Source organism: Seriola aureovittata, chromosome 6 (assembly GCF_021018895.1).
Source record: "Seriola aureovittata isolate HTS-2021-v1 ecotype China chromosome 6, ASM2101889v1, whole genome shotgun sequence".
NCBI classification, from domain to species: domain Eukaryota; kingdom Metazoa; phylum Chordata; class Actinopteri; order Carangiformes; family Carangidae; genus Seriola; species Seriola aureovittata.
Window position 1 is genome coordinate 16,150,631 of NC_079369.1, and position 72,089 is coordinate 16,222,719.

The 72,089-nt window shown below is 41.0% G+C and overlaps 1 long non-coding RNA gene across 2 annotated transcripts; it reads right to left on the reverse strand.

The window, feature by feature from the left end:
• Positions 1-472: 472 nt before the first annotated feature.
• Positions 473-29,841, reverse strand: LOC130170368 (uncharacterized). Of its 2 annotated transcripts, none has more exons than XR_008827971.1 (4): positions 29,612-29,841; positions 17,386-17,527; positions 6,624-6,724; positions 473-3,917 (listed from the first exon to the last, which is right to left on the reverse strand). It is a non-coding gene; the product is annotated as an uncharacterized LOC130170368 (long non-coding RNA). The 2 variants fall into 2 exon arrangements; XR_008827972.1 differs by lacking the exon at positions 29,612-29,841 and adding an exon at positions 17,805-18,176.
• Positions 29,842-72,089: the final 42,248 nt, after the last annotated feature.

Genomic DNA, 72,089 nt, shown 5'->3' on the forward strand with positions numbered 1-72,089 from the left:
CACCGCCAGTGTGCGCCTGTGTTTGGTGGGAGGCGAAGGGGTTGGGGTTGGGGGTGGGTGTGTGCTGGCGGAGAAATAAATAATGCCATCATCAGCATATCGTGATGCTATTCCTTGTGACGGTTGGATGAAATCTGGGACACAGTTGCATTCATCGTTCAGTGAGCTCTTCCACACAGTTAAACCCACCGACAGCAATGAATGTTGATTGTGACCTTTGCTGTGGTTTGGAAGCTGGAAGTAGTTTTTTACTTGTTTGTTTTGTGGAGGAGGGACGCAGCGCTCTTCATGTGATTGGTCAAGGAGTCATTTGCCATGCCTGTGTGCAGGTTTCTGCACGTGTCTGACTTCTTTTCTCTTCTTTTCTGAGACGCAGAGTGACAAAGCCTGGCCACAGGGTACAATCAACGGTCGATGGTTTTTTCAATTTAGCTCAAACTCACCGACAGCGTTGAATGTTCACTGGGGCGAGCACAGACCTGATGGTGACCAGAGATGACAGTCTGCTTAAAGATGCAGAGGCAGTGAGTCTTAAGTGTGGGCGGAGAGGCTTCTAACTCTCTCCCTTCATGCTAAATCCCCCTTTTTTCATTCTCTGAGCACGGAGCACACTAAAAGAATCATGAGTGTTTTACCATGCTCTCCATTTTGGCACATCTACATCTATATCTATAGACTTAAAGAAGGGAACAATAATACCATATCTATTTGTACTGGAGGTCTTTCATTCAGCTTTAAACATGAACAAAACCTGCTGCTACATATACATGCATACATCACACTGCTTTTTCCCTACATTCTTTGCACCAAGTGTCGGCCATTTACACACTGTACCTGAGGATAAGAGACAGAAAAGCATTTATATCAAGGAACAAACATGATAAGATATACATCAAATGCAATTAATTATTAAACTGCCGCCTCCTGTGCTCTCCACTACCGCAGCTAAAAAGTAGCAGAGCTGGCTGTGCCCTACTTCTTCTTAAATCCTGGCAAAGGCAACATTTGATTGTCGCCAAATGACACACGGTCATTATGACACTAAAGACATTCTTAATGTATGGGAACAAATTTTATTTCACTATAAGTAACAGTTAGAAGAGGGAAGTCATCTTGAAACTCATGACTCATAGTGGGTTTTAGTAAACACAAGCACCTGGGCGGAGGCTGCAGCCAGTCATCATAGGCTGTATTGAAGCATCGTGGTGCAGCCTCTAGAGAGACACTAGCATGCCTTGAGGGCTTCATGCAAGGTGGAAGCTGAGGAAGACACTGGGTATGAAACCGTCGACTCACCCAGATCAATAGCATCTGTTGTTTTCACTATGATGTGTCACTGTGGCTGAAGACTGGGTGTTTTTCTATGGTTTTCTTCTCGCGCTAATACCAGTAAAGAAACTGTCCAGCAGCTTGCATGAAAGATTTTATTACGCAGTGTTTAATCAGAGCTGCTCATCATGGAAAAAAAAAAAAAAAAGTGCAGAGTTTGTGAGAAGCACAAAAATAAAATGCCACAGAGCTGCTGTAGCATTAGATACGATGTGACAAAGCTGTGGCAGTGAGTCAAGATGTGGTCAGATGATAAATATGGTGTTGGGACACTTTTACTGGACAGGATAAGGACTGACTAAGACGATGTGGTGGATATCTCATCTACCGCCTAATACTTTTTTCACACAGAAAACAGAGTTAAAATAACACTGTGTCCAGTCTTTACTATAAAGGAGCAACACACTAAGTAGTAATAATTGAAGATTTTTTAAAAGTTTTCTACCACAAGCCTGACAGCAGAGAATGTGCCGCCTCTCTTCTCTCCTTTAGATCACAAGAGCTGTTTCTGCTGTCATTTCCTGTGCATCTCAGTTAATGTATTCTTCTGAAAAGCTTGTCTGTTGTGAGCAAAAACTACATCATAACTAAAAATACTTCAACCAAGTAAAAAAAAAGAAAAGAAAAGAAAAACAGTTTGTTTGCTGCTGATACGTCTCGCAAGCTCAGACCAAAAAGCACAGTCCTTGCTGCGAGGGACACCGCTAACTCAGCCTCTCTATACTCTCCCGAACCGTGATTTGAGTGACAGTGTTGGAATTGACAGAAGTGGATGAGAAGGAATGCTGCTTTATAAGGTCTTCTCTGGCCGCAGGACGAGGGTGACAGTAGGAAGAAAGATCCAGGACACGCAACTAGAGAGAGCAGGGCCCTGAGCTGACAATGTGGCCCTAATCTGAATGACAAGGTCTGCACATCAGCCCTCAAACCAGACTGGGGTGGGTGGAGGGGGTGAGAGAGCTTGGGGGGAGAGAGGAGGAAGAAAGGGGAGAGCAAGAGGAATAAGAAGGGAGGAGGGAGAGGGCAGACAAGGGTGTCCTTCCTTCAAACATGCTGGCCTTAATGGCACGGACAGCTCTGACATTTAACCACTGAATCATTTTTAGATAAGTGGATGTGGTGGGGAGAGATGTGACTTGTAAAAATTTCAGGAGGCGTTTTTCAAGCTAAATATAAAAAGCTTTGAAAAAGACAAGAACAAAACCTCAGCCAGGGAATAATGTTGATCACAGAACATGGTTGATCTTCCTAATGAGTGAAACAACTTCAATTCAAGGACAAGAGTAGATTACAGAGAGGAGAAGAAGTTGGTGACTTTAAGAGGCACTGAATTGCTGGATCCATGCAGAAGTGAACTGAAAGCCCTTATTTCATAACTCCTGCAACTCTTAAGCAACAACATAACCCACAGTTGGTTCAGAGAAGCTACTCGGTGGCCAACACTAGGAGACCACAAGTGTAGCGGTCATCTCCCAAATGGGAATTAGTATGAATGTGATACAGGATACCACAGATAAAGGCCACACATGCTGAGCAGCATGTGAATGACAGAAAGCTATAAAATCTAAAAATGTCAAAGCTGCTCTGAGGAGCGCTAACAACAGAAAACTAGCAGAACAAGTTTGCGTAACAGATACTGTCAAAGTTTCACAATTAGTGCTGAGGACCCTGTCATAACACCATCGTAATTCCAGAAAGACATCATACAGGAGGTGATCGAGTTACTCCAAAATAAAAGAACCATCTGCACTTGATATCACAGTAGCGTGTGAAAGTGCTGATCTTTTTTTTTTAATGTCAAATGTCCTTTCATCGCCTGAGGTAAAGGAGGAATGTTGGGCTTAAAAAATGTGGCGTAAGAGCATTTTTTCTCATCTGTGAAACAAGGTTTGTTTCATAAAATAATAACTGAAAAAGAAAAAAGATTAAAAAAAAAAAAAAAAACCTTAAATGTGGTTATAAAACTCACTACATATAATATCCACATCCTCTTTTGTTTTTCAGATTTAAAGTTCTTTAAAAGCAAAAAAGTTTTTAATGCACTTTATATGGGAAAAGCTGGGTAGTCACAATTCAAATTTTAAGTGACACAAATGTCAAACATTTAGTATTTTAATCAATGCCAAAAACATCTGCTTGATGTCAAGAGTTAAAATATTTTGTGACACTGAAGCTATTCAGATCAGAAAAAGAAATTTCAGCAGACAGTTTGTGTTCAGGCTTTAAAATGTGGTTTGCATAAACACACACACGCACACACACACACACCTCACAGTGGAAACCCCAGTTTCTGTCTTTCTCCCACCTTCAGTCACTCGCTCGCTCTGTCTCTCAGGAGGGGGAGGACATTCCTGGCGCGGGTGCTGTGAGTTGTTGCTCTCTGCCTGCAGGTACAGACCAGCCTCCTCTGTCTGCCTGTCTGCAGATATCATACCGCAACGTGATCTGTTTAGCTGCCTGACTTAATGCTCACCTGCTCGCGCGCCTCCGGCTCTGTGTTTCTGTGTGTGTGTGTTTGTGTGAGTGTGTGTGTTGACTTCTTCCGTCTCCTCACAGCTGGAATGGCGTCTCCCACTTTATCAGCTGCCCTGCGATTACAGACACATACACACAGAATGATAGAATTTAGACTTTTACCACAATGGCCAGATATTTACAAATTTAAACACAATCAATCTTCTAGCAAACAATATGCAGTCAACAAGAAAATACACAGACACACACACACATACACGCGCTGACAAGCTGGATTAGAAAAAAATGGGGATGATTACAGTACTTGCCAGAATTTATCAAAACTAGCAATACTTGTTTCACACATTTAATTTCTATATGTTTCAATCTGTACAGGGTCTTTACATCTCAAAAAGTAGAGGAAAGGGTTGAATTCCCTCCCGATGCTGAAACCGGGTTCCCTCCTCCTGTGTTATTTTTCGTTATTTCATCCTTAGGTTGGTTGTCAGAGCACTGACAGATACAGGCTGACGTCTACAACCATGCTCACGCAAACACACACAGACACACTTGAGGAGGGGTCTGAGTCCAGCTGGAGGTGGTCTCCTGCCAAACCTGCAGGCAGGCTGCCTGTATTCATAATCATCACACACACGCTGATTGGAACTGACAGGACACACACACACACACACACACACACACACACACACACACAGCTGAGAGAAAATATCTACTAGTGGGTAAATCAATATTTCAAGGGCAACCTGCTATCCTAAAAATTTTATAACAAGAAACTATTTTGCTGCTGCTGGTGCATTATTCTGTCTTTGACTTCCTTTTCTTTCTGCTAATTCATCTACTATCACACTGTGCATTTAGACAAAAAACAGAACAGAAATAGAGGTGGATGTGTAGGAAAGACAACCACAATTGATGTAGACTAGCAGCAGTGAGTAATGTCATGAGAGAGGAGCAGAGTGGGGAGAAAAAGCGAGAAGTGAATAATAGCCAATAGGCTGGGAGAGCGACAGGAGTGAGAGAGATGGAGGAAGAGTGCCTCTCTCTCACACAAACACACACACACACACACACACACACATATACACAAAGCAGAGAGAGACTCCGCAGGGCGCCAAATAATAACCTTCCTTGTCATTATCATCGCCTAGCCAAACCGCTCTCCACTCCTCCTCCACCTCCTTCCGTCCTCAACACAATCATTGCCCTATCGTTTACAGTGTGCTGCTAAATGGGAACATCAATAGACACATCCATTAGCAGTGCGAGTCCTTTCGTCTCTGATTCTCAAGTGCTTTAATAGCCGGCACACACACAGGCGCTCTCATGCTGCACTTCGGCCGACTGTTAACCAAGCTAGCCCCGCGCAGGCACAGCCAAACTGATGGAGTGTGTCATTACAGCTGGTTAGTAGCACGGTCGCTGTGAGGGTGGCGCCATCACTTAACCTGGAGCTGCAAACCAAGATGATGGGGCTGCTTTCTGATTTAAGTAGCTTTACCTACAAGCAGCAATATCCTCCTTTCATTTATATATTTTACCCATGTCTTTGCTGCTATAAACAACCCTGCTGTCAATTTTTGTGATGTAATCTTTATGCATTACCAATTTATCACAAAATCTGTTTCACTGCAGTCTTTCCTTTGCAGCAATCACTACTCATGATAACTACCAAGTTTCTCTTCTATTTATTGCAAACAAACTGCTGTGTCTTTAGGGAAAAAATATTCTTTGGGAAAGACCTGCCAGACATCGGGCATTCAAATCTCAAATGTGCATAGGATGAAATACTACTGTGTTGTCCATGAGTGATAGTAGTCAAACATTAGCATTTATTTGAAAGGTCACGGGAAATGTTAGACCACATTTAAATGACTCTATCACTGACATCAGACCAAAGTCTTACGTCAAAGAGTAGTACAATTGCATTTTTGCATGCCTCAGTGTGATAAGCTGGTAATATACTGGACAGAGCGATGGATATTAATTATGTCTTTTGTTTATTTATGAGTTGTTGTGTTCAAAACATACCATAGAACACACAAACACAAAGAGTTTATGAATGTAATTTGCAAAGGCCCACAAATAAAAACTAATCAATACAAAAAGGCCAATCTTATTTTTGGACTGCATTAATACCTTGTTAACCTCAATCTGAACTATAGCCACTGTAACTCTAGATGCAAATTAACATGGGCGGCTGTTTGACAGTTTAATGAACATCAAAATAAGCCCAACCCGAACCCATCCAAAAGAGTGGCAGAATGAGAAAAAGATAAGGAGGGACAAGAAGGGCAAATGCAGCACTTCAGAGGGAGGGCTTCCCACAATGCCGCCTCACACACTGTAATTTCAGCACACATGGTTTTTTTTTGGTTTTTTTTTTGGAGGGAGGGAAGGAGGGAGGGAGGGAGGGCGAAGCAGGATGCTGGGAAGCCTGGGAGGGGCACTGGGTGGGTAAGGGGGGGTAGTTTGTCGGGGTTTGTGGGATATGTGGTGCAGCTGTTAAAGTTGACTTGTGGTGATTGGTTTTGACTGATGGAAACAGAAGAAAAAAGGAGCAGGTTTTTCTGTATGCACACACACGGACACATGACAGCATGACAGCAGACACACACAATTACTCCTAATGTAAAATGATGAATGAAAAAAAATATAAAAGCACAAAGAAACTACTTTTCAGAGATTGACTACTATCCAAGTAGTCAATTTGTCTTTAAATTACTCAGAGAGGAAAACAGCAGTGGATAATGAGTTTGTTTTCTCACATTCACACCATTATTATCCTCCTGACTCCGTGCTCAGTGGTCTCTGATTCTTACCGTAACAGGCTTGTGTGTGTGCTTGTGTGTGTTGCAGGCTGGTGGTACACCGCAGACAGACTCGAGGTATCGTTGAATGTGTGTGTGTGCCTCCGTCGTGTCTGGACAAGGGCAGAAAACAGAGGAGAAGAAAGCACAGGATAAATTCAGGTGTTTGGTAAACCATGTTATTAAAATGTCATTCACACACACACTCACACACATACACAAAATGAGCCATCTAAGTGAATGAATCAGAAGGAAGCACACGCACCTACACTCTACAAGACAAACAGACACACACACACACACACACACACACCATTCAACAAATACTTGTAATCAACAGTGTTTTATTACCAAACTTTCACACAAAGCAGTTTATAACTTCCATTTCCAAATAATATATGTGTGTGGAGTTGACATGTGTCTTAAATTATTCACTGAAATTATTCAACAACACTGACTGATATGTCTAACAGTATTAGCTATAATAAGTCTGCACTCCCCCCTCCTGAAGAACTCACATGATTATATATGTCCAACAAGCCCACTCACAACCCAATTCCTATAAACACTCTGGGTGGTCTTGAGAAATGATGACAAGGAGCCGTCGTGTGTGTACATTAACACGCGATTCATCTTAAAATATAATGAAAAAAAAAAGGATGGACGTTAGGTGGTTTAAAGAGAAAACCACTGTGATGCCACAAAAACAAGAGCCCTGCTAACACAAAACCATATGGAAGCAGCCTTTGAAGCCACTTTGCAGTCTGTAAAATCAGATCTTGACAAAACATGCTGGTGACTTTGAGTGGTGATGGCTGTTATGTCTCTTCTAATAAAGCTGAAATGTCACTGATGTGCTTTAATGTGGTGCCCTAAACACAATAAAGAATTTCAGGATAATGACGCCACTGACTGTAATGTATTATATAGAGCTGAGTGTCTGACGTGCCCACAGCAAGATGAGGCTGGGAGTGATGTGCACTGAGACAGAATGAATTATCAAAAAGAATTTCTGAGTATAACATCTTAGATTGACCAGATGGAAAGGGAGAAAAGGCACAACCTGGAGATGGAGCAGGGGGTTACTAACGTTGCTTTTCCTAGCTTTTAACTAACCCTATTCATAATTTACAGTGTTTGATAAAAGACACTGAGTACACAAACATTATTAACAAACATGTATTTAACTTATATTCAATAAGATGATAAAAATATAAAGTCTGTCTTTTCCTTTACTAGTGTTCTCCACACTCACCACAGAGAAAAAGAGACAAGTGAATTAGAGCTTCAACTAATGATTACTTTTTATTGCTGATTAATCTGAATATTAGTTTCTTGGTGACTCAATTAATTGTTTGGTCTATTAAATGTTAAATTGCGAAAACTCATGTTGACATATTCAAATAGCTTTTTTTGCTGCATCAAAAAAGTAAAAACAGTTGAGCCTGTTAATACATTAATATAAAAAACTTCACAAAGACTGTTATTGAACATCTGGTGAATCAAAATGTTTATGATTAAGCCTAATTAATTGACCAAGAATAGCCTTAAAAGAACATCAGAAAAGTGTGAAAATTATGACTATCCCAATTACAATAGGATGAGTGGCCACTGTAAAACATAATGACATTCGAGGTATAAAAAATCCTACATATTATTAATATTTGTAGTGGTAGTAGTAGTGGTGATGGTGGTAGTAGCTGTAGCAGCAGTAGTATTGAATCACATTGCAGGTTTCCGTGAGTCAGTCGTGTTTATTCTCCGCATCCCCTGATGTTTTCTTTGATTTGAGTGCCATCTGGTCTCCCATTGTGACTGATAATGAGTCACTGACAGGGAGACAGACAAACACTGTGCTCTTTTTGTGGTCAATAAGCGCATTAAAGTTCCTGTGGAGGACATATTCTTAAATGTTTTTTTTAAAGCCACTTTAGCTGTGTTAATGATTTGAGCACCTTGCTGTTTGTAGTTTTAAGTCCCTCAAAGTCCTTTTTAACTTATTTCTTCTTTGGTTCAAGAACCTTTTGGTCCTTGGCAGGAACTCTGCCTCGTGTCATGATTAGATGTGGCAAGCACAAGTGCCCCTTACTAAAGATATCTACAAGTCTAAATGTGCTGTGTTTAAGCATACTAAGTACTGTATGTCCTATCCAGTTATATTTTTGGTTTATGTAAACATCAGGAGTGGAGTTTGGGTACTTAAATCTGATCCAGGACCAGGCCCTCTGATCCAAAACTACAAATCTGAGCGCAGAATCTAAGGCCAACGTCAACCATGACATTTTATTATATGTAGCAGTAATCTTTTAGCCAAACATCAATCTTACTTTTTCTTTCATAATGCATGCGCCAAGTGCCATGTATTATTTCAAGCAGTCTAGACACAACTCTAATAAATCCCACGCTAAAAAATAACACCACAGCTGTAATAAATTGACCTGAAAATTCTTAGAAAATCATATGTGTAAACTGAAAACACACACACAAGAAAAAGAAAAAGAAAATCAAAAGGGTTGCTCAAAGGTGACTTGCTAAAATAGACTTGCCAGTGAAATATGGTTCCTCTGAATTCCTCTCAGCCGGATCTACATCCACACAGAAAGAACAATGATTGACCTTGGCCGGATGAAAAATTGCCTCAATTGTTCATACTTCACTTTGATGTTAAATACAGTGAAACAGGGCAGCACAGGAAAGCTGCTCACCACAGCCGAAGGAGAAATTAAACCTTTTATACCGCCTAAGAACTGCCCCCCCCCCCCATTTCTAAAGTTACCCTTTGTTCATTTTACAGCATCTGCCAGAACATACATGCAATTTACTATTTCTGTCTCGCAGAGCTAATGTATCCCTCAGTTACTACTGTTTTCTATGTTATGTTCCTTCCTACATCAACTATGTTTTTTTAACCATCTCCTGCATTGTTTCCCTCCCACCTCTCCATTTCTACCTCATTGTTTTTCCTCTCTCCCACTCCCATCCCTCTCTCTGCTCCAGTAAGCAGACTTGCTGAGACTGGGGAAGGCACCTCCATCATTAAGGTCTCGGCACGGAGTCACCAATTTATTCTCTCATTAACAGATCCATGTGCTGCTCAGTACATGACAAAAAAAAAAAAACCCTGGGACCACCCATGAGTTTAGGCCCCCTCAAAACAAAATGCAACAATAAAGATCTGTGTTCTCTCTGCCAGCTAAATGAGGTGATTCACGCGAAAAAAAAAAAAAAAGTTCCAAATTAATGGACGTTTTGATGGTACACAGAGTGTTTATGTGTTAACGAGAAGATGCTATTAATCAGGATTTACTGCTTGAAAAGCCCTTGTTGTGGGATTGACTGGCCTTGCAGCTTTTATTCTTTTTCCACAAAGTGAAGGAAGCCTCATATAAATTACAGTTTGTTTCCAATTTGTAAAAAAAAAAAAAAAGACAATTAGATGTGTCTAATTTTTATACTGACTCCTGACAAATAAGACAAACTTAGTGAATACTGAATCCTGTACATCTAGTTTTTTTCATCCCAATAGTAGCATTTGTCTTTTAATTTCTTCATTTGTCGGTGGCCATTTAGTTAGAGAGTCAGAGGGCAACAGTCACAAGATGATAAAACCTTATTTCTAGTGACCCAGGGGAGATTTTTCTAGACTCTATAGACTGTTGTAGAGAGGCTGCCGGGTCAAGCAAATAAACCTAGCTAGAAGTTATTAATGAACATGAACATTCTTGCAATTAAAGACAAATTCTGTAATTGTGGTCCTGTGTAGTGCAGATAACGACACAAACACAGCAAAAGTTAAAAGTTCAACTAGAGTAAGAGAATAATCTTTCAATTTATTACAAGAATTGTCTTTGTATTTTCTACTTTGAGCTATATAAGTGCAATAAGAGAAAACCAAAATATATATATATGGTCTTTATGGTAACCTTCTGTACTGTATATAAATGGAAGCCCTTCTGCACTCATCTGGCCTCTATTCAATGCTTAAATAAAGGCTTGGCTGAAACTGTAAGATACTTAGATGGCAGCTAAAGTTTGATTTATGATGAAATACAGAGGTCACTGACTCACAGTTGTTCACTGTAAAGTAAAGCAGTCATTTGTGAGTACACTTCTATGAATGTCAGGTATGTCTGCCAACTGCTTTGATCAATTCTGCCTTTTTTAAAAAAAGTGTATTTATTTATTTTTTATAAATCTACTCCGCCATGTCCTGACAACCACCATGGCCAGGAAACAAGTGACATGGCTGTTTTCACGTCTGTGCTATTTGTGTCTGAATGTATTATATATGCTAATCTTTGTGCTTTGTCAGAATATGTTTGTGTTCTTACCATATTGTGACTGTTTGTAATAAAACCAGTACAGGCATGTAGAGCTAGACCACCCAGAACAGTCACCCATACACCCTCCTTACTTACAAAAAAAAAAGTCACTAGTCTTAATTATATCCATCCTCTGGGCGTGTCTTTCTGTTCAAAACAGACATCTGAGCCACCCCCCCCACCAACAGCCCACAAACCTCACCGAGGCCTTATGGAAAGAACTTTTTGGTGAACACACTGACCTTAGATGGAAATAAACGTAGGCTTTTTAGTACTGTGTGGAGATTTCTTCACTGAGGTTACCACGGTCAATCTGATTTTATACTGTTTATTGTTGGATTATCTCCTCTTGTGCCATTGGACTTGTAAATGATCACAGACTTTAAAAGTTCCTGAAGAGGTTCTTTTGATAACAATCTGTATGTGTAAAAAAAAAAAAAAAAAAAAAAGTGGGTGAATTGTTTACCATATCAAAAGTTGCGCAATGAAATATCAATATGAAAATGTGCACAAAGTAGGCACTTAGATGAAAGGATGGGAAAGACAAGTCAGTGCGTGCGTGTACACACACACACACGCCCGTGTGGTGTAATAGGGAGGCGTCTGCTTCAGGGAGGAGGCTGTTGTGACTGCACTGTTCTTTTTTCCTTTTTCATGATCTATAATTTTCAAGCTGGCAATGTGAGGGGGCAACCTAGTGGTGTGCACAGAGAGAGTGAGTCTACACAGGCAGGATCCCAGCAACTATCTGCCAGACAAATCCTCCTCGGGCTTTGATCCTCTGCCCACTTCTCTCTCTGTGGTTTTTGTTTTCAGGCAAACAACTGTGATGTTTAGCTGAAGTGCAATGAGATTCAAAGCGCCCCCCAAAAAAAGAGCAAAGACTCAAAATCTGCTTCTAATAGCCAAGAAAAAGCCAAAAATAAAAATAAAGTAAAAAATAATTCACCATCACTCTTCTCCCCTCCTTCAATATGTTATCCTCCAAGGATCCAGGGGTTAATCTGCTTCTGTTGTGTATTAGCTGAGATGCTATCGAAGGCCATTTGTTCCCAGCAGCGAGGCTAATGACCCTGAGCCGACGCTTGGCGTTTGGCCGGGAACTCAGAGCAGAGCAAGGGAAGGTAAGTAAACTCATACATTCTCAGGGGCTGGGGGTGGGGGTTGAGCTAATGAGAGGGAATGGGCATACGAGCTACGGTCCATCATCTACTTAGGACCTCGACAGCAGTGCCGTCGTCCTTCCCCTAGTCTACACACTGACACACACACACACACACACACACACACACACACACAGGAAAACACTAAAAGGAAACCCAACCATCTTTCTCTTCTTGCACCTAATTTTACTCCTGTCTTGTTAAGTAAATGTAATGTGTGTAGCATTTTATCATCAATACTACATTAATTCTGAGAGCTTGGTATTATTACTATAAACAAAGAGTTCTATCATCAAGATGGCAGGCAGGCAGCCTGCGCCAGCTTTTAACTGCATTTAACCACACGTGTCTGCTGGTATGTTTTACTGCGCAACATACTTTACAGCGCAAAACATAACAAAGAAAAACAGCACGAAAAAGCAGGTAGCCATACGGGTTTTGTGGCAGAAATACAGTATAACATTAACACAGACATAAAAGCCAATGATTGCACTTATTGCAATTTTATGGAAATAAACCACCATTAATCTAACAAGGATAATAAGACTAAAGATTAAAAATGCAACATGTATGTTTTAACCTTGAAATTCTTCATCATTAATAACCAATAGAATGACAGTATATATAAACAGGGTTATGTGCATTTTCTATTGTTGGCTAAGTTGCAGTCATGTATGGATGAACACACGTGAGTGTGGACGCCCCAGCCATGTGAGGCTGAGCGAATCCTGTTGTGATGGGAAAGCAGCAGGGGGTCCACTCCTCTGCCTTTATTCGATTCAATTCAAGCCAGAATGCTTCTTTCACTTCTCTGGCACGAATAAGAATATTTATGCGTGTGTGTGGAAAAAGTGAATGGGTACAGGAATAAGTACCCTACTGCACTCTGTGTAGGAGAGTGTGTGTGTATAAGTGCGTCTGTGTGTGTTGGTAATACCTCCAATGGCAGACTAATGATAGGTCTTATCGACACCCAGCAGTGAATGCAGGCCTTTGTCTCCTCTCGGGACGCATTATGGAAAGCTTAGGGGGCTGCCTTTGACTCCTTTTCATTCTCGCACCCACTGATAAAACCCAGTACAAAAAAGGCAACTGTTATACAGCTCCTGTAGCGTGGCGAGTTGAGACACAATACACCCCCGGACTCCCATCATCAAAATCAGCAAAAGTTATGCGCACAGCTCATAAACTCAGTATAAGTCACTGACAAAAGATAAAAATTAAGACTGGAATTTACATTTTGGAAAACAAAGTCCCATTGCCTGAAGTCACCATTCAATTTGAATATACAGCATATACAGGGTGACTGGATGGAAAGGGAAAACCACACAATGCGTAGGCTTGGTGGTGCAGAATGATGTTAAAGCAAAGGTTTGAATATTCTTTCAATAAAACTCAATAACACACTATGGATAATGATAGTAGACTGTTATAGAAATATATAATAAATGCACAGAAATTGTACAATAAAATATATTTACATAGCATTATTTGTTAGTATATGCAGTTTTGTTTCAATCTGTTTGAGCATTTTAAAAATTATTTCATCAAAGTGATTTAAAAAAAAAAAGGGCAACATTCCTCTGTTGTCTGTTTGAATTCTACACTTCTGCCCATCAATAGCACATTTCTGGACTTGTGGGTAAATATAAAATATCTGGATTTAGATAAAGGCTTTTATTTTGGCAGGCACATTTTTTTATGTGCTCCAAAGCATTTCATAAGACTGTCACTACAAATATTGATATTAATGGCTCTTCCATTCAAGTACATCTGCAGGTATCTGGGGCATAGTTTAGAACAAATTTGTGCTTTTTCTGCCGTACCAGAATGTAAAAAAAAAACAAAAAAACAAAGCTTTTCTCTTCCTCTGAAGGCTCTGTTCTCTACTGTGCTGATTTGAGTGTTAGAGGTTGTGGCAGGGTCCCTTAGACAAGCAGTTTATGAAATGAAAATGTTTTCTTTTCCAATGATGGCAAGCGTTACTTTTCACGTTTTTAAGAGTTCAGCATACAGCTCCTTGGGGAAGCGTAGCCATTTCTATGGTTGTTTCCTGCTGAGTCTATAAAATACCCCCCCCCCCCCCTTTCACAGCCTTGTTTTCAAGTGCTTATTGTAAGCAATAGTATTTAAGTGCATTATATTCTTACTCGTAGCTCTGTCTTTGGATTCCTCTGTCTCCCCTGTCTGTCTTTCACCTTTATTTTTCTTGCAAGTCAAATATAAGGGGATCATTAAAGTGCAGAACTTTTCCCTCTCTCTTCTTTGTATTTCTCTCTCTCGCTCTCTCTCTCAACTTCAATTTCAAGTGAAAGAACTATTAAGAATATTCAAACGTAGACGTTCCTTGAATTGCTCTCCCTCTGCGTCCATGTTGCTGGCATAGCAATCCCAAAGAAAGCCCTCAAGGCCAAGCAGTGAGGATTTAGGGGCCTCATTTAGTAGGCAGGTAGAGTCGAGTCCCCCCCCATCCTATTCCTCTCAGCAATTAGAAGGAGGCCAGGAAGTGCAGTGTTTTATGGCCTTATAAAGACATTAGAGGCATCGCTTCATTGGCCCTCACCCCCCCACTTCTCTATTTACCAGTTCTACAGTATCTCTCCCCTTTGTGGACCTCTCTCATGGATAATTCTCTCGTGTTCACTTAGAAATCGTCTCCCCAGACATCTTTCTCTTTCATCTGTACTCTCTCTGAAAGCTTGGCTGCTCACCATGTTTCTCTGTTTAATTTTTCTATCTCTACCCCCCCTTATCCATCCATCCATCCATCCATCCATCTATCCATTACCATTTCTGACACTTGTCCATCAGGTTTTTATGCCCTTTCCCCGCCTGAGTATGTTTTCCTCCCCTCACCATTGTAAACCATTGTCCATCATTTGTCTGTTATTTTGCGCGAGCATGAAACTGACAATTACTCGCTCTGTCCCTCCTGTCCTGGAGTGAATCAATATGACTTGACAGAGTGACTCATTTGCCTGTCATTTTCCCATATGCGGTTTGTGAAATATGAAACCGTGAGACACACTGTGGCTTGAGCCTTGCAACCCCGCCTCTGTATACACAAATGGACACCAAAAGAGAACCATGCTGCTTCTTGAATCCTGCAGCTTTTTTTCTAAGCCAGTTTAGACAGACTTGGCTGCTCCTGAAAGACCTTCTTCCACCGGAGCAGAGGACAGACACACTTGAGAGGAAAAAGGGCAGAGAAGAAAGAACAGTGGCATGTCTGGATACTTACTTACAACATCCTCCACATTTTCTGTCGTCCCCAGGGAAGTAATTTCTTCCTCAAATGAGTTCAAAATCACTTCCATTAAAAAAGAACTTTGTCTTATCCAACTGGAGTTATTTGGACAGAGATTTGAAATGTGAAGAAGTCCAGTAATTAAAACTGATTATTGTTGGCATTAGACAATCCCTTCGGGGACAGTTTCCCATTCTTTTAAACCAGTGCTCTACAGCCCCACAGCCCACATACTCTCTTTCATCATCTCCTGTCTTTTAAAATGATGAAATGCCATTATTTTTTGGTGGCTGTGGACAGAAGAAAGATTGGGCCATGCAACAGCAGTGGCCTTACCTGAGAAACCAACATCAAATGGAAGAAAAGAAGACAGTGTTGGAAGGATTTAAATGAAGATGAAACTTATTGCATGTGCAAAAACCTGAGAAAGAGAGGGGGAGGGGTGGGTGGCTTGAGAGAGAAAGAACAAAAAAGAACAAAGAACAAAAAGTTGAAAATGTGAGAACAGAAGACAAGACAGAAGATTGCACAGCTCAGGCAGACTGAAAATAAGTGAGTGAGACTGCAAAACATGAAGAGCTAGAAGAGAGAATTGAGTTCAGCTGGACTGGGTTGATATGAAATGAGTCGAGCTGAACTGAAATGGAGTGCACTGGATCTGTCTCTGAGAGTACGATACGCCGGACTGGTTCGAAACAAAATCTTTGAAGTAAAATCACACCACTGCTATTGTAACCTCTGGGTGGGAGGTTGAGGTGGAAGAGAGTATCATCAGAAAGGAGGATGACAAGAACCCAGAAAAAGAACATTTTCCTTTCCTCTTGCTGCCTTCCCTCTTTAACCATCCCCCTATCTGTGTATGGTGGCAGCCATTGCAAGCTATGACTGCATGGTAGAAAATGATTTACTGCCGCTTTCAGCCTCACACAGAGAGAGCGAGAAGACTAGTCTCTGAGAGACCGCTCACTTTGGGAAACACTGAAACACAGTTAAGACAATAAGGTGGCTCTTCTCCCAGATTCACTCCTGTGTTTTACCTTTTGGCTATGCCATTCTCCAAGATCATGTGGTTTTTTTTTTTCTTCCCTGCATCCATGAAATTTGGGATTTTTTTTTTTTTTATTCTAATGGATGCTGGAGAGAAAAGGTCAAATCCTTACAACATGAAATGGATTCTGTGTATTCTGTCATGAAACAGGAAAGGACAAAACATCTTTGATGACACAGGAAGAGGATATGGGTTCATTAAAGTCAATACTGATAAAGACATTTACTTATTACACCACTTGTTAGCTTACTTTATATACAGATATTCAGTATCCATGTCCAGAGTAGGCTATGAATGGATACATGAAATACAAAATTTTGTATTTTTCTGGCATAAAATTAAAATTGTTTCAGTAGTTCCTCAATGCAAAGTGACACACAATGCCTACTTAATATCAAAGGGAACTCAATAAAATTGCTGATAAAGTCATTATTAAGTTAATAAAATACTTAATTAATCTAAATACTAAAATGTGCAAAGAAATCTAATTTCTTTATTCTGTGGCAGTGATTAATGAGAAAACCCAAATCTTAACAAATTACATCATTGGTCAGTGTATGATATTTAATAAAATGTGTCAAACAAAGGCCATACTCATGATAAACAAAATGTTACCCTGTTAACTAACCCCACTGTGATTTCTGCATTTTAAAATAAAGGTTGCTGTCTCTCTTCAGTACAGAGAAATGAATGTGTGGAAAACAGAGGGAAAAGATGAAGAGATAAAGACAATAGAGAAGTTTGGGATGCAGCAGGTGAGTCAGACAGGATGGTACGTTCTTCACCTGGCAGCTGTGCCTCGACGCCAGGGACACACATAAAAACAAACAGTCACACTCACACACATCACTGACAAAAACCCACACATTCATGCCAACACCAAACTCACTCCAGGTACACATCTGACTCATGCAGCCAGGTGGAAGGGCAACAGAGGACACAGACACACACGCAAAGGCAATGTTTAACCTCGGGCCAAACCAAGCTTTCTTACCTCTCTTTCATCACTCTTGTCTTTTCCTCGTTGCATTCTGCTCTGGGGCTTTTCTGCTTCCCTTCCTTCCGCTCTGCGGTGAAGGCTATGGCTGCTAGCATTCGTTCGGTTTTCTTCTTCTTGTGCTAGCTCCTTTCATGACCTGAAACAGAAGAGGACAGAGATAGGAAACCGACAACTAAGAAACTGTTTGAGTGGAATGCAGACATCTCTACCAGCATCTCACATCAACCAAAATAAATAAATAAACAACACTCCATTCATGGAGTCGGGCCTTGTGGGATTCAAGTTATTGGCTCAAAAATTCAGTTATCTTTCAAAACAATTTCTTACTCATGGTGTAGAAAGAATGTATGAATGAGATATGCGCAGAGATAACAAATTGATTCAGTTCATGACCTAAAACAGCATGTACTTACATGAACGTTTAAAGTCAAGATATATTTTGTTATGTGGCATTCCGTCCCGAGCGTTGAGTAACTATTTTAAAAACATAAAGCTGAAAACCTGAGCGATAGCTGAGTGACGACAGCCAGTGTAATATTTGCAGAGTGGAGCAAGCTTGCTCAATGTAACTAAAGAACAAGGTTCATGAAGGGGTCAGGGAGTAGTGGCTGGCAAACAGTGGCAAGAAGAGCCATAGGATTGTTATTATTATATACCTATATGACTGCGTGATTTCCATTTACAGTTTGCATACCTGTGTTGGCTCTTTGCTGTGTCTATTTCATTGTCCATCTTCTGTTTGCATGGACTAAGTTGACGTGTAATTGTACTGTTCAGAGAATGATTTTATCACGGCTGTAGCGCTTTGTAAATTGACAGAGTTTGTGTGCACTGTATGTGTGTGTAGGGGGGTGTCTTACAGTGCACATATGAAATTGCTAACAGCTGTGACAGGCGCCATCGTACACTTTTCGCCATCTCATTTGTAGCATGCAGCTGCACAGATAAAGCACGAGGGTTAAGCAAATATTGTACAATGGCCAGGAAACAATGAACCATCCCCATCCCTCCCCTATCTCTCACACTCACACTCACTCACACTAACTGCAGCATTGCTAAGAGTCTGCCAACTCTTTGTGTGTGCGTATGTGTGTGTGTCTGGGTGCATGTGAAAAAATGACTGGCACTGCTTGTCCTCTTTATTACTGTGAACAGAACAGACACCCCTGCTCCCCACCCATTCATTTTAATCTCTATTCTTAATCATAAACCTCCTCAGTCACACTCTCTCCCTCTCCGTCTGTACCCCTCCACCCGCACCCCCCTCCGTCCTGGTGTCGACCCTCCCCAAAAAGGCAAGGCAGCAACAGTGCTCCTTTGTTTGCCCTCCTCCCCTCCTCTCTTCTTGCCCCCTCACCCTGCCACGGACGATGCTGGTTGGCGGGGACGGAGGCATGCCTCGACAGGAACGCCGGAGGAGAGGAAGGGAGGGAACGAAGGACGGAGGGAGGGAGGGATAGGAGCAAAAATATGTAGGTGGAGAGAGGGGAGGGTCGCTTCGGGGAAAAAAAAAAAAGGAAAAGAGAGTCAGGGTCTTGCAGTCATTTTTCAGTCATTCTTACCCTGCTCTCTTTCATTTCTGTACTTTTCTGTCCATTCAGCATTACATGAGAGGGGCTTCTCAGAGCGTGTCTGTGGGGAGGAAGGTGGTGGACTTGGAGGGACTACACCCTCACTGAACCCACCGACTCCAGTTGACTGAGACATGTAGAGAGTCGTTTGCAGAGGACTATTTCTGGTTTGGACTATGAAGCTAATTTTAAACACCAAAGTAAAGATGGGGAAAAAAAGAGGGAAAAAAAAAAAACTCTGACTCTGGATTTTTATTTCTGCTCTAAAAGAACAAACGCTTTAAAAAAAAAACTGCTCTATTCCTTGGCTTTTACATTTATATGGCTCAGAAATAATGTACATGATATTCCAACAGGCGATTTGTAAAAATAGCCTTTAAACACACAACTTGTAATTTCTCATTTATGCAAAGAAAATACTGGACCTGCCCATTGAGGTTAGTCAAGACATAATTTTAGCCGTTTCGTTCTGCTACCACTGCTAGCGTGGTGAACCCAGTTCCCTAATAGCATAAATACTGCTCTTGTAATGGTGCCTGGGGCATGTCTCATTTGGAAGTGAGGGAGGCAGCACAGCAGAGCAGTGCCTTTTCCCCTCAGCCAAAAACACACATGTGCACGCGCACAGACGTTGTGGCAGCTCCGAGGCAATCGGATCATTAACCCCAACTAATCTGCAAACATTATGTTTATAGAAAATGCTTTTCCAGCTTAGGCACCCGCACAGCCAAAGCAATGTTAATTCATTTTGAATGTGTGTGTGTGTGTGTGTGTGTGTGTGTGTGATATGATGCATTTGTGAGTTATGACGACACGTGTGTGTCAGCACTGCTGGGTGTGTCATGTCTCTCAGTATGCATGTGTGTACATGTCTGCTGTGACAGACACAGAGAGAACATGACAGAGACAGTGAAAGAGTATGTGCGAATGTGTGTGTGTGTGTGTGTGCGTGAGTGTAAAAATGTGTGAGTGAGTGTGGTGTGACTGCCAGTGATGCAGCTCACAGCCTTGATCTAGACTCCTACCTCTCTCGGATACCCCGCTGCGCCTGCTTCATTAATCAATAGGACAGATAAAGACAGACTCCCGCTGCGCTGTGAGGAAAAACGGTGGTGTGCGTGCAAGAGAGTGTGTGTGCGCGCGTTTCTGCATGTAAGGAGGCTAGAATGACCTGGGGGAGAATGTGGCAGAAATGATGCAAACCTTCAAGGCTTCCTGCACGCACAGAGATCATCTGTGCTGGATTTGCTTTCTTGTACCACCAAAAAAAAAAAAAAAAGTCAGGCTCCATTTGATAGACTGATATATTTGCCAGTGTGTTAACCCTCACCTCCGACAACCTTCCATGTCTACAAAAGATGAAAAAATAAAATCAAACGGGAGAGTTTGAATATTTGTGTTTCAGTCGGTGTGAGCACTATTCAATTACATTCCGTCATTTTCTCACCTTTTAAGGTTGTAGGATCTGGTGCGACTAATTTTGGAAGCGTTTAATATCCGCCAAAAATCACGCTGAGTATGAAACTGCTTTGCTGCCACAACCATTCTCCCTCTACTGCAGTGTAATACTGGGCTAAAACAAAAAGCAGCGAAGAAGACATTTCCGTTGGTCAGATGAGACTTTCACCATGAACCCAGGAAAAGTCAATTACACACACAATTGTAATTACTTTGCTCCCTCACTCCCAAATGATGTGTCTATCTCTATTCCTTAAAACCTCAGCTATAAAAAAACATCTCAAGGGCTTATTTGGAAATCTTTATGAAAATGGCTTTAATGTACCTTCAGGCACAGTCAAATGAAGTGGATACTACTTAGAAGCTTAAAAAAAAAAAAATTGGCAGATCAAGTGCACTTCTGATATTTTCATTGCTTGAAATATTTTCTGTCAATTCAAGAGCCTGTGAGACTGTGAACTGCGGAGTGGGAGAAACACCTAAAACTGCCACTCAAGAGAGGGAAAGAAGAGGGAGGGAGATCGAAAATAGCTTGTTGGGTGTCATCAAAACTCATCTACCTGGCATATTTACTTATCTGCAAATTAGAAGGGGACGTCCTTGGGCAGTGCACATTACAAGCAATTGTATATTGTGACAAGAGAATGTGATATAATTAGTCGTTGCAGTGTACCTTTGTGAGCCAGGATTAGCAACAAGATTGACTTGAGAAAAGCTGAGACTGAAAATGGGAAAAATATGATTCAGAATGCCCAGATTTAAACGTTTCTGCTAATTTGTTAACTTTTTCAGAAATATGCTCGGGCTGGGGAGGTTTTGTCCCTGTACGGAGGTAATGTGAATGTGTGCGACTGTGTTTCTCAAAAATTATTGACAAAATTAAACAAATGCCTTTAAAACCACAGAGAGATATGATTTCAGAGCACCACGTATAAATAGTGCATTTTATGTTCTATTATTAGCTATTACGGAAGTTGTCTGGCATAAAGGAATGAAAGAAAATTAAATTTAAGTTTAATCCAAAGGTCCATTGTGTTTGAAGCCGGATTTTAATAAAAGTCCCCCACGTACAGTGAAATCAAGACTAAAAATCAATTTCACGATTTCTAGCGAAGTAATTAACAATGAAATTTTAGACACAATTATTCAGGAATAGTAGGAAACTAGATTCAGGTTCATTTTGTTACTGCAAAGGAGGAATGTGTGTCATTTCCTGGTTCTCTACATGGCCAAATGACTTGAATGCAAAGCCACAGAAGCCGTTTCTCCCACAGTGCCTAAATCCTGCAGAACTGTTATCAGCCACTGGGAGGTTTTGCATCCACAGTTTACAGCAAGAGCGTTTTGTTTGTTTTCAATGTAACTTGTGATATTTGGCCGGGGCTCAGTGCCCTCTTTGTTAGCCATTGTGTGGAGATGAATGAATCATTCTTCCAAATTTCATAAAGAGATGCACTGTGTGAAACCATAGAAACACCTTTGAGACCATTAAACTGAACTCCAGACTATGTATGTAGACACCAGGGACAAGGGCTCTCAATATAAACTTATATAAAGCAAGTATTTGAAGTAAATTCTAACATACTCTTACACTAATACAAATGATTTTGTTTAATGAATTTTGAGATTTTCTGTCAAGTAATTTCCTATAAAACTGCCTCATCTAGTCCAGCTTCCTTAAGTAATATGGTGCATCTCTCAAAGTGCTCTCGCATGAAGTAGAGCAAAGTAGTGATGGCATTGTGCAGATTTTTTTCAAATTTAATATTGATAGTGGGGCACACAAGAAGCCACAGTACCTCATTGTTCAAATTACAAAAAAAAAAAAAAAAAAAAAAAAATAAAACAGTTAGAAAGAGCTTGATAGAGTTATCGCACTAGCAATCATAGATTAGCAAATATGCAAGCTGTGATTGCAAAGCATTCTGGTTTACTGATGCCTCAATAGAGAAATGAGCATCTCTTCCTCTTTTATGATGCAGTTTTCGTTGAATGACTGTAACTCCAGCAGAGAGATCTTTTTGATTTTCAGTAACTCATAACAAAACCCGATATTACTCATAGATAAAATGGGCTTGAACCTGATAATATTCTGAGAATATTCTCATACTAGGCCACATCTATGTCATGCAAGTCAGACTAATAAAAAAAAGAACATGATGTAACTACAGAATGGAGTGATGTGTGTGATGCAGTAGCTGTTTTTAAATAGTTTTAAATCAGTATTTAAGTGATTTGTAGATTTTTTTTAACCAAAAAATAAGCTAAAATATGCAAAGTTACTACAAATATAAAAACTGTTTTAATTCTCGACCCTAAAATTAAGTTACAGAAAAAATAAAAATCCAGACATGAAATCCTGTGTCAGTTCCTAACCCAAGATGCCCTGATTGCATAGGCACATTGTGTGATTTGACATTGTACCGATGCCTGACGCTCAGACAAAGGAGCCGGTGCAAGCCTCGAGGGGGCAGATGACAAACACTCCTAAACCATGGCCAGACATAATCCCCCCCCACCTCCCGCCAAACCCCACAACAAACGCGCAGCGGAGGGGGACTTATTCAGAGCATATTAGGGAGGTGAAGGAGGCCAGGCACTGAGGGACTCTCCACACTTGGCTGTCCTAATCATCTGAGACAACCCCTCCAGAGGCAGACCCCCCGCCCAATCCCCTTCCCGCCTACAAACCCTACTCCACCCCCTAACGCATGACCCAGACACATCCAGGAGCGTTTACAAGGGCGGACGGCCATGAAGTGGGGAAGCTGACCAAAATGAACAGCCCCCCCGGGAGCGGTAGTTTAATTGTCCATCTTCTTGGTCCAAATTAAACAAGCTCGAGCGCATTCAAGTATCCGCACACACACACACACACACACACACACACACCCACCCTCCCACCAACTTCAACCCTGCTTTTAAACAGACTGGCACGTTCCATAGAGCATGCTATTGATGCAGAATGATGAGCGAGACCCCATTGTCTCGTTATATTGTCTTCAATTAGGCAGGAGATGATAGGAGACAATGACAGGAGCATTTGTAATCATGAGCCTCACAAACTCATGCTGGGAGACAGAACTTCATTATGCCCAATGGCCCCTCATCGACGATAAAACTCAGAATATGTGTGGCTCATCCTTAGGAAGTTTTCAAGCATAAATGGCTCGGAAAGAAGTGAGTCACCAGGAAATACTGTTGGGGGTTCTGAAACTGAAGACAACAACAGACATCGGTGGAGGCAAATCTTTTATCTGCACAGCAAGAGAACAGCAGGTTTCAACCAGAAATTGCACTCAACCTCTTATTACATCTCCTGTTCACTTACCTGAAATCTCTCCATATGCAAGTTTTCTACACTGGTATTTAAAGTTTTATAAGTCAGAATTGGGAGCATTTTAGAGAGTTGAGAGTTGGTGTGACATTAGGGAGAAAAAAAAAAAATCACTGATAAAACTTTAAGAAGAACAAGAAAGTCTGGCATTTCTGAGCTGGTTTTTCAGGGATGAATTTACAGGCGTAAAGTGTACCCATGATGTCTTTTCATCTTCACCACATAAATGTTGTACAAGCTTAGCTCTGAGAACAGAAGCTCTGGCAGCGCTGGTGTCAGCTCTGAGCTGTCTGTGGAAATGAGACTTCTTTAAGAAAGAGAAAGAAAAACTCGAGAGCGCATTATCTGCATTTACCTGGAGAGCGTTCAGCTGAGAAATGACTCTAACCCGACATCTTGCCGGCTTTGTAGCTCGCCCCGTCATTTAATTCACGTTCCACCGTGGCTGTTGGGCTTTGATAGAACCATCCGACTGGACAAATACCGCTTTCATGAAATTGTGCAAATGATTTCTTTCAACTGGGATCGCAACGGTATTGCCCCCCCACCCACCCCACCCCCCTTACGCCCCCCCGTCTTTCCACTCTCCTCATGGCACAAAGAGCTAATCTGAGACGAACACTCGCACCAGCTCTGACACATTGTCAAACCAAAACCAGGGTGATTTTATTATTCTTTAAATCATGTAAGTGAAGCATGAGGTAAAAGCCGTCATCTATGGAGGACAACAGAGGGGTTAGAGAAATAGCTGCGTATTTTCTCCCCGTAAATGCTGCAGGGATTATATATTATGCTCCCTTTTACCCATCTATCCCTTCAGCTGTTCGTTCACATGTACAGTATCAGAGAGGGACCAGATAGATCCTGAAACGTTTTGGTTTTGCCCATTTGCAGATGAAATCAGCCTGCAATGGGTGCCAGTAGGAGGGATATCCGTCAAGTCAAGCTGCCCTGGGGCCAAACAACCTTTCGTGCAAGGCCCTGCTCCCTTATCTGATTCCAGCAGACGTGGCAAGATGATGGCCATGCCAGCCAGAGCCTTTGATTTTTTAAGTATATCCCTCTGCCTTCACACTGCTTTATTGATCGCCGACAGACCTCATTTTGTTCCTCTGCTAAAAAAGCGCTGCGAGAATTCTCTATTTGTAATGTGATCACCCAGATGAGGATGACAGAGAGGTGGACAGACACTAATCCTCTTTTTACCACAGTCTCCAGCATCGTCTATAGTGATTTTTTGTGGATCGCCCCTGTCAAGTTTCTCATTGCCTGAGGCCCAGATGACTCCCTTCTCCCTGACATGGGGAGGGGTCAGGGTATAATCCACACTTAAGTGTCACTTTTTATGAAGAACAATTGCTCGGGCTGCTGACCCGAGAGTTGTAGTCTAATTCGATACCAACCGCATTTAACATAAACCAAAAGAAAAGCTGTACTCACAGGGTTAAATAAAATCAAACACATGCTACAAAAGCAGCAGAAGTCGATACTTATTTCTACAGTCTTTTAGCAGCAAAAATTTCCACTTCACAATTGTTTTTGACAACAGGCTTAATGGTAAATGCGCTCACCGACCTCTGCGGACCTGTCACATTCCTCCATGTTGAACAGCACAACAGCAACAGTACGGAGTAGGGAGCATCTGCCTCGTCACTCCACCAGATGGCAGCAGAAAGTATGTAAATTGGTTCATTAACCTTACAGCGCTTTAACCAGTGTGCCATGCAGAGGGCTCGTTCCATCCGGGTTTTCTTGAATTTTATTAACGCGTATTAATAGCATCGAGAAACTTTCACTAATGGCCTGAGGTGGTTCGCTGTGGTGTTATCAAACACTGTAGTAATTATACATGACATCCCTCTGATTAACACTCCTGTGATTATTGCACTGTGTCAGATCATCTTTTTTCCCCCCATTTAAAGACAGTCATCCATTTTCTTGCAGAGAAAATATTTCAGAGGGAGAAAAAAAAAAAAAAAGAAAAAGAAAAAAAAGAGGCCAGACATTATCACAACAGTCCCCTCACCCCAACAAGCAGGCTTGGATCTTTAACCCCTGACAATAGAACGGCATGAAAAAAAAAGAAGCAGGGGGGTGAAATTGTGAAAAGGATCTGCGTTTTCATACGGCTTTTCCCCCCCAGTGCTTGCAGAGTGTGTGAAAAATTAGCTTGTTGTGTGTCTCTGTGTGTGCGTGTGTGTGTGAGCTGCCAGCAGTGAGGGCTTGCACCTGGAGCAGGGAGGAGCATGCGAGAGGTCAAGGGTCAGGATTGAAGTTCTCCCCTCTTCCTAAGAGGGCCAGACGATCCCTGCGGCTGCATCGCACAACACGGGCCGTTCACGTCCCGTCCTTCTCTTTCCTCCTCTCCTTCTTCTCCTGTTCACCTCCTTTTCCCTTTTCTCCTCTGGAAAGACGCAGTAATCCATAACCCACTCAACTATCAGCAGCTCAATTATCCCTCCTGTTCGCCCATTTTCTCCCCTTGGATGGAGATTCAAAAACAATTAACCTCTTCACGGCTGGGGACTTTTCCCAGGAAAGGGCACGGTGGTAATTGAATGACTCCACCATTTACATTCCTGACCATGACTTCACTCCTTCATGCATAAATCTGGTTACCGAAAATCCTAATCTGTGGCTTTGTGATTGTCCGATGTCATTATCATGGGTGTTGTATTATCACGCTATGAAGACAGTATTTTTACTTCAAGCGGGATTTAACGGGACAATTTGGTAATGTTTACATAACACCCTTTTGACCTACTTAAACCTAATAAATTTCTATCATTTGAACTCGAACATGTTGACAAGTTAGTGCTGTTTTAGAAAATTACACCTTCAAAAAAGCTAAAATAATAATTATTCTTGTGTCAAACTGAGTAGACAGTGCTCTCCTGTAAACTGGCACAACTGGACTATTTCACACCAAGTGTCTTCAAGCTATGGTGCATCCCCCCACATCCTCAGCCTTCATAAAATGTTCTCTTCTCCCCCTTCGTTATGGAGGGGCCTCCTATTCATCTCCAGGTAGAAAGCCTGAAAGTGTAGGAGGGCAGAACAGCTTGCTGCACCCATTGAGCTTTTTATTACTTCCCCCTTCAAAGGGTGGTGGCAGAAGAAGAGACATCCTCCGTCTCCTTGATGCCATGATATACAGTGTCAGCTTTCAGAAAACACACACAAACAAGTGGTAGGATTTTGACTGGAGCCCTGTGCAAATTTTCACGAACATTTGTTCTTCAAAACATCACATCTGAGGAGATTACGTGGCTGCGGATACAGAGAGAACACGTTCCAGCTGTTAGGGGATAATCTTTTAACAAACAAGTTTATCAAAAAATGGACGCTGTTCAGAAAAACAACTCAGAATATGCAAAAATTAGAAACAGGAAAACAATACATGCGACTCTACTTCTGATTTCCACTGTTGTCAAGCAAAGATGTCCAACAAAGACTCCACTCCAAACCATTTTACATAAAGCAAGCTAGCGTATTATCTAGCTAACCCAGCAGCAGTCAAATGATGTAATCCCTAACCAACACACGTCAAGAAAACAAAGGCGCATACTCCTCAAACGGAAAACACTCCTGAAGATGTATTTGTCATTCAAAGAGATAATCAGATTGAAGCATTTCCACCAACTCCCACCTTTAATTAGCGTTTTCTTACTTCAGAAGCCACCAAGCTTTAAGCTCCAACTCAAAGACGCCCACCATCAGAGTCAAGGTGCGACAGACAGTATCCAAGGGCCTCATTTAAAACCTCCAGTTCGGTAAAAATGGAATCTTCAAGCGGGGATTTGACTTTATGTTTATTCTTGAAACACAAAGGATACAACTCTTGTTCATTAATAATGAGATAATGTTGTTTTATACACCATAATCCTTTTCAATTCCAAGATCAAGACTAAGGTTTAACATCATCACACTGGAAAGACTTAAAACATGGAGAACATCAATCTTCAGAGTCTCCTGTGTGTAGTACAGAGAAATTCGGAACTGTGATACAGTATAATTAATACAAAATTTTAGAAAAGAGCCAACTAACAGTGCAGTTGAACAAAATAGAAAAAATGAAATAACTACAGGCACCATGCCATACCTATAGCTTGTAGACGCTCGCCAGAGCAGCACTGCTGAAATCTCATTCTTTCACACACACTGGCAAACACACACACAGAAGAAGTCTTTGATGTTTCCTCATGAGTGTGTATTGCAGCTGTGTGAGTCACCCACCCTCCATCCAAGACCCATATAGGCTACACAGAGGCAGCAACAGAAGCAGTAGCAGTAGCGATGGAACTGCAAACCCTCATACCACACACTCACGTACATGCACACACACACGCACGAACTCACAAACAACATAGCGTGTCTTGATTGTGGATGGAAGACAAGGAAAGAGGGAGAGGCATGGGCAGGGCCAGCCAGGCCAGCAGGAGGACAAAAAAGAGAAGAAGAAGAAGAAAAGAAGTAGGAGGAGAAGAAGAAGAAAACCTTAAACAACTGGCTTTGCTCCAGACAGACTGGAACTTCTCTTGATCATTATGTCTAGCCTTCAGGTGTCTGGGGTCGGGCCGACTGTAGGCGGTACTAAGGCTGAGGGTGGTGGAAGGATTTCAGGGGGGGTGAGTGTAGATAACACAGCAGTCAGACAAAGGGGGAATAAGAGGGCTGCCTACATACCACCAGCATCAAGGAAGGGAGGGTGGGAGGCAAGGGAGGGAGCAACGAGAAGAAAAAAGGAGGGCTATAAAAATTTGATTAGACGATCCTTCGCTGAAGTGACTTTCTGTGTCGGTTTGCTTTTCTTTCTTTCTTTTTTTTTTTTCATCAGTTCCCCTCCCTTCTCGCTTCTCCAGAGCGCCGCCTCAGAGAATGGGGCAGACAGATTTTATAGGTCCTAATTAAAGCCATCTGAAGCCTTTCAAAACATCAAATTGCCCCGGTCCCCTGCTCTTTCCCTCTGATTGTGCAGAAATCACGGAAAATCAGAGGGCACCCAGTTTTGCTTTGACTCCCAAATGTACATAAATTTTGCAACAACCCCCCCACCCCCACCCCCCCTGACCCCACTACCTCCTCATTTCCAATCCATAAAAGGGTTCAGTGAATGACATGACCTCAAAGAGTGTGTCAGATTCTCTGGAATTTGACAGAAACATCATTTCTAAAAATCAAGCAGTTTAGTTCAACCTTCTTTCTCTGAGCCTGACCACAGTCTAAACTTAAGGGACGTTTTTTGGTCACATCCTGCATTGGAAATGACACATAAGGTTGCTGAAGATCCACCCTTATCCTGTCTGGCTGGTTGAAGAGAAGTGCAGCCCTGTTTTTAGTGCACTTCAAGTGCTCTTTTTTTTTCCCTCTCTTGCCCCCCCCCCACCACCACCACCCTCCCTCCCTAATTGTCCTCATTGAGCCGTGTGGACCGGTTGCACAGCCTCTCTGCCTGGGGTCAGCGGGTTTACCGTGTGCTTTTTATCTATATTTCATGCTATGGCGCTGCGCGGAGACAGCCACACGTCCACACTGAGAAAATTCACAGAGACGCACAAAGAATGTCGACAGGACCAAAGGAACTTAGAGATCATTCAAGTACCAAGTGAAGTCAAATCTGTTTAGCGATAAAAAAGCATGTAGTGCGTTAAAAACGGTTCATTCTCAATTGAATATAAACAAAAAAAAAAAAAAAAGGACCGAAAGCACACGGCGCAAAAGTGACATGCAATCATAAATTTAGAACCGAAGTCGGTTACAAAAAAACGATAAATATAACTACTACTTTCCGGAATGGTAACAATAAAATAAGCGATTAAAAGAACAAAAAATATGTGTAATATCGCCTACTTACGATTCATTTCAATAACTTCTGGGCGTTATTGTCTCGCCCCTGCGCCTCTCCGATCGTCTGGAGACGGAAAAAAGTCTGTTCCTCCGGCGAAGCGGGGTGATTCTCTTTGACAGGATGGTCAGCTTCATCAGATGGCGATAAAGTTTGCATAAGAGAACACCTGGGTAATTCTGCCGTGGACAGTGGACGTCTGATTCCGCCGGTGTCAGGTCTTCAGTGATGCCCGCACTCGCCGGGATTGAGCGCTGAGAAGAGAGGGAGCGCACTGAAAGGCATCATGTGAGCCGGGGAGAGGTGCGCCATTGGCCAGCCGGGGATAAGTATGATAAGGCTGCTCTGTGCGCCATTGGCCCAGGACGGGAGCGGAGGCGCCTCCTCACTTGGCTGTGCGCAAGAATGTGAGTGCTGCTCACTGTTCATAATTTTCAGCAGCCGGGGGGGGGGGGCATTAAGTAACAAATTGTTCCAAAGATGTTCTGTTTTTTGTCATCGACGCACAGAGTTACACGGAGGGCAGCGGGGAGAAATGCGCACATTATGCTTCCTCCTCTATAGAAATGAGGGATGAATGAAAATGTCTGGTGAGTCTGCGTATCAACTTTTGAATAGCTATCAACTTGAAGATGAGTACACTTTCATCTGAAAAAGGCGAAATATAATCTTTTCTTAGTCATTGTAGTGAAGAGTAAAGATGACATAAACATAGAAAAAAAATCTATTAGGAAGCAACTAAAAATACATCAAGAGAGCATTAACTATGGCAGTTTAATATTATTGATCATTATATCTTAATCAACCTTCTTTCCATAAATGTAGTTAATGCAAGAGTTTCCAGTTGTTGGTTTTTCAGTTCATATGGCACTGATCACTTTTTTTTTTTAGTATTTTATTGTGAAATCTATCTCTGTGAACTCAGCCCACATGCATATTTGTTTGTGCTTGGGAAGTGTTATAACATTTTTAAAAAGCATCGCAGCAGGACTATACTTGATTACAAGAGCAGGAATAAATCATCTCATTTGTGGCTCATATAGTTTGATTTGTTGAAGTGTTGTTTTCCTGGATAATTTGTTGGCTGATGAACTGATGCACATTGATCAGGAATTGTATTAATAAGATACTTAACAAAGCAATCATCACAGGTAGGCCTCAAATGCAAGTCCTTTTCACATGGAAATGATTAAAACCTTAAAAAAATAAAAAAAACAATAGGGAAGGAAACACAAGCTGTTAAATAATAGCCACTGAGGTTTTAAAAAACGTGACAAAATGTGTGAGTGGCACTATACACTTTCACCTTCACTTTCCAAAAAAGGACACTGAGTGAGACCTAAACCAACCTTTTAAATCATTTTTGATCCTAATAAGTTCTGAGGTTAATTCATTATTTAGGAGTCAGGGAGCTAATTGAAAGGAAGGGATACAACATATAGGTGCTGCGGTTACACCACAAAGATCTCTTGATATTCTCTGTTACATGTATAGAAACAAAAGGAGCATGATATGTTTTACATATTTATGCTCTTCTACCCTATTTTGTATTTCCACATTGATTTTCTTCACAGTTGGACTTCACAGAGGGCAACAACACATAAAACAACGCACTCTCTCTCTCTCTCTCTGTCTCTGGTTCTCTGGAGTGTGGAGACAGAGGAACTCAAGGTTCTGTATGGTTGGGAAATAGAGCGCATGTAATCTGGAGCGCGCATCTTCCCCTCGCTCAGGCTGCGGCATTAAATCAATATTCCGCAAAGCTTTCTCTTGTTTTCACATTCACTTGACTGCTGCCGTGATGCGCCGTGAGGGTCGAGCAGCCGCTCCCTGATTTTTGTGGCACTTGCACCCCCCTCCTCCCTCTTCCTCCTCCTCCTTCACTTCACTTCACTTCATGGCAGACACCCTCATTTGGATGGCTCCAAGGCGATGCACCCATTCCATTTGTCTCGTGCGTTAACGGGAGGCGGCAGGAATAAGGCAACGCGTTATCTCGACACAAAACATTATCTCCGCCTCGCTCCTCCATAACCGTGAAACAATGATTATTAACTGCTTGAGGAGCATGTTCAGAGGTTTCGAGGCTTGTTGTCACACTTAAGGAACATGAAATGTATTTCACAACACCCCCTGCGCTAGATTTTTGGATTTTTTTTTTTTTTTACTCAAGATAATGCTTCCCCTTTTCTTGCTACTTGTGAATACTTTCAGTACTGGCTTGCCTGTCACCCCGGGGGAGGGTAGTATGGCTAACGGCATTATGACTGGACGTGTGACAGTAGCATTTTTACCAGAAACCAGCCTAGCACTTCCTTTTCAAGATTTAAAAGCCTGTCGTGCTGCATCATCCCGGTGTATGATACTGGTTATGCATTCATACACACGCGCACTCACTCACACCCCATCGTTATGAAAGCAAAACCCTGCATCTGCAAAATGGGTCATACACTGCAGTCACTTTATCTCAGCAAATGTATTGTGCCTGCAAGAGTGTGTGAGTGGTAGACATGCGCATGTGTGATTATACATCAAAGGAAAGACTCCAATATTAGAGCATGAGTGTCTTCGCTGAAACAGGACTTGAGCAAGTCGAACCATTCAATGTTTTCAGGGCGTTTCGAGCTTCTATGATATAGTTAGCCCCAAGAGCAAAAGTGTCAGTTACTCTTTAATACCTTTAAAGAGCCAAGAGGAAGGTGCTCTTGCTCTAAAATAAACTCCAGTGGCGTCATTTTTATTCTACTGCAGTGCCCCGTGTGACTTATATGTCAGCAACTTGAACCAAACATTTGAACACACAGAATTTGCTCAGAACACAGAAAAACCATTCGTTCATGGTTCACGTATGAAGACACACAGACTGGCGAATAGGAAGACACACAAACACACACACACACACACACATGCACTTGCAGATATTTACCCACTGCGGAGTGAATTTGAGCTGTGGGGTTCAAAGCCTTGCCAGTCAAAGACCGAAGACAGCTATATGCCGCCGTCTTATAGACCCATCACTGTGCAAGCTAATCTGCGGCGCGTTCCAGCCCTATATTTAGACCAATGTTTTGTGAATACTTAGCATAATTTGCTGAGACGAAAGGAGCTTTTGGAAGCTGTTAACCTCGTCTCTTTAAGACTAATTTGGAGTTTTTCAGCTGCGCATTCCAAAAACACCTGTTCTCACCCTTGTCGTCCTGTGAAATGCTCTCCACTTCAATGAGGAGACAGTTTGTTATGAATGGAGATGATGGTGCAGCGTGACTGTGAGAACATATTGTAAATGTGAGGGGGTGGCTGATTCTTTCAGTTGCACACAAGGGAAGTGGTATTATCTGAAATCAATTCCAAAAACAGTGTGAACTTTGGTATTAAAGGTGCCCTCGCTGTCTCAAAAAGCGTCACCTGGTTTATTGTTGTAGGCATCATCTTCGGGACTCTCATCTCCATCAACGTATGATAACATCCCCTCCCACTGATCATGTACTTATGAATTTAAAGGAAGGAATTTTTCTGGAGTAACACTACACCTGGTTATAATTCAGTGCCATTTATTATTACCCAGGGACTACAGCCGGTTTAAGTCGTTCATGTGTGTGTATGTGTGTGTGTCTGTGTGTGTGTGTGTGTGTGTGTGTGTGTGTGTGTGAGTGAGTACCAAATGCTCTGATCGAGTCCAGGTGGGCTAGGGGGAGTTGGTCATACTAAAAGCCTTTACCTCCATCTGCTGTGTGGTCTGCACAAACACACACGTTTACACACAAACACACAGACAAGATGGACTGTCTGGTTCAAAAGCCTGTCCCTTAAGCATTAAACGCTATACGCTTTGGCCACAGAAACACACCACACTGGGGGCCTGCATGGCATCTGCCTCCCAGCTCCCGGAGCCAAGGCATGGGGCTGAGGGAGGGGCCTGGGGCCGAGATAAGCTCTTCCTCCCCTGGTCACCACTACGCCGTGGGGACCGGACAGGCCTGGAGCCTCAGCTGAGCGCCACTGATAATATCCACATGAGTGTAACGTGTGCATGTGCGTGTGGTTGGATGCATGGGTGTGTGTTGAGAAGGAGATGCTTGATTTAAGGGATGCACGCGTGTGCGTGTGGGTGGGTGCGAGCATGCACCGATGCACACACTTGCATGTCTGTCCAAATAGTCAAATATCACAACTAAGACAAAAATGCCTGCTCCTGAAGTATTAAAAGTTGCACATTTTGGTGCCAAATATTCACAGACGTGTGTGCAGATATGTTTCCTCATGAGGAATGCCTTTGCTTTCAGGATTCATAAATGGTGTGGCAAAAAAAAAAAAAAAAATCTTACTAAGCCACAGTTAAATTGCAATTCTGCAAAAATGTCTGTGTGATAACTAATCTAAAAATGAACTCTGACATCTTGATTGTGATTAAAATTATTTTCGAAAGCAAGTAACCTTTTCTGAAAAAATGTCTTAAATTGAGCGACAATATGGTAATAGACTTATCTGCTCCTTTCAATGTTGATATTCTCACAAAAACCTGCAAAAGAAACAAATAAAATTATCCAATTTGCAGATTGTCATACTCCTTTTTAGGAAATTAAATTTTAATACAACTTAGTATGAAACCCCTGTTAGGCAGGGAAAGACAAAGCATGTAATAAGTACAGAACATTACACTCACTACATTTGACAGTGACATGAAACAATGGTGCTCATTGTATTTTTTTTTTTCATTCTTCGTATTTTTTTTTTCTGCAGCCTCACTTGCGGTGTAAGATTAATTGCTGTGCTGCTAACTGCAAATCAATCTGTTCTCGTTCACTCGCTCTAATTCATTGTTTATTTAACATGAGTGTAATCTAGTCCTTTGTCGAATGACAGAAAAATGGTCCCTCTTTGTTCAGCAGCACTGACCTTATCATTTTAACTTGTCATATTGGAATAGTCATTTACTCATCATGTTAAGAGTCGCCTCACGTAACAACCCAGTGAAGCAAATTAAATTAATTCTTGGCTACTTTTAATCGTGTTGATGTTTCAAATAACAGTGCATGAGAAAAAGGTCTGGATGATGAGAGAAACACTAATTGGTACAAAAAAAAAGTTTTTGAAATGGAAGGGATAATTCTTTATATTACATATATATCCTAATATTAGAATACTGGACAAGATGAGGACCTGGTCTCTTTGACCAGAACCGACTGAGCCTTCATAAATGTGTATCATTTTCACATCTGCTAATCATTATTTCATTGATTTTGAGAAGCAAATCTAATCATTAACCATAAATACTTAAAACCACTGCTGTGGAAATCGGCACCCTCTGCATTGCATGTTACATTTTGCTTTATCAGTCAGATTCAGTGGGAAATTTTGAGATTCCTTTCCATCACAAAACAGGAAAAGGTCGCCTCTATTCTTTTTCATTTACAGCTGAAGCTTTATGTTTTGGAGTGAGAAAGTCACTTCCAGCACATTTATCCTCTTAGCAATGCCAAAGAAAGAAAGGGGAAGGTCTTTTTTCTTTGTAGTTTAGAAGCAACTAAGTTTATAGTAAATGTGGTTTTCAGAACCATCAGCACCAACAAAACCAGTGCTGTGAGAACTACAGAGATATGTAGTCAGCTTTGGGCCTTTGTTTTAAGCCTTGCACCCTGACAGTGTTACAGTCTATGAGGTTTATGTTTCAACTCAAACTTCGTCAAGTAAAATTCCTGCTCACTGAGTACGTTTAGTGATTCTGTGGGGTCCAGTTAGCCTGGAGGTACAGGTCATTTAACTGAATTCATCCAAAGACATTATTCATGTCATTCCAATATTTCCTGTTGCTTGTCATCGCCAACCAAGACAAAAAAATTAAAAGAAGTCTCTCTGCTTTTCCTCAGAAAGCTGCTTTTAAGAGTGAAATACACAGATCTAACCACTGTAGACCCGCTTTTTATTATGCTTGCTGCTGCATTGTGTTTGATCCTAAGAGGAATTGCTTTGAGGAAAAAGAAAATCAAAGTTTTACTTACTTCCTGCTTGTGGAAAGTTAACTGACTTCTTAAGAGTCACTGTAGACTCCTATATGCCCCGACTGCACATCAGTCAAGAAGTAATTATCTCCAATAAGACACAGGATGGATGCGTGAGGGCAGATTTTTCTCGTGTTTAACAATGGGTGCTAGTTTTTAACTTTAGGCAATTGTGTGATGAATTGTGGCTGTGCTGCAGCCTGGTTGGGAGACTTGCCATATTAAATGAAGAATAGCGAACATGTTGAAACATACCGTGGCTTGTCGTGTGTGTAACCCTCAGAGTTAAAGCATGTGTTTTGACAGGGAGAGAGCGAGAGAGAGACATAGACATAGAGAGAAATATGCAGAGATCCAGGTCAGCTGTGAGGCCTCAGCTGGAGTGGAGGGCTACACCTGTCAGCGCCCGGGGGCCTCTCTCTCTCTCTCGCTCTCTCTCTCACTGTCTCTCTCTCTCTGTCGTCTTTCTGTCTCTCTCTCTTTCTGTCCAGCTGGACGTGCAGGAACCTCTCAACCCCCACTCCCCCCTACCCAGCCTCCTCCTCCCGGATCCAGGCCAGTTCAGCCCAGCCATGCGTGGTCATCTCTGGGAATTCATTCCGGATGCTTCCTGTTCATTGCATCCACTCCTTTCTCTCTCTTCTTTCTCTATCTGCTCAAACTTGTCATTTGTCTCTCATTTGTTTGTCTAAATTATGCCCCTTGGTCTGGAAATAAGCAAACAGAACTAAATTCCTTTTAAAGTTCTAATTTAAAGACATTATTCAAATCAGGCTCAGAAACTTTGGCTTCATTTACCACTATAACCTAATTTGCAATATCTTGGCTCGGCCAAGGTCTGATTTATATGCCTTAAGTTATAATACCAGAAAAACACATGGTATCTGATTTTTTTTTTTTTTTATTGATCACAAACAGTATAATACAAGTCATACTGCCAGTGTTGAACCTGGATTTAAACACCTGGAGTGGACCTATATCCCACATACCACAGGCAAAAGCTACATATTCATTTCCTGTCAGTGATTGGCAGAAATGAGCAGCTACCTTTGTATGGAAAGACGATGACACAAATAAGTTTCCTTTTCATTCTAAAGTTTCAGCAGGAAACACAGAGGAGCGCACAACACATTCCCACCACTCCCGACTCCCGCTGTGCATCTATAGCTGTCTTTCAGTACAGTCAGTGAAGACAGCAGCTGGGAATATTAAAATGCTACAACAGGCATCCTCTTTATTCTGGTGTTGCATCTGTAGCCTATTTTTCTCAAAGTGTGCCTGTACTGTAAAATTACAATGCTGCGATATTCCTGCAGTATTGACTGCGTGTGCTATGTCAGTGTTGTACAGACAAAGCAAAATGGCTCTTTATTCCTTACATATACTGTATGTTTCTTGGGGGCTACATATTCTACTTATATGTTATAAAAATATATTTCAGACTTCACTAGCACGGTCTGGTGTCAAGCCCTTTCTGAAGTCAAGGTAGTGAACAACAGCAAACAAAAAATATTTGAATGGGTTTCATGGAAATGTTTGTCTTTTGCTTTATAACTGCACAATATATTTTTCATGTATATCGTGTGTAACTACACAAGTCACATATATGTTGTGTATTGTAAACAAGCAAAAAGTCTAACTCAGGCATCAAGTTTGGGGTCAAAGGTCAGATCTGATGAAGGTTCTTCCAGCTCAGACACTGTGAGAAATATTTCATATACGTACATGTATAACATTTATCACAATGCAATTTATGACAAGCTTTAACTCTGGAAATGCAAAGCAATAAAATTAGGGTTCAGTCAAATGACCAAAACATTACAGTGACGGTCTCGACGAAGAGCAGCTCTGTTTACGTCATTGTAAATCCTTAATCCAGTCAAGATGGCCACAAGTTTTGTGTAAATGAAAGAAGCAGTTTTCTGTCTGATCTCACTTTTGGTACATAACACAAGTCATCTCAAATTACTCTTCAATTATACATTATATTCCCGCTCAAGCACTAATTTTTTATTCAGAAGGGAGCTCTGCAAATGCGTCCACTCTCTACAAAAACACTGGGTTTTTATTACATTCAATCCTTTTCAGTGGTTATTCCTCATTTATAATAGTAATATTCAGTCATTCATGGTTTCATTTCACAACACATGGTGTGTAATTTTTGAGAAACATGAGCAGCAAACACATGCTTATTATTTACTGAGGAAGCCCAGGAATTATATCACTTGTGCATGCCACCTGATTTAACATCCCTTTCAGGTCATCCCAGAACCCATTAATTCCTGCTATAAACAGAAATGCAAAAAATGAGTGTTCTCTCTCCCTCCTTGTAGCCATAATGCGACTCCCATTTTTTTATTTATAGTTCCACCTGCAATTTGCTTTCTCATAATAGAATGAGACTAGAATGTGTAAAAAGATATTGGGTACACGGGATAAAAGAAAGATAACAGTAATGGGTTTGGCTGAAAATGATAGCAGTGAACTGTCAACCTGTAATAAACTGTGTAGTATTAAAACCTGGACATGGTTTAATGCTCTAAAGCTTGTTCTGTGTTACAATTGATTTTCGGATAAATGGCTTGCCAATAACTTGTCCTGGCATTAAAAATAAAACAGCAGCCACTAGCTGCTGTCAGTGTCTCGTAAACCATAACATTGGTATTTTTCCATCAGATACCTGAAAGATGTCCTGGTTAGTTTATGCTGCAAGGGACAAGCTTGTAAAAAATCTGCCATTTAACCTCACTGAATCTCCATTTTGTCCCGCAGCAAGATGGAGTCGAGGGTTGAATAACAGTAAGCTTATTCTCCTGCTGCACTCACACCACATCCTATCCTACACGCCGGCTACTGAATTATTCAACTGTTTGTACCTGTGAGGCAAGCAGGCCCTGTTAAGGGCTGCCCCAGTATGATCTATAATTAAATATAATGCAACATGAAAGTGCATAAGACATGAGACTAGGGTTTGGACAAGTCACTCAGACTTCCTCCTGGTTATCCATTTTGTGTGGGTTCATATGCTGACTGCAGCTGTTTTTATTTTTGAGTATTTATTTTACATGCTTTTTCAGCCTTGTGCGCACTGTAGTGTGTTTTTTTTCTCTCCTTTGCTTGGCTACTCTCTGAGTAAGTGGTCTTGAATGTTTGCTATCAGCAGTTGACATTTGGAGGGCAATAAGATCATGTCATGTTTGATTATGCTATTATTGTCTCGCTGTTCTCTAAGTACACAGTATTACACCCAATAGGGCTCCTGTCTTTTGCAGTATATTTGTTTTGTTCCCCTTAGCAGTTCAATCATAAAGCCTTTCAAAGCTCACACTCAGAAATAATCCTGCTGTGCATTTAGAAATATGACCATAACAAAACCCTTTACAGGCTCCCTAGATTGACCATTTGGGATACATAAAACCCAGCATCTATTGTTCCCAGCAAGTCTCCAACTCTCCCGGAGGTAGATGCAAACAATTACCTCAACCACAACCGCACAGAAATTGACATGCTTCCCAAAGTTTAGGATAAAGGACATGTTTACAGATGCGCTTTGAATCAATTCTAAAATCACTTTCGTATCAAATAAAAAGAAATCTTACTTAGCAAAATCAAACAGCGATAGATATTTAGTGTATGTGGAAATCTCAGTGACAGCTGAAGGCCTTAACCTTGCATAACCACACACATACACAGACACACTCACACACACCACAGTGGGATCCTCGCATCTGTCCAAATGTGAACGGTAATATCTCCACCTTGCAGGCGGCTGCGGGGAGGGGAGGCTTAGCGGCTCGCTCACTTTCTTCCTTCACTGGCTGTGAAGTGGAGTCTGAGGTGTCAGGAGTTTTTTTTTTTCCATCTCCCCCTCTCTCTCTCTCCCTCTCTCTCTAACACACACACTTTTTCCCTCTCTCTCTCACTCTGTCTTTTCACAGCAAGTACATCTCTATAGTGGTTGAGTCTGTACTTTACAGGGAACGCTGTGAGTGCCTGATAAGAAGCTGAAAGCAGATATATACATCCTGGAGTGAGCTGCAGATACACAGTCAGGGAGACAGTAAACAGATCACATACATTATGTTTCTAGGATTTACGTGTGGCATATGATACAGAGGTTTTAGCATAGGGTGATTGTAAAAGGCTGGCTAACTTCTATCTTGGCACCTAAAAGCAGAGTGAAGGGATCATAAGTGCTTGCGAGGATAAATTTTAGCAAAAGAAAAAAAGAGAAGGTGCCATGTCTTATTTTGCTCCCAGACAAATTGAATTGACCCTTCTATCACTGTTGTGCCAAAAAAAATTATAAAAATAATTTCCATCAACAGGCAATATAAACAGAGTGAGTGTTCATTCCCCCCGGCCATGTGCTGGGAGCATTTAGAGAGTTGCCCCCCCCCCGACAAGCCTTTACCTCTTCCCCTTTATAAAGACCCAGCAATTACTCTGGTTTGCTGACACCCTGAATACCAATACAACAATGCCTCGTCTTTCTCTGCAAGACACCCCCACCCTCCCACCACCTCCAAACACACACACACACACACACACACACACACACACACACACACACATCTTAGTACCATCCTCCCCACCCAAACACCCTCATCACCCCCCTTATTCCCCTCCCCAAATACAAAGTTGCCAGTGGGTTGCTATGGCTACCGCAGGAGTTCATAAATCCAAGCGCAGAGGGACTTTTTCATTCCTTGAAAATTATCAGGAGGATTATTTTTGGGGTGGAAGGGGAGCGGTGCTGGGGAGTGTAGGGGGGGGGTGATCTACGGGACATAGGATGAAGGATTTGGATGAAGAAGGTAAAGGGGAGAGGGTGGGTGAGGCAGGGAGGAAGCCCATCCCTCTCCTCCTACCATGAGCCCTGCTGAAGCAGATGGTGCCGTGTGGCTCCGCCATGCCACCGCGGTCGCCTTCTGAGCACTGCTGCCATAAGGAGGCAGGTTAGTAGGAGATTTGGGGTGACAGTGTTTGGCATGGGCTACAAAGTGGAGGTGTAGGGAGGGAGAAAGTGCTCAGTGCCTTGGGCTGACACAAAGGTAAGCTGCTGTTATGTTCCTGTCTCTGTGATTTAGTGCCCATGTGGTGAAAGACGTGGAAAGCAGAGGTAGCTTTCAGGTTCAGGGTTTCAGCACCATGCCTCGCTGCAGCACGCTGCGCATTTTTGTTTTGATGATAAACTACTTCAATGATTATGTCACTCACTGATCAAAGACTGTGTATTCACAGCTTTACTCCTTACTCTATTTTTCCTCATGAACCAAAAATGTATCTTAATAAATAACTGCTTTACGTCTGCGCTCAACTCTTGAACTCTGCAGTTAAATTTAGTTTTTGTTGCATTTATGATCAAAAATGATTACTGCGTTAATTTTAGACATGTTTACACAACTATCATACCCCTGCCAAGACAAGCATTCAATTCTACTATATATTATGTGCCACTGGATCCTGACAAATTACAGCACAAAGGAAAATTGGTTAATGGCACAAAACACAAACACCATATAAATCATTTATCTGTGTAGTTACAATATTATTTCGAGTTGCCTTCTTGTCAGAATTTGTTTTGCCTGAATCAAGGGTTTGTTATCTGTTTTTTATCCTTCAAGGAGCAAGGAGGAAAAACATTGCTGTTGTGACAAGAAACAATGTGAGGTTTTGGCAGATGCTTTCTTCAGCCTGAGAAATACAACATGTTACAAGTAGAACCTAAAAACTCAAATGAATGTGTTATCAACAGGTGATTAAATGTTCTTCATTTTTAAATGAAAACTGTTGCATGACAAAGTGAATGTGTGTGACTGTGAAGGAGACTGCATGCATGTGTGCTGCCAGTTATATTTTTAAATGTATTTTTATGTAATGTTAATTTTAGTTTTTTAGTACACCAACCCCTCCCTTGGGGGCTTATAAAGATGTCATATATTATTTGATATTACAGCCAAAAGTAAAAGCATAATTTGAGACTGACCCCGACCAAGTACATCCATCCTGACATCCTCTGCCAGGAGATGACAGGCCAGCCTCGGTGAGAACATTGTGTACCGGCCTGAGCGTGTCAGGGTGGAGATGTGGGTGGGGTGGATGGGTTTGCAGGGGGAGGACAGGGTGGAGGGATGGTGGGTTGGACTAGGAGGGTAAGAGAGGGGAGTAGAGGGTCATCTGCCTGAATACTCCTGCACACATTATGACATGCTGTATCCGCCTGTCTCCCTCCCTCTTACTGTCACATACAAACTCATGCACACATTAGCCTCCCACATGCATTAAACCCATCTGCAGTCTGTGCCCCCCCCCCACACACACACACACACACAGCACACAAACACACACACACACACATGCTAACACATGCTAACAGCATAATCACACCAAAAAAAACACAAAACACACAACTGTAGGCTTTGATCCATGGCCTCACACAAGCACACATATACGCTGGCTTTTCAACACACCCTATGCACTGTATGCACCAATATACTCTTAAACACACACGTTACAGACACACCAGCCTTCTCAGTCCGTGGCCTGGAAGAATGGAGCCAGTGTGCAGCGAGGCAGCCAGCAGACAAGGGCAGGGCCAGGGTTTTGCAGGGGCATGTGTGTGTGTGTGAGTGTGTGTGAGAAAGTGTGTGTTGGGGGTGCAGAGGGCTTGGAAATGTGGGTAGGTTTTGGGAGGGGCCCTGGCCTATATGTTTGAAATGCATTTAAGTAAATAGACAGAGTCACAAATAGAAGCTGAGACGTTGTGGGAGTCATATTATGACAAACTGGGAGATCTGTGGTCGCATCTATAGTACAAAGCCCTGGAAGGATGTGAGAGTTGATCCTTATAGGCCAGTTTGGGAATAAATGATTAAAATCATGGATGTTTCCATGCTAAATTTAGAAGTTTGTCTAAAAGCAGCACTCAAAGGATTTCAGCAAAAAAGAAGAAAAAACCTGCCTTTAAAGAAATACTGAATGCAAAATGAAAATTCTGTCATTGACTGCTCACCTTCTTGTCAGCTGAAACTCCACTGAACTTCACAGAACCGTCAAACACAGCAAGTTAACAACCATAGGTCTATCTCAGCCTTAGGGAAAATATAAGAGATGCATGATTATTGGATTTCAGGGCCCACACTGCAAATTTGTATGTAGAACTATCTGGACAATAGCCTATTAAAAATTTGATAGACACTGGATTCTTCTTTGGTAACTTATAAAAAAAAAAATGAACCTATTAATTCTAGTAGGAGAAGACTAGGAGGCTGCATATTCTGTAATCCTAATCCTTTACCAAAGTATAGAATGAAAATTTAGTTTGCATGAACTATGTCTTTAGAATCTCTTTTTTCACTCACTCTAATTTTCAAGGTGCTTCAGAGTCAGCCTCTTAACCTGTCACAGTTGTGCTTCTACTCCAACGTTTAACTGTGATTAAGATTATGAAGCCAAATCTGACTTCACTAAATCAGTGTTTTTTTTAACTTTAAAGTAATTTAGCTGACACTCCTTATCCGACTTATAGTGAGCACACAGGCACGATGTTGCTTTAAGTGTTTTGCTCATGGACACTTCAGCAGGACACTGCTGTGCCTCTCACAGGAATGAAACGTAATGTTTTAGTAATAGCATCATGTGTTTGACCACTCTTTTGAGGGGCTACCGAATGTTGTTTCTTGAATGTTGTTTCTTGCCGGGCATGGGTGCTGGTGAAGACCTTTGGCCATTGTTGCAGTTACAAGAGGTTATAATGCGCCTTCTGAGCAGCGCTACGACTTCAGAGCAGGAGGTGACAATGAATTACTATCGGAAAGTGACAGGCTGGGGCTAGCCAGCTGCGTGGTGTGTGCGTGGCGGCTGCGGAACATCTTGGTTTTTATTTTGTTGCCCATGTTAACGGGTTAGAGAGGACACACTTCCTGGGTGAAGCGCATCTCACGGCTGTGTCGTATGACCTAGAGATTCTGCATCTCAACTATTTTTCATGTGTAACATCTCCCAGATAAAATAGACAAGGGGAAGAGACCTGTGATATTGACATCACACCAGCAACAATATATACAACTGACGCCTTCCACTGTAGTTGTCTATGTGTTGGCTGAATCTGAATGTGTTACAGACATGAAAAATAAAAAAATGTAACCATTGTAGCAGCTGCGTGTGGAGATAGTGAAGCAGAAATTAATGTATAATGACAAGAAATACAACATTCCAATAACCTGCAAATGGTATGTAGAGTGATAGAGCTGGCAGTAGCAGCAATGCAGCAGACACAGACAATGCGTACACGCGCACGCAGGCTGCAGCAGTTCGACGGCACAGCCGCCATGCACATGGAACACAGGCAGTGTGTTCCTTGCGTTAATATTGGCATTGCTTTCCACCGCCAGAGACGGCTCTTGAAGAGTAAAGGAATGAAGTTTGATGCTGAATACGCAACGTTCCTTCTAAACTGGTCAGGAAAGAGCAGAAAAAGTGATACTTCGGGTTACTTAACGTGGGGTTGTGTAAGGTAGTTATCTGCAGTCAATGTATTACCTGCAGTAGATTCGGATCAGCGAGCTCCCAGTTTTGAGAAGAAGCCATTTAACTACAGTATTACATGCATATTACTCAGATCATCTGTTTGAGTCAGACCGAGGTAGTTCACTGGTTAAAAAAAAAAAACACGTAGCTCCAAAGGAAAGGGCTGTTTGAAGGCAACATACAGTGGTGAATCTGTTCAAAATAAAGCGTACACTGAAACTGATATTAGCTGTTTTCTGTGGGTATTATCTTAAGTGGTTTATTCAAATGACCCAGTCCACAGCAGCACATCACTCAGCTTCTGTGCCGGTACTTGTGGCTGCTTCTCCAAACTGGGAGCGTGCTGATCCAAGTCTACCGCAGGTTATATACTGACTGTAGACAACAACCTCATACAACCCCACATCAAATGTCCCAAACTATCCCTTTAATGCTAATACTGTACAAAATAGGAAAACTTATTAATAGGTCCTTTATTGCCACTGCCCAGTCCTCTGTTTAATCTGCTGGTCCATTCTTTCAACACAATTGATTGATTCAAATTCATTTATAATTGTATTTATTATTAAGTTTTAAACACTAAACTTGATAATGACAATCAGACAAACTGAATGCTGCTGATACTTTTTATAATGGGAATTTTTATCTTGCATCTTCCTCTCATCTGCATTCATGCCTTATCAGAAGAGCAGTCAGTTTATCACAGCTGTTGAACAAAAACAACTACCTGAGTGATGTTTTTCAGTAAAGAAGAAAAACACACCCACATTACATTTTCTCATGTAGCTACGTACAGTATTACTGTGCTCATGCAGACGGTGTTTCAATGTAGTGTGAAACTTCAAAGTTCATGATACTAAAGAGATAGCTGGTTCCAATTCAAGAAAGAAAACCCACAAAACTGCAGGTGTTCTCTATACAGCAGCTGTAGTATGCAACATTTATGGAGGGTAGATGGGTTTCCTTAACCTCATTCACACTGAACTTGTTGCATTTTATCATCATCCATATGCACATTTCTCAGCTCTCAGCTAGAGTGCTATTTTAAGACAAATGAAGACACACAAAGTCTGTGGAAGGCTTCCTCAAAAACAGGGGCCAGGATTGTCTGTGTGGGAAAATTCTGGGTCAACCAATAAACCCTGATTTTCCAACTTGTACCAACCACTTGGAGAATGACGTGGTTGTTTTTTTTCCCCAAATCTGTGTGTACCATCACTCCCATAGTGCACCATGCTGCAAGAACAGTGTGTTTTATGAAAGGATTTGTCTAAAACTCATAGCTGTGTCTGTTTATTACTTAAAGATAAAAGTATAAACATTTACCCAGGGCAGAATTATTATGACTGTGTGGTCAATGTACCATCAACAGTAAATTTGTATTTAAATATAAACTCCATGGCTCTATAATAATTATGTTTTATGACTTTGAATATCCACCTTTGTTAGAAGACTGATGTCAGATGAATTTGCATTGCCGCTTTCAATCATCCATTTTTCTGCCATTGTGCCTCATCGTTCCTCTTGGTGCGCCTTTCTTTTCTTTCTTTTCACTCATCATTTTCTTTTAAGAGAAGCAGATGTGAATGAGTCTGCATGTGTGCAGTGTGGTTGAAAGTGTGTGTGTGTGTGTGTGTGTGTGTATATGTGTATATGTGTATGTGTGTGTGTGAGAGAGAGAGAGAGAGGGAGGAAGGGAAGTTGGCCAACTAACCCTTTCCTCTGAAACCCAGAAGGCCTGGCTGACTCCAGTCTCCAACATGGCTGCTGTAAATCAGTGGGAGAAAGAGCTAAGTTAATTGCACAGGCGTTTATGAAGGAGAAAGCCTTGATTTACTCCAAAAGCTTTACATCTCCCCTGTGGATGTGGAGTGATGAAAGCTGTGGAGCAAGGGAAAAGGGCAGGAGGGGAATGGCAGTGGGGACAGGGATAGAACATGTGGGGTGTGAACAAATTTCACTTGCAGCATATCAGATAAGCTGATTGGTAAACTAGATTGTGGGCAGATATGCATCTATTGCCTTGGGAATAATTATTAAAACTTTATAGAAGTCAGGATGACTTTGGTGTAGATGGGAAATTTTCATTATTGAGTCAAAAATAGATGCACCACAAATAAACTAGATAACGTATATGCAAATTTACATATATTTGCATAATGTAAATAGTGTGAAACATGTAACAGTTAGTGTTTGTATCAAGCCCCCTAGCCTCACAAAGGTTCACGTTTGTGTTGTTCAAGGAAAAATATACACCTTCACATGCTAGAAGTAGACAGCACTGCACTTTTTCTGAGGCACTTTTTTATGATATATAGGTATTTTATTAATGAAGTATTCCTATTTAATCTACTGAGAGGGTATTATTGTAAAAGTGTGTATATTGCTGATTACAGTTACCTGATTGTATTTAGTTTGCTTTTTTTCATGAAAAATGTACAATAACCTTATTATTATAGTTTAATCTACCCCACACTGTACTTACTGTTGGTCTAATTCCACTTGGACAACTTACATCAATATACAAAATGACAATCAACTTTAATGCCCTTAAATTATATGTCTTGTAAAGTACAGGCTTCAGTCTGTAGCTTAGCTAGACAACAAGTGTATACTGAATAAAGGGTGTTACCATGATCACACCCTTACTCAGTATGCAGCAGTACTGCAGGTGTGTCTCTTCCACACACTGTATTATATTTTTGAACACTAGTGCAACATGGTGGCTCTAAAAAGTCACCCTTGCTCTTTTACCTCTATTTTACTGTAATAACTGACACCACAACATTTGGCATGTACCACCGATGATTTAGACTGTTGAAAAAATATAAATGATCGAACTCCAATGTGCCAACACTGGAGATATCTTGACATGATATCACATTATTTATCATGTGCAGGAATAAGATGAATACAACACCAAACAAAAAATGGGGCCATAAACTGAAAGCTTTTTTAAATTGTGTGAATGTGTGTGTTTAAGGTATAGATGTTCCATAAGCCCGTAACTTCATCTTCTTTTTGATTAATACCTAAAGCTTATGGTTGAATATTTGGTTTACACATACCGTGCATCTGTCTTAGCTAATTAGTAGTGGCAATAATCTTTGGATAAGGGCACGCTGCTAATCCTGACCTCCACAAAGAAGCCGCAGTGAAGAAGTTTGAAGAGTTCCCATGTCTGCTGAACATCTGTTTTATCCACAAAGAGACAGATTAGCACTTAACCACAATTCTCCCCTTTCCTCCACATTTAGCAGCGCCAGCTAGTGTCTAGCTCACTAGCTTCTTTTCCTGTGTGATGATGCTATCAAGCTTTGACTGCATTTTTGGCAGCTGTGTGCTGCTTACAGCCCCCCCACCCCAACCCCCACCCTGCCTTCACACACACACACACACACACACACACACATAGTGAACAAAGAGGTGGAAGCGGTAAGAAACCGTTGAGACCGTGGTTTGAAGGTAGGCCTATGTGGCTGATGATGGGAAACATTCGTTACAGTAGGGTAGAGGAGCTATAGCCACGGCATAGGAAGACACAATAGTGGAGAAACAAGAAGGCATTGGAGATACAGTGCGAGACAAAGGGGGAGAGGAAGAGAGTGAAAGAGAAAGCTTTATTTTTAGCACTTGTGTTACTTGTGGCTTTTCCATAACAAAACACATCATCTTTTTTCTTCTGGTTTTAAAAGTTCAATGTGCAGATCATGAGCATAATGATACGTATCTTACACTTGTTTCCTTGAGCATTCATATCACAAGAATTCTTCTTTATACAGGTAAAAAAAAGTTTGACATTTCTTTTAACAAAAAGCCAGCTGTTTTGTTTTCAGCTGGAGCTTGACTAATAGAAAACCAGCATTCTGTACAAATAGTGTGACGGTAGGTTGTGTAGTATATATTCATGACTGCAAGAGTGCTCTTTGTTTCATCAAAGTGGATGTAGGAAATATGTCATATAGGGGAAAAAAATGAAACAATTTGCTATTGTCACTGATAATGGAGAGGTTAAAAATGCCAACTGAAATAAAAACGCTGTCATATGAAATGTGAAATGTGCTTGTTTGTTGTTTTACCTGGAATCACATGAGAAAATCCACATCATCTTCGTCTCTGTAGATCCGGTACATACAGTGTCTCGTAGGAACACAACATGCAGGTAGAACACAGAAAAGGTTTGCTGTGTTCTTACATACCGGTTTTACGCACCCTCCGAGATAGGATTACAGCGGAAATAAGGTCACAATTTAATGTTTGTCAGATTCAGCCAAAAAAAAAAGAAAAAAAAGAAAAAAGAAACACCCATGCAGTCAAAGGGAATAGACAGTCATTCAGTTAATGCTGTGGTGTTCTCATTTTCCAGTTTACCACTAGTCTCCAGCAGTGCTGCCACACATGGCGAGTGGAGAAGAATGCCTAATGTATCGGGAACCATCGTTTGTTTACAGACTCATTACATATATGAAAACCTGCTGTATTTGTGACTGCTTAAAACAACTTCCTCACTTGAGTAATTAAACCCAACAATGTTACCAGTTCCATGTAAGGAAGCCTCTGTCGTTGTTGAGCCCTGCAATTTAAAAAAACCAGCCCTCCTCTGCTTCCACAGCACCACAGAAGAATAATTCACATCATTATTAGCAAGAGAATATATGAGCGTCTTCAGAAAGAAATTAATTTTCTAGTCTATTGTTAAGTAGGCTGTTACAAAAATATAGATTATAGTCTGCCACATGATTATTATTTTGTCAAGAAAGGTCTTACATCATCTCCTGTCATTTTAAAGGTACCCTCATTTGTTCTCATTATTTGCAGTCAATCACTATATGAGAAGAGTTGTCACTTTCTTCCCATGGTGGAGATCTCTTTGTGGAAGAAAACTCTTTGAAAAAAAAATGTCTCTTTTATACGGTGCTGTGACCTCAATAGAGAAATCTGCGCTCCGTGTTCTCAGGTGCTTGAATCCCTTTAGTTTTACTCCAGAGGGGATTTTAACAGCATGAATATGGATGTGACGATGATGAACCCGATGATGAAGGTAGTTTGGTCTTCCTTCAGATAAGCGCTAATCGCATTTGGAGACCGTGGCGGCAGAGCTAGGTGTAAACTTGGCCAGCGGCATTATGCGGATGGGGGGTGTAGGGTATAACTGAAGGTGCTTTTGTGTGTGTGAGTGTGTGCGTATGTGTGTGCATGTCTGTCTGTGTGTGTGTGTGTGTGTGTGTGTGTGTGTGTGTGTGTGTTGATTGGTTAGGGAATCACTCAGTGCAGCCTTGAAACACTCACCCTGAAAGGAAGCACATCTCTGTGGGGGTGGGTGGGGTGGAGGATGATATCTGAGCACACGTAATCCTAAAGTAGGGATTGATCTCTGGACTCCTCCCTCCTCCCTCCTCCCTCCTTTCTTCCTCTCTCCTCTTCCTTCCTTCCTTTCTCCTCCTCCTCCTCTTCTCATCCAGGAGTTTTTTGATTCCATTGAATGTCGCTTGGTGCTGACGAAGCAGTGGGATGAGGGGTTATAATTAGCTCAGATATCCTTATTCATATTCAAATTTCACATCTAATCTCACCACGGATTTCTAAGAGGGAAACAGGATTGGCTTGCCCATTCGCACCAAAAGATGTGATAGGTCACATCACTTAGCAACAGAGTAACAACCTCATCTGCCTTGGTATATTTAATTCAGTTGTTGACCAGGTGGGTTTTCTATTGGTGAAGGGGAATCTACCCACCTTGATACACCCTTTGTATTTCAAACTGATGAAGATGATATTTCAGGTTATCGGACGTGGGGTTGTGTGAGGTAGTTATCTGTAGTCAGTGTTATTACCTGCAGTAGATTCACACTCCCATTCCGACTGAAAAAAAGGCCAGTATCAGGTTGAGTGTATGCTTTATTTTTTAATATTTTCATCACTTCATCTGGCTGTCAAACAACCCTTTCCTATTGAAACTACATTTTCTCAACTGTTCAACTACCCTATTACTATGCACAAGTGGACCTACGCTTTGCTCTGTCTGGCTCTAACAGCTGATCTGTGCTGTAATACAGTGTGCGCCATAGTTGGGCTAGTGCACAGTAATACGGTGGTTCAATGGTTTCGAAAATGTAGTTCCAAATTGATATAAGCTTTTTTCTATGGGCATTTTTTCTACGGGGATAAAACACATTTTTGAAGCAGTCCCTGTTCACAGCAGTACATCAATCAGTTTCTGTGCAGGTACTCCTGGCTGATTAGTGGTAGGGTGCCGACGTGAATATAACACCTCACACAAGCCCACGTCAAATAACCTGAACTATCCCTTTAAAGTATTCTAAGTATTTCCAATTGAGATGTCCACTTTTTGGCACTGTATTCTTTGACCTTGCGCTGGTTTCTCTTGGTTAAAGTAGATCTGGAATTTGAGCGCTCCTCACTTTTTGCGAAAATGAATAAGTCTGACCCTCCACTCAGAAAGTTGCAGTTCGGTGGCCTAGCATGTCAAGGTTAGCACTGATTCCCGTTCTGTTAGCTCAACACCTGCTGAGTCATTGGCACCTCCTGTACACTCACAGCTGTGTTTGTCCTGCATTATAAAAAAAAAAAGAGCAGGGTCTAGCTGCCGTTTCTCTTTCATCTGTTGTGGTGATAGTCAATGAACAGACTTTAAAAGCTCACAGGAACGGGAAATCCTGTCACCTCTGCACTCTGCCTGTTACTCTTTGATTCCAGTCACAGTGAAATGTAGAGAGCGCTGAAAGGATATATGTTGATTCTTTTAATGCTTTTTATTTATTTCATTTATAAATGTGTTTTAGTTTGACTTTAATCAAAATATTATACTATCGCCACCCTTGTTGCAAGACACATGCACTAACATACGCTTGTTTCCTGAAACATATCTGCGGCATCAGATATGTTTCAGGAAACAAAACTAATGTAATGAATAATGAATCATTTCAAATAATTTCAAAATGACAGCTCACATTCTTCTTGTTCTTGTTCTTGTTCTTTTTCTTCTTCTTCTTCTTCTTCTTCTTATTATTATTATCATTTAAGTTGATATTTACAACACATTGCACATTTATTGATATTTGTTATAATAAAATCATATCAGCACAAACACCTGCACCCCCCCCCCCCCCCCCCCCCCCCCATTTATCTTTATCTTTAACAATTTAGCATATTCCGTGCTGATATCAGGCCTATTTTATTCAGCACAGGGCTGACTCCTCTCTGAGGCAGGGGTTGTGTCACAGGGATGCAGTGAAGCTTGCTTGACGTGTATATATATATAAAAAAAATGCTCTGCTCCACTCACCTCAGGGTGTGTGGTGCATCCATGGCGTATGGCCTACATGCTCGCTCAAGCATAAGCTGATGTAGCCTCTGCCTCCCTGGCGCTGAGACTCAGAGTTTGTCATTTATCTCAGATGGGTTTTTATAATGTGCTGGAAGAAAATTCAATGTTTTCGGACGGAGGGTCAGACAGTGGCAATCTCAATAGATATTTGTATGTATTACATGTATTAATGTTAACCGCTGTGTTATATATTTAGATTTAAAGTCTGTATATGAGCCTTTTCACAACAAGCTATTAGAATAAGTTTTATATCTAGCTCTCCAACATTAAACACAACCACCACTGTGGACTGTGTCAGAGCCGTCGCAGCCAGAAGACTTAGCTTCATATCTGTGTTGCTAGAAGTGGTAGATAAGAAAATAAGAGCTTTAAATAAAAGCAGGCCTTTGCATATTTTTTTTTCAGTTCACCACAGGAGCAGGTGGAGGAGGAACACATGTGAGAGAAGAGTGGCATTCAGGAGTGCGTGTAAAATAAATTATTTCTCGAGTCCACTGGTTATGACTCTTATTTTGAGAGTGCAAGAATTTTAAATTACATTGTATGCTCTTGTTTACTTCTTTATCAGTACATATCTAGAAATCCCTGTACACAAGGCATACTAATGATTTTTACATATTCATTTTTACTTATTCTACTTGTGCACAAGATGGATATAGATTTTCACAGAAGACAAAATTTCAAGAAAACAGCTAAGGTAAGAAATATTTATCCACTCAATCTGACTTTTAGAACCATTTTAATCTTTTTGTGGCTATTTGAATATAAATAATATTTTATCTTCTTATTTTCTCTCTCTATCTTCTTACCTTCCATCTTCTTTTATTCAACTTCTTTGTTAAACTTGAAGTTTAACGGCAAGCCTTATGGAAAAGCATCAATATTTGAGCCCATTTTTATTCTGTACTCAATTTCTGATCCTGCTGACAACATATACCATCAAACTATCCTGATGCAAGAGCTCCGCCTCCATCCAGCTCTTCAAGTAGGTCACACCATCCGCTAAGAATGATTTACAAATGCTAATTGGGCGATGTGTGATGAAAGCTCGACAGTACTTTAGCATAGCTTAATTGGTATGAAAGATATTCTATAAGGTCACGTGTTTATCTTCCATCCTCAGCTCTAAATGTTAGGGCTGTTGAAGTTTATTTGGATGATAGAACCCTACACCAGCTCAAGCACTGAGAAGTCAGTCTGGAGAGCAGCATCATGTTCACTTTGTATATATAAAAAGACACATTGTACTGATGTGATTCCTTTAACTCTATCTTATGTATTTAGTTTGTCATGTAGACCAACACAATTTGAGCGATTGTTATTTAAACCATATAGTCTGTCATGGTGCTCACTATTTGTTCCTGTTTGAAGCAGCATGGTGAAAACTCCACACAGACAGGAGCCACCTTGTGACATGGCCGATGCCAGCTTCAATCTCGTTCACCCACTGACTGACAGCGACGACATTTCATGGTTGGAAGGCATTCATCGTGAGTGCTTTGTCTCAAGCTTGACCTATCACCATGTCCTCCCCCCATAAAGTGTTTGAACATTTTTCTTGATCTTTCATGTCATTTGTGGGTTTTGACTTTAGACATCCTTTCTTTTATGCCAATTTCCTGACTGTCATTCATTACTAGAAAAGGTTAGAATAGACACTGTAAGCTCAAGCTCAAGGTCAAGGGTAGGTGGTACACTACCAACTGTTTGATTCCAATTTCACCTCAATGGGTAGAGCACTGCGCTGCTCACATTCTGATGATGATAAGTTAGCTAGTTAGATGGCGATTCTTCAGGTACACACATTGAGATTGAACTCAGTCAGTTTAGCTACATTAAAAGGTGTTTGGACAACTAAAACTCAAATCTACAAGTAAATGTCCCCTTGGTAGCAAGAGTCCTTGAACAAGACACCCTCTCTATGCTTTCAGCACAGACTAAAAAATCAATTATAATAAGAAGTGAAAGTAGGTTTAAGTGCTTGGTAGCACTGCACTTTATTCAGCGTCTCCTTCTCACAAACACAACCAGCAGCAGTCAAAGTAATTTCCTGAAGTCACGTCACTTGTCTTATTTTCAGTGTAGCTGGAAAAACATAGATATTACTGTTAATCCTCCCTTGTTTTACGAAAGTATCTCTCTAAATAAAGCAGAGCACACAAACAGGGCTTGCCTCCACTGAAGTAATAAAAACCAATGCTCTTTTGTAACAATTCAGCTGATCGTCAATTTCAGTATAATACTGAACTGTCTACAGGTGCCAAATGTCTTGGTCATCTATAGTCCATACTGTCTGACTGTCATCCACGTTGACATTAACGTGACTTTTATGTAACAGCTACTTGTTCCACTGCTCCATCGGCTTTAGAGTCTTGAGCATGAATGATCAGAGTTGTAATTGAATGTTAAATAACTGCTGTTGCACCACAGGTGATAAAGTTATATAAGCTAACATTTCTTGTCAGTTAATCCTTTTTCTTTGTTGACTTCCGATATGACATTTGAAAAAGACATTTGCCATTCTGCCAGCTGCACTGCCCTATTTTATCCAAACATTTTGCGTCACATCTGTGATTCATACCAGAGGCTTCCTGATTACAGATTCGTTTTCAAGCGGCTCATCTGATCTCCTGTACACGGATCACAGCATAATTGGGCACTGCCAATTATTTTGATGCATTGCATGTGATGAGGAAGAGGTTGATTCTGCCCTCTGTCCCTCCTGCAAAATAGCACAAATCAATATCCATACAACTCTGGTCATTATGAAGATGCTGCCTGCACTCCTGCATGAAAATGCGGGTTCAAGACACACCAAGGGAAGGGTTTGCATGCACTGGAAGGGGTGGTAAAAGGATTAGCAATTTATACATGTTACATAAAAATTTAAAATGGATAAGAAAGGAAATTTTTTTTTAGAGAATGTCAACAACAACGCCTGTTTTGTCAACATCACAGAATTGCGGTGACAACAAAATGGCATATGTATTTTATTTAACTTTTAAAATGTGCACAGCCAACACTTGAACCGCACAGACCACAATAATGCAATTAGCTACAGAGATGGGTGACGCCAAGCCTTCAGTCAGAATTAGAGGATAAATCTCATCTCTTAACTCTAAGAAGCCAAAAATAAGCAACCAGTTCTTTCTGTACTGATGTAAAATATCCTCTCTATTGCTTCTTTCCTCATAATGATATAATGTTGTATCGTGGCAATGAGTGATTGTCACATTGTCAACACATGCAATTTAAAAGTAACATGTTTTCAGTTAGTCTTAACCTTATGTAAACCATTTTCTGTAGGGATTCACAATTACAGAATGCGCATGGAACTTTGCACATGAATGCAAACAGAAGTACACGCAAAGGGAAACACACAGCTTTTTTTCTTCTCCTCTCCACCTGTGCATTAATGCACATCCTCTGTCTCTCATTCTCAACATACATACACTCTCACGACTTCATACCTTGTCTTTCTGTCAATGAACATGCCATATGTACCTTTCAGCATTCTTTCTTTTCACTGTTGGTCTATTGACAGATATACTGCCACACACTTTTACAGAGGTATGAGTATTGTGTTTACAATGTTAGACAGTATGGTGTATTTTCTCAGAGCTTGGTCTTTTTCTTTTCTTTTTTTTTCTCTTCTTTTTTCTTCTTTTTTTTTTTTTGTTTCTCATCATGTATCTGAGTAGTGTCTGGGTCCTGTAGGAGACTTAATGGACTGTGTCTTTTACAGGCTTTGGAAGTCGACTCCCTGCTGTTAATGCAGTGAGAGAGGAGCAGAGGAGCGGCTGGGCAAGCAAAGTCAGCCGCCGCCTCACACCGGGTGACTGACTGTACGAACTCCATCCTGAGCAGTAATAACACAGCACCAGTGGATCTAGGTGCTGGGCTTGCAGAACGGTGGCATTTGTAATACTATTTTGTGTTCAGAGTCGAATTTGTAATCTGAAATATTCGACTGTCCTATTTTCTTACTCCTTGCCAGCTGAACTACTGCTGTACTTTTGCTGTGTCTCTCTGGTAAAACTGTTCTGAAATGTATAGTTCAGTGTCTCTTTTTCTTTTTTTTATCAGAATTTCTTATGAATATTATGGCAGCTATCTGGCTGAGATGCTATAGATTTATTTAAAAATCCAGACTGGTTTAATTATATAACTTGTATAACGTGATGCAGCAACAATGCAGATAAATGCACTGAGGTTGACCTTGGTCATCTGATTACTTTCCCAATCTCTCAGTATATAAAAATATTATAATAATATAAATAACAATAACAATAACATTTCCTTCTTCTTTTTCCACCTGGACACTTTTGTTTTCTCTCTCCAGCAACATTTAAGAGAATATATTTTGTCATCAAATATTCCATTATTTAGTCAAACCCAAGCGCACTGAATGGTATGAATAAAAGCCCTGTGGATAAATGTAAATTCTTATTAAAAGATGTCAAGTATAGAGCGAAGTGCGAAAGAATAAGCTTGGTAATATTGGTGATATTTCAGTGTGTTGAGACACACTGAAATACTGATGAAGGTTTTTCAAAGGCACACTTTTAATTTTTTCATCAAGCCTAATTAGTCGCTATAACCTTAGACCAGCCATCATGCAAGTGAGTGAACGTGTAGTCTTTGTGTTTAATTAGCGTTGCGGGTGTGGGATTGGAGAACTGGACCCGTGCAGGACTCTGTGATAGCGTAATGGCATACTGTAGCTCTAGGGAAAGACCAAAAAAATAACAGCGTCTGCCACGTGAATAAAGACTGTCTACTCCAAAAAAAAAAAAAAAAAAAAAAAAATAGGTAAACAACATATGTCTATGTTAAGTAATGGTCACAGTAGCATGACCTGGTTATAGAGTACTGGTTACTTTTACTTTTTTTCCATTTATATGTGCAAACGTGTTGATTGGGACCATGTAACCTCAACTGCAGACAAGCAATAGATATAAAACTATAGATGCAATCAATACAAAAATTGTAGAAGCGATCTTACAGAGCAGTACAGTTCAGTCCGGCGCTGGTCAACTGTAGGTTATTTTCAAAAGAATCATAAAAGAGAATTTGTTCACCCAACATCGAAACTCGTCTCTGGAATAACTTGACATACATTGAAGTATTTCCAGAAAAAAAGATTAAAGTTGCTCCTCTGTAAGTGGAAGACAGCCATTTCACTTTTTTTTTTAGAGTTGAGAGCTCTATTTTGCTTTTTAGCAAACCATGTGTGACTGTACATGTAGTTCTGCATTCATGCACACAGATGACTAGGGTTTGCCATTTTAAGACGAGCTTATTGGCTGTAAGTGGACCAATACCAGCCAGGGGCAACACCAGGGATTATGTGCCCCATGAAACGACATCACATTGGGCCCCACCACACCCATCACCACAGGCAACGCCAACCCAGAAAATATAGCACGGCGCAGACCTGCATACAACGTTATGATAGCTTTTGTGAAAATGTGCTAAAAGCCATCTTTTACAGTTTAAATTTTAATGGTAAAATTCTTGAATGGAAAATTCTCACAATGTTAAAGAATAACTTAGAATAACTAGACATCAACCTCTTCAATTAAAATAAATTAATTATCATCTATAGAATGACATAACACAACTATAGGCTGTTTTTTTTCATATAATTATTATTATGTTGAAAGATAATATATATATAATAATATATAATAATGTTTTAATTTTTATCATGGAAAAGGATTTAATCATTTGTCTTTTCTCAGACTAAGAAAAAAGAAATTCCCACAGACCAACTGAATTATGGCTGCTGAGCCTGAAGCTGCATCTTATGGGCCTGGCATCAGGCAGGGGCACGGACAGCTAATTTAGTCAGAATAGTTTGCTTAAAGTTTTACCTGCATTAATTAAATGTTGGCTGAAAGAGGAGGGAAATTAAAACACTGAAGATATGAAGTAACTAATGTTATGGGAGCAAACGTTGCCTGTTTCACTGTGAACTAAACTAACATGTTAATTAACACCACTCACTGACTTTTCTTTGTGAAAAATTAGGTGACATACCGTCGCCCTTTGTTTTTTCTCTCTTGTCTTTCTTTTCTTTTCTTTTTGTTTTTGGAAGGCATTTTGATACCCCCTCCTCTCCACCCTCCCTATACGGCACCCCTGATGCCTGCTACTAAAACATTGTGCTTTAGGGCCATTGTCAATAGTGAGAAATAACAAGATGTCTTGGACAAAATCCAAGCCTTATTATACTTTATGGAAACTTCAAATGAAATTCTTTGCATGCTGGGGGAGGCTCCAGCCACAGAAAATGTATGGAATTTATTTATAGTCTCAACCCGATTTCCACCCAAGCCGGGCTGTGCCTGGTCTTTCCAGATGTTTAATTGAAGCCCCGTCAGTTCCCATGTAAAGTTTTTCATTTGAGTCGACAGTTTCAGGCATTTGGAGTGGGTTAAGAAAAAAAAAACTGCCTACACATGAAGACTCTATCAAAGCAGCCAGACTAGATATAGCGCAATGCCTCTGGGATGATCACTGTCTGAATTAGATAGAGGTACATTCTCTGAAAACTTACAGCCTTATTCTAAACCAGTCCCTCAGCCACCATTTCAGAGCTCAAAGTTGATTTGATATAGTTGATTTTAAAAGGTTGAAAAGAGATGGGAGAACAAAACCAGTTAACCAAGAGGCTAAAAAACATAAACAATGGATTTAGCTCATCCAAACTCCCAGCCCCTGCACAGCAATTGGAAGTCAACAAGGCCCAAGGGAAAAGAGTCTAGGGATCCATTTGGATGTGGGCCCATAGTACCTTTGTATCTCATTGGCAGGGAGAAGTTGCCCTCCGGCTACGAGGCGAAACCACTCTTGCCTTTCCTTTGAGATCCTGCCTGTTGTTGCTGTCTATTTGTGTGGGTAGGGGAGCATGCTAGTGACTCAGGCAGACAGTTGTAATTAAGGCCAGCTTCTCAGCCGGATGAGCAGCAAGAGATAATGCGGATGTGTACAAACTACCAACCCCCCCCCCCCCCCCCCCCCCCCCTTCTCTTAGTCACACACACACACACACCCATAAAAAGCGTGGACAACTTATGCGGCACACAAGGTTTGTAGTTGTACACAGAGGCATGTGCACAAGATGAAAGCGTCAGAAAATCTCTGTAATGAATTGAACAAGTAGGACACTACTCATTAGAGATGCATTTGTGTACGTGAGGCATAGGCAATTCATTATTTTCAGCCTCACAAATTCTGGTGCAAGTCGGCGGAATCAGAAAGATATTTTAATATGTTTTCAGCTCAGAAAATCTGTTTAGCAGTTAGTCAGGATCGGTGCACACCCAAGCTGGATAATAAACATTTGCTTTAAATGGCTTCAGCTGTCTTCATGTTTTTTATTGCAGTGGCACGCAAAGATGGAAAGAACTTCAAATTTATTATGTTTAAATTTCAAGGGTGAGGGTGAGGGTGAGGGCAGAAAAAAATGCATTTATGTCCTTGTGCTTAAAGTCAGAAGAAATACAACTGGATCAGAAGAGTAAATAAGGATTAACACAACAGCCAAGAAGTTAAAAAGGAGTTTGGGTTTTGCATTTCAATCTCAGCCATGTCATATATTGTAATTGTTCATTATATTTCTTCATGTCTACTGTAAACTAACTGGTAACTATTAAGTAGCCCAAACAGATATAGAAACCAGTTCAAGCAAGCCAACTGTACAACAACCATAAAGGTCTGCACACTGTAAATCTGTCATAGCTCAATTCTTCCTCTGCTGCCACCTTCCCGCTGCTAAACCCTGGTCCACCCCAGTGCCCAGATTGCACCGTTGCTTGGCTGCCTGAGGCTTCATTGAATAGACACTTCCTGTAGTTTAGGGCCATGATTAACCAGTCCCTTTATGCTCCCAAGCACCCGTCGCTTTTGTCATCAGTACGCCTCACTTCCCCCTCACCAGGAGTGCAGTAGAAAAGACAACAGAGAGCTCCCAGGCCTAGTCAAACACACAAGCACAATCATGTTAACCCGCCATTGTTTCCCCACTCTCCTCCATTGTGATTTTTAAAGAGTAGTAGACTGAGGACCTCATTGCAATAAACCTCTCTACATGTTTAGAGCCCCATGGCCCCTTTCTGTTACTGGGTGTTGCCTCCAATTACGATGCTATTGAGACCCCTCTTCTATAATTACGCACGAGCCTTCTTCCACATGGCTCTGGAAGAGGGCCTTCTGTTTTGCATGTGAATCAGCCAGGCCACGTTGTTAAGTCAGCTTTGCTTTTGCTATATTGACAAAATGAACTATGGTCCCTCTAAATATTAGATGGATGCAAAATAAATTGGCTGCACTGCTTGTATAGCTTCATGAAGGCACCTGTTCTTCAGCTCAAGGACATGTAAATAAAGTAAGCACAGCTCAGAGATGTTTCACATCATGGTTTCTATTATATGTTGTTCATATTTATGATTTGCATTTTTTTCCATGTTTGTCCTATGTTAGATGATTTCTTATGAGATCTGGAACCATAGTGATATTTTATTTCTTTCAAATTCAACCGGATAAAGAGACAGGAATTTAAATTACTGCATTGAATCTATTCTCTATTTCATGATTGCCTGGCTTGATGGGTAAAACCAAACAAATACAATTCTCATAGATACTGTGCGCTGCTCAGTTAGTAAAGGCACCTTTAAATGGTGATTATTTTTTTTGTAATCTTGGAAAGAAGGTCTAGAAGTAGTTTCTAGAAACGATATGTGGGCTAGTGTGATTCAACAGATAAAGTTTACTATTAAATGCATGTGCAAGTTTTATGAGAGATTAGGGCCACTGGCATTCTAGTAACAACGTCTATATTCACAGCAGTGGCAGTGCGGTCTGATGCCAAATTTACGATCCAGTGACTGTACAGTAATATGAACTCACGTCTCAACTTTTCCAACTGTGTTCAGTTCACTTCAGCTGTTTTAAGAAACCTGTTGTTGACTTTGCATCACCCTGCCCACTTAAAATTACTGTCCTGCCATGACATTTAGGAGACAGGTGGGAGGCTCAAAGCTATTTTTCACATATTGTCTGGTTTTTCTCTGTTTGGGGGCTATGACACACTCTACCCAACCCACTTCTATGTATGCCACATGCAACCTCAGATGTGACTTCCAAAAACTATAAAATGTTTGAGGGTGGACTACAGTGGAAATAAGCCTTAGCTTTACTGTGTGTTTTATGTTTTTTAAAACAGTATGTGAATAAAGTTTTCTATCCGAATCCTTGTAATTATCACGATGATTTACGGTTCATGTATAAATAAAAGTCAATCAATCCAGTAAACACATCTGAGATAAAAAAACAATGTGTGATTTAAAGTGTGTAATAGAGAATGAGACGTCCCCACAAAAGCAAAGGAAGCGAACAATATGTTTGTATTTCGAGTCGAGTAATGTGTGAAACCAATGTGAGATATCCATCCCTTGTTATTCAAAGCACAAGACTAGTCATGTCACTGCTATCTTTCCTAATGCCTTAAATAAAGAAAAACTAACCTCTGATACGTTGTCTGCTGCAGGTGTGTCGCTGTACAGTTCTCTTAAAAAATAGCACCGCCTCTGTTGAAAAAAAAAAAAAAAGCAACAGTAAACTGGAGCTGGCGACAATAAGGCTCATTTTACAGATTGACTCCCTACCTTATGAAATTTCTCATATTTTTACAATTCAGACATAATTTCTTGTACTGCACATTCCTTATCAATAACTACTAACTAAAAGGCATTATATCAGAGATGAAACCTCTTGGTTTTAGTGGTTTCCCTTCTGTTACTGAAAAAAGTTTGGATTTAGTTGTGGCCTACATTTAATATTTAATATTTTCATATAATATTTTTTTAAAAAAAGTTTACCTTGTTGTCTACTGTCAGAGATGTTGACAATAAGAGAAGAAAATCTTGGAAAAAGAAACTATAGAAAAGTGACTGTGAGTTTGAAAGATATCCATTTGACTTGCCTAACTCTGAGGCCTCATAATAGCTTCAGATAAACTGTGGAATGGACTCTTGCAGAAATGAGGAATGTGGATTTTGACCCAATCAGTTCTATTGAGACTGGACCTTTCAATGGCCTGCATGAACAAGAGGAATGATTAATTAAAGCATTTACACATGAGGTGCAAAGGTGCCGAAGCTGACATGGCACCCGTTGTTACTGCTGCTCTGCACATGTCTATTTGACTTTGGATTCATTTCAGTAATTTTACTCAAAAATACAGATGGGACACAAATGAAAGGAAAAGAAACCAAAGTGTGTTAGTGATGTGATGTTCCGCCACGAGCCTCCAGAACATATTCAGTGTTCCTTGTCAGAACTTCTTCAAGTATATGAGCAATTACTCTTCTAAAGGACATTCCCTCATATGGTATTTTGCTGATGGTGGTGCGGAACACTATCTAACACATCACCACGAAGTAAGTAAGCGAGCCTCAAGCCGGGTTTTTCTTTCCTTCCTTCCTTCCTCCTTCCTTTTCTGTAGGTTTCAGCCACATGTTGACAAGGACCATTAATTTAGAAATGAGGCTGAAGAGTTACGATGTTAACTGCGGAAGCTTTCATATGTAACAATATGAACGTGAAATATGATTAAAATAAAGATCCAACTTTTCTATCCATCTAAAGGAAGCAAACCTTCTTTTAATAAATAAAAGATTAAAGAAGGACGGTCCTCTCAAAATTCACCTGAGACATTATCACTTTCTCAACACAAGAACAGATGGCTACAGATCTCTTGGCTGTAAGCCCGTTTTTTGGAGCGCTTCACCCAGATTTCCAGAAATGTCCAACTGTAGCATATCGATGTCAAAATGCAGTTTTCACCCCAAAGGCACGGGAGCCCCACAGTAACCTCCCATGGGCCCCTCGCTACATGTCTCACACACATACACATACATAGTCTCACGAATGAAAAGGGTTTGCACAAGGATGAAGAATGAGAAGGACAAAGGTTGCAAGAGAAGCTGTGTGTGTGTGTGTGTGTGTGTGTGTGTGTGTGTGTGCAAGGGGATGAGGGTCCTCCATGCTCACACCTCCCTTTGTCTTGGACTAATTCCACAATCTTGTCTCCAAGAAAAGGGCTCCCACTCTCCATGTTTACAAAGGGCCCCTCGAGTGTGACCCCTCATTATGTACGGCCCCTCCCCGTACAACTGACAGGGCCCCTCAGGGCATCAAGCATCAGCAACAGAAAAAAATTCAAACAAACCACATTTGCATTTGATTTGATTATCCTTCATGGTTGATTCATGGCCCTCTGAGCTTCTGTTAGGGGACCGTTTACACAAGCCGTCAGCCTGACACACTTATTTGCGCATCACTTTTTTTTTTTTTTCTAAAACAACTCAAATTCCTTCAGTCTCAGCAAAGCAGGTATGTTTTGAAAATAGTTTCAAAAGAGTTCATCTCATTTTGCAGTATAGGGAAAGATCCCTGTAGCTTAAAAGAACGAAAGGGAAAAATAAATGCTTTCAAGACCCACAAGTATTACAAGCAAAATGAGATGAACCAAGACAAAACAGCAGTTATTTTCAGTACTCAGCAACAAGCGTGCCAAGTCGTGATCATCACAGAATGTTTTATAAAGTTTTATAATATCATAAATGTTTTATAACGCAATTGAAAAATATAGTAGTTCATTTCAAGTGTTTTCACTTTAGCTTTCCCTCCAAATTACATAAACGGAGGAGAATATTTGTTTTAAATTGTCTTACTGACCTCTACTGAGAAGCTTCAGTGGCTATCAGTGTTATCACTGTCCTCCCAAAAAGAACAATGATCTCAGCAAGCGCCACAAAACGACACTCAAGTGACGAGGTCCGGTGGCCACAGTAATTATGATGGGAGCAGAGGAGGAAGTTAGGTGATGTTGTTATAGAGTGACAAAGGTATATATAGGTAGGAGGTCAGGGAGGATGCTTAAAATGCTTAAAGGCATCATTACTTAACAGTAATGATCCCTCTCACACATTTAATTCTACTTCATATAACACAGTACTTATACATCCATTTTATTTTGCTTGTGCCAGTGAGCCATAACTATTCCATAACCACCTTTCAATTGTAAAGCATATAAGCCGACTCAAATCTCAAATCAAATTCCACGCAATATGTCATCAGTGCTGTCTCACGATCACACCCCCCCCCCCCCCCCCCCCCCCCCCCCGGAGCACAGAGGAGAGGGCCGGACTGTAGCTACTGACACTTGAGGTCAGTTGTGCAGCACACAACAACTGTTGAAATGTGAGGATGATGCCAGGATGTGGCAGGTGGCAGGATTCAGGAAAGTCTGGCTTGCCTTTCCCAAATATTAAAAGTGAATATACTGAGACCTTTTCACCTTAACCACATCACTAGGTTAACTGATTAAATTATCATCATCCGAGATAATTGCAGAACAGAACGTCAATAGTTTTGATAATATCTTCTAATACTGTGCAGATATCTCCAAGCAGGACTTTAGTTTTCATACAGTTTTTGTGTGTGAAGTCGCTGCTGTGAACACGACTGTGCTGTCAGCCGCACAGAGCGCACTGGAGACACAGAGGTGGCTGCCACACTCTGCCTTCTCCAGCCACCTCACCCAACACCACCTGGATTCATAATCAACTGTGACAGTGAGAGAAACACCCATCGTATATGCTGGATTCTGAAGTTAAATACAGTGTGTGTTGTGCTTTTTGCATATTTAGTGTATGATTTTATCAGCTTATACTTATCTATAGCCTGTAGATGCTTAACATATATCAAGAGGTAATCCTCAGTGTCTCTGTGCCTCTACTCTATGATGATGTGAAACAAAGAATTCAAGACTTCCACCTGCATGTCTGATCACTTTGTTCTCAAAGCCTCTCAAACTTTGTTTTGTTTTTTTCATTCTCCACCGGAACAACATATAGCAATATTCATGAGGGGTTTGCAATGACCAGTTGTGGTTAATCGTGGGAGTGTTTTGGACAGAGTGTGAGGCTTGCCAAAGTGCCAATAAGGGGATCAGAATGGAAATCCCTTCTAAAAGTTGTTCTAGATGGCCTTGACAAAAGATGTATTTTGTCATTTAATAAAAAAATGAAAGACTTGCTGCTGGTTTAACACTTCACATCTGACATAATGGCTGTAGACTGCAGGCACAATCACATTTTGGCATTTTGCTTCATTTGGTTCTTCCCTCTGGTTTCTGATACCACAGCTGTCGTCTAGAACATTTGCTATATAAAATAGGCATTGTTGCATTTTGTGTTGGAGTAGCTATACTGTCATACTCAATACCTCAATGACATTGTGCTTATATGCTTATGAAAGGCTAGAACAAGCTAGTGAAATTGTATTTATGCATTTTGATTTGCTACACCTGAGCACAGCATCTCGATCTAATTACTTTTACTTGTGTTAGTTAGTCTAGGGCTTGTAGTTGTGACTGATATAAGATTCATTTTGAGTACAAACCTTTCCTTAGGCCACAGTTTGAAACATACCAGTCAGGGAGATAAACACCAATTCAGAAATACTGTTGCTACGGTGGGCAAATTGGGAGACAAAGCAAAGTATGTTTTGAACCCCTTAGAAAAAAAAAAGGTTGATTTTCTGTCCTAATTTGAAAATGTTCATGGCCATTTATGGTCATTTGAAACCTCTTGTATTGTAAAATTTTCTGTAAAACACATGGGGATCGGCATGAAAATAAGTACTCTTTTGTTCTCTGCCAAAATATATTTTTCAGATACATGGTTCTTGTCAGACAACAGAAATGTGGTCGTATGTTTCTGCTCCGAGGCTGTTCAGATGCTCTGCTTTCCTGTTCCTGTTTGCCTGGTACATGGGAGTGTGTGTGTGTTTGTGTGTGTATGTGTGTGTGTGAGTACATGTCTGCAGGGCAGCTGTGTCCCCGATATGTGGGGACCTGACCCAGCTGTCACTAACCATACTGTGGGAGGTCTCTCTGAAAGCACGGAAATAAAATGTACGTTCGTCTCTCAGCAGGAACTGGCAGGAAACTGTCAGTAGTTAATATAAACAAATGAGTCTCTTCTGAGCACATCTCAACCTTAATATCTCACATTATATCAGTGGATTCAATTGAGAGTTCACGCAGGTCTGGGAGAAGCAGCACAGCTTTGGTTCTTGCTGTTCAAAGACAATGCCTTGCGATGAGGCTGAAAAAACAATGCACACGAAAGGTCAAAGGTCTGATCCCTGAGTTAGCGATGTCTCCTTTGAGCAAGACCCCGAGTGTCCTTGCATGTTCACGCATTGCAGTAGCTCAGTTACTTGTATATGGCTCCATGTTTCAAAAACAGTAAAGTCATCACTGGGATTGCTACACATGCTGTGGTAATTACTGTGCAATGATTGACCTGGTGTTTATGAAGTCAGGCCACAAAATCCTCAAAATTAGTTTGGGTAAAATTGCACATAAACACAATCAGTGTTTAGTCTCCGTGCATGTCACACACTGAGAGAATCTATACTCTGTTTTCATACATCATGCTGCAGAACTGTGCATAAATAGTGTACCCTTTATCTATGTCCCCCGTCATCCACAGAGCACACAGCGCTCTGGGGTTAAATATAATGCGGACAAGCCCTTTAAAGCAAATGCGATCTGAAAGGCTGGCAAAGGCGAGGGGACGCAGCTGTCGGCGAAGCATGTCTTTTTTAAGGGCTGCCCCTAATGATTGGAGACAGTTGGCAATTACGTAAGTATTCACTTTTAGGCCACTGGGCTGTACACTGTGCCGAGCCCCCCGGACCCTGGCACACATGCAAAATGGGAAGAAGAAGAGGAGGAGGAGGAGGAGGAGGAGGAGGAAGGTGGGGGTGGGTGAACAAGAGCGAAAACAGAGGAGTGGGGGAGCTGGCCAAGAACCAACAGGGGAACAGCGATGCACGTGCCAACAGAGAGAGAGCAACATATACAGATGGACAGAAAGAGAGGGGGATGGAGGAATGGAGGAAGGAAGGAGGAAGGAAGGAGAGAAGTGAGTGAGAACAAAGGAAGAGTAATCACAGATGAAGAAGCCGATGGGGGGGGGGGGGGGGGGGGTAAAAGAAGCAGAAAAATGAATGCACGAAAAAAAAAGACAAGGAGGCACAAACTGCACCATGCAACATTTTATATGTATGATTCCTTTTCACGATGTAACATTGTACTGGGCTGAAGGATTCACATTTTCTCTCAGCAAACAATTTTGAACAAATTCCAATTTAGGCCTTGCATTTTCAAGATGATAAAATGAGGAACTAAGGATGACAGCAGATGTCGCTGCAATTTTTGTTCTCTTGCTATATTTACAGAAGTGTCAACATATGAGCAGGGTGTTGTATAACTATCAGCTTGTTTAACAACTATTTATTCAACGTCAAAATACTTGCTGGATAAAGTGGGGCAGGGAAGACAGCAACTCAGCATGGAGAAAACCAGGCTTTCACATGCGACTGCCACTTACAGTCAGTGTGCTGCACTTTATCTCGTGTGTAATGTGGCGGTAAATGAATTATACCGTACGCAATACACACTAAATCACCTCATCAGGTTATGTTTAGTGCATTATTAGCAACATGTCAGCTATTACACTGTTTTGGTGTTTCCTCCAAGCCTGAGAGTGTGTGCTTGGCCCCACCACCTGTTTCTCATTCAAACCTGGAAGGTTAACAGCTGCCTGGGAAGAAGATTGATGCACACTCACACGCACAAACACACACACACACACACATTGCATTATTCAGCCAGTAAGTGGGGATGCTGTGACTGTCCACAGTGTGACCATGGGAATCATACTTTATTTGCTACAATTTGTCTCAAGTGTAGCGGCAAAAATGTGAGGGGATCAGAAAATGAGAGGCACAGCAATATTATTATTGAAATCACAGTTGGTCACAAAGCATCTAATTGCTTTTTCATTTACTCCGTTATTGACTGTGATGACTTGCTCACACACTCCAAATGGCCTCTGAGTTGCTCCCTTCATATTTTTGATGGTGCGTGTTTATTTGTGCATGTGTATGCGTGTGTGTGTGTGTCGACGTTGAGTTTGCGCAGGGAAGTTTGTCTGAGGCAGGAGCGTGCATGTTTTCACCACTATCTCCCCTGGATATTGAGCACAGTCTTCAACACAGGGACCGCTGATGGCCTTTGCCTTATTAGCAGACTTGTCTGTGGTGGTTGGAGTGGCATCCCACGGAGCCCACTCATCTGTTGTCAAATATTTATAAATGTCACGGAGCTAAGGTCGCCAAATGATGCCAGCATATTCTGCGAGGGTCCCAGCTATAATGAGCCGGCTGGCTTATTGAAACCCTTTAGGGTGAACGTGACTGTGAAAAAGAATTTGACCTACCTTGACCTTTTTTTGCACATTCTCTTGTTCTACAAGATTAATCGAGCTGTATTTCATCAAAATTACTTTGGACTGATTTAGGGTCAAAGCGTCACTGTGATATTTATCTGGAAAATTAACCGGAGTTAAAAAGAAAATGTATCTTTAAATTCTTTTGACATCATTTGCAATCTAAGCATGGGTAGAAGAGAACACTCATCAAATCATATGAATCAGGATTTGGCCAAATAGAGAAATCTTTTTATATTTCAAGGAACTTAAGAAACATGTTTTGTGTTTGTAAAATAAGTGACCTTTTACTTTTACTAATGTAAATTTATACAACTTCAGTTTTACTTTACATCAAATTAAAGTTCACCAAAGCCTCTTCTATAGTGGTATCTTTTATGCACACTGGCAAGCATGATTTAACATACTGTATATCATGTTAATTAGATGTGATCATGAGCTTGCATAGTTTTTATTACTTTTCTATTGCTCCGAACAGCAACTGAACTCTACTTATTCTATTAGAATCAGCATTTGCAGAAAGAGGTGCCAGTCGTGACTGGTATTCACTTGCACGCTTTGTTTATCTGTTTAAAACACTGTCCCAGTGAGGAAGCTGCAACAAAGGAGCTGTGTTTATTCCCTCAGACAGTCCTTGTCACATTCTGTTTGTTTGAGCAGAAAGATTATCTTAATAGATTAAGTCTGAGTCAAGAGAGAAAAGGCTGCAGAGAGTGTGTTCAATTTGATGCAGGTCCTGGACATGAGTTGCTCCTTTTTTTTCCCATTTCTCAGTACGATAACTATCCATGTTAAATCCTTATTAACATGCAGACCCCAGTGAGCATTTAAGTGAACAGTTAGATTTTTATTTTCTAATATTAGGCCATATTTACATCTACATGCGCACCTCTATACACTATCACACCATACATTTAAAGAGCCTCACACCAATTCGCAATCAAAGATCATGTGTAATCATAAATCATAATATTTGTACTCCTAATGGGCCCCTGCAATGAAAGCCTCCATCCATCATAGGCAAACAATGCCAGAGAGCAGCAATCAAACAGACAGCTGCTTTAAAGCCCGCAGACCTCATTTGCATATTTCACTTCCTGCATCCTCGGTACTCTGTGACATGCCGGCGAGTTTGTCTCATGTCTCATCACTCGTAAATTCCAAACGGATTACCCCCCTGTCTCTGACATGTTAGTGAGAAACAGCTTCGATTTTCAAAAAATTAAATAAATAATAACTTGCAGGGCGGCTTGTCAAGCTGCGATTGCTAATCTATGAGGGAGGATTTGAATAAGTCCTCGGTGGCTCTGCGCTCTCTCTCTCTCGTCTCCTCAATCTCTCTCTCATCCCTCGCTCGGCAGCCGACTCAGAAGGAGGGCCCCTCTTCGAGAGCCTCATCGCGCTAAGTGAGATTAATTTCGACATCATAAATAACTCTGAGCAGGTCGCCGCAGGGAGCGCGGAGACTATGCCGTGTTAGAGAAACAAATGTATTTGACTGTGGTTTACCATTTCAATCCATGCTCTTAATCCTGTCTTTGTTTTAGCAAAGCACTAAAAAGCCGAGATGGGACCTATCACAATGACTTGCTGCATTGTCTCCATTGCGCTCATCTAAATGGTTTCTTCAGAATAGACTGATAGTGTTCAATGAATGGAGATCTCATATATAACCTGTCCACCATTTTGACAATCACCATTATCCTCTCGTGTGGTATAACTCAAACCAAGACACCTAGTCCAATAGAGACACGATGTAAATTTGAATTGCTGAAGGGTGTCAGATGTATCTGTCAAAAGTATCTCTTCGTCTCTGACTTCAGCTCAGCCTATTGTACGGTTATGAGGACACTGCAACTCCTTGGTATAATCTAGCCTAACATTTAAACGTGATTCCAAACGATATGCACTCGATCTCATATTTATAGTCTAACAACGGTACAGGATACAAATTGACACTGTAATTAAATACCTTTACATAACAGTAATGTTACTTGTTTTGACGATTAAGCTGTATTAAGCTGTTTTCACACATCTCTAAAACAATACCAAAGAGATAGACTAACCAAGTTGTTAGTCCAACATTGACTCACCTCCTCTCTGGATCTTTAGCTTGCCATGCTTCCTTTACCAGCGGCTCATTTACTTTGATTTCTTGACATTTTGTGCTGGGTAAGTAACATGAACTCAGCTTGTACGAGTGTGTCTGTTGTGAAAACAGCTGCCAGTGGTTGTAATCTAATTTATTCAGTTAGCAGTGGGAGACCCAATGGCTCTGGATCTGCTGCGACCTCAATTCAGACGCATGTGAAATTATGTTTAAGGTTTGTTTGTTTGTTTTAACAGCTGCATGACCTACTAAAGATACTGATTCAGTCATAACAGCTTGGATATGGTTGATATAAGGTCAACTGACACTTGGTACAGCTGTCAGTTTCTTGAGCAAGTCTTAAAATCCCTGGTTTGACCATATATATCCCCATACATTTTGATATAAAATACATTGTATATTTTCACTCATGAGCCGCTGCTAGAATGCGACTCTATTTATATGAGTGCATCCACTGTACTGAATCCTTTGTACCCACCCCCATCCCCCACTCCAACCACAAACACACACTTCACCATAAAAAGCAGCCCAACAACACAAGCAAACATAGTCACATTCATTACAACATCAGATTTCAGAATACATGAATACGTGATTAACCTCGCAGAAAAGCTCAATAAACAAAACGCAAAAAAAATCAGCCTACAACCAATGCAATCTAAACAGGATTGACCTTAACTCAAACAACCCTCCTCGGTTCCCCGCTGCAGCTGAATTTGCGTGCGTTGGTCTCCATTTATTTGAGGGTGTCAGGGCCTGTTCCGCCTTGTTTACTGTTAAGAGGATGAAAATGAACAGCCAAATAGTGCTCCATTTATAAGCCTGTTTATACATGCTAATACCGCAGGCTGTTTGCACCCACAGCAGTCCTGCTGGATGTGACTCAATCAACACAACGGTGCCCCCCCCCACACAAGTCTTCATAACCAAGTATGAAAGTGCATTTAAAGGCACAGCAAAATGTTGATAGTGACCGTGACTGACAAAATGGTTCCCTGTCAGTGTGGTGGAAATCAGCCGCAGTGGCCTTTTATTTGAAGAATTTAAGAGTACACATACTTTACATTTTATTTACATGGCCAATACACTTCTTGTGAGGATGAACAATTCTCTCCCACAGCCTGCTCTCACTACCACAGTATGTCACTCTGTCTTAAGTCATTTAATCTGCTTTAGAGAAGGCGTATTTCTCAAATGTTAAAACAGCAAGGCTGATATGAGAGGAGTGTTTTGTGGTTTGATGGTATTTATGAAGGTGAGCTTATTATAACAACCTGGTTTAACTCAGATTATATCTCCTCTTCAAAATGTTCATTATATTACACCTAAAATTTGAAAAGGGTTGGATAAATTGTGCACTCATGCTCACACATTATTATAGGGTTAAAACCCAATGAAGAACAATGATTTACAAAGTAAATATACATTAGACATCAGACATTATCCCTAGATATCTTCTCATTTTCTTTTTTGGAATATAACCTCTCCAAGTGGCCTTGAGGCCAGAAAAAAAAAAAGAAAAATTTTCAACAGATTTGGTGTGAAATAGTCCTTAGAGGCATCCATTCAACATGTGAAACTCAATTAAAATTGAACGCTTGTTTTGACAAGAGGATTCAGTCCTGGCAATAACAAATAACAGTGAGAAGTGCTGTGGTGCCCTGTAAATATTGCTGTAGTGCTGGACTGGTCATATTGGAGAGAAGTGCAAGGAAAAGAAAGCGCTGAGCAGAGATGCTGAAGGGATTTTCTGTAATAACTGTGCCGCTGTCAACAGAAGAAATTTCTCTGCTGCACATTGGGTGGCAGGATAAACTCTTCTGCTGTGTTTCCAACTCTTGGAGACAGTATTACCCAGCAAGCACTGGAAGCATGGAAACATAAAATGGTAATAGAGTGGGCAACTCTCTGTGACAAGGATATTGTAAGGATATCTAGGTCCTGGTTGTCACAGCTATGGATGACTATGGGTAGTGCTTTAGCTTTCATTGGTGGTGTATGCTGTTTCTACTGGCAGAAAGTTTGGTGGATATTGATCGAGACAGAGCTATCTTAAGGCATGAGAATGAATCTGCATATTTCAAAGCTGAAATGTTGTATAATCACCCTAGAACGTGGTCAAACT